Here is a 72,089-nt window from a genome sequence, read left to right as displayed (position 1 = left end):
TAATGTTAACCATAAGAAGTACACAACATACAAGGTGCAAGCAAGCATGAGAAGAAGCCTAAATTTTTGAAAATAGTCTTCAAATTATAACCACAATATAATATTGCACAAAGCATTACTTAGTTGACTTTTCAATAGGTTGCAACTATCTCAAGTGCATACACTTGCATAAGGGCATCATATCCTGACTCCTAGAAGAGAAAGAAAACATATACCTAATCAACATATAAAGAGCATGATATTGAGAATCCTTGGATACCAAAATTAGTCAATAGAGTCATTGAACTAGTTGTAACCCCAAGTCGAGATGGCGGAAAAAGCAAAAGGAAGATGGAAAAAGAGCAAAGACATGAAGGTGGCCTCTAAAGATGAAGCAGGGTAAAAAGCGCAACCTTAAAAATGCGCCTCAAAAAACTCGAAAAACTCTTGTAAAAGAGCGCCAGGCTCCCTCCTATGCCAATTGTAAAATATTAGATGGGCGTAGGCTAGAGGCACAAGGCTAGAAGAGGGAAATGGAAAAAGGACCTTGCCACAATGGCCGGTCATGTAAAAAAGGGATGGTGCCCAAGGGATTTTAGGGTTTGTATATATAAAGTTTAAAAAGTGAATAAGAGATTATTCTTTGGTGTGTGGCAACAAGAGTCTTCTTCTTCTTCTCTCCTTCTCATCTTCTTGCTTGTGTGTACTCTTGAGAGAGGGAGTGCGAGAGTGTGAGGGAGTGAGTGTGTGAGAGTGAAGGATCAAGAGGGTGAAGCTCTTCGCCATCTCCCCTTATCTTCTTCTCTTCTCTTCTCTCTTCTTGCGCACGTGGTTATGGAGGATAGAGCTTGGAGGTGGAGGAGGCTTGAGGATGCTTGAACTTGCATCTAGAACCGTGGAGCTACCAGCGTATGTGAGAGAGGAGGCAACTCATATTGGCACTAAGGTAAGCTCACTATACTCGTAGGATCGACGGCGCGTCGACTAGGTGAGAGATAGCCATTAGAGCTCGCTTGGAACGCTTGAAACAATAAGCGATTCGTGGGTCTTGGCAGTTGAGCGAAAGCTTCCACATTTTGGTTCCGTTTCTGGGACCAACAGATTCAAGCTTGAGCACTTGCGTGCCTCATATCGAGCATCGAAGTAAGGGATTTATCCCCGAAACGGAGCTTGAGATAGGTAGGAAGTTTGGGTGTTTTTGATCTTCAAAACAAGTAAGTATTTTGGGTTATTTTGTTTTTTTGATGATTAGAAAACATGGAGAAATCATTTCAGTGTTTTACTTTCGATTCTTGTTGCATTTAGAGTAGGATAGGATTAGGAAATCGCACCGGAGAAGGGTAGGGTTTGCTGTTGCAAAACAGGGCAAAAATCGTGCAAAAATGGCAAAAAGCTCGCTTGTCGTGCCCAAGATCAGCAAGTGAGTGATTGGGGGCATCAACACCATACCCGGGAAGGGGTATAAGAGCCAAGAGGCGAAGGGATGACTCATTTGAAACCATTTCAATGAGAGAGAGAGAGAGAGAGAGAGAGAGAGAGAGAGAGAGAGAGAGAGAGAGAGAGAGAGAGAGAGAGAGAGAGAGAGAGAGAGAGAGAGAGAGAGAGAGAGAGAGAGAGAGAGAGAGAGAAAGAGAGAGAGCTATCGCCCAATTCGATTCAATCGCACCAACGACGAGCCCACCACTCTATCCAGGTATATGAATCCCTTCTCTTACCCCCTTAGGTAGGATCTGGAGGTTTGTGTATGATACGATTGAGTAAATCACAAGGGACGATCGAAATTAAACTCGCGTTGTTGACGTGCGCCGCGCTCGGCCCGTTCGAACTGTCACTTCTGGACCGAGTCCTAGAATCGGCCCTCAGCCCCTTGCCATTCGGCCCATTCGGCCAAAATCCTAATCGGCCCACTTAGCCCAAATCTACTCGGCCCGTCCGAGTCTACCATTCGGACCGTGGACAAATTCGGCCCTCTGCCATGTGTTAAACTCGACCCTCAGCCCACTTGCCTCGGCCGTTCGAGCAACCTTGTCCGAATTGACCACTCGGCCCATCCAAGCCAATTCGTTCGAGTGACTTCGTCTGAGTTCTCCTTGGCCCATCTGAATCCACCCTGTCCAAGTCCCAAATTCGGCCCTTGGCCCATGTGTCTCGGCCCATTTGAGTGACCCACTCGGACCCTGCAATTCGGACCAGTTGGACCGAGTGTAGATTTTTACCAAATTTTTAGAAATTTGACCTGACCCGACTAAAACTCAGCAGCGCAAACTATTGAAAGCCCTTAGGATGCTCAGAACTTGATTCTGGCACACGAAATAGGCAAAATCGTAGGGCGCAGCCGCTTAGCAGCTAGAAGTAGGCAGTTGCAAGACCTAGAGACTTAGATGCAAACCGCTAAGTGGTAAAGCCTGATTGGGACCAGAAACTAACGAGACAATATATTAGAGAAACCCTAAATCCTGACAAGACGGCCAGAAAATTGACCAACAAGCCTATTAGGCCCGAAACAATGCGAGAGTGCGTAAGACGCCTAGAAATTGATAGCTACACTCACCCTGAATTTTTGCACTTAAAGTACACTTAAAGAAACTGAAAGCCTGATTGAGCACAAGTGCACAGGAAAAGACACACACATTGAGTAACCATAAATTGAGGATTGTATTCAATAACTAAAGGAACTCACCCAGATAAACCACTCAAGGAACCCACTAGTAGGAGAGGACCCAAGACATAGACAAACCATCAATGCGCAAAAATAGGACCAAGCAAGGGACGCCGACGAAGTGGATTTGACAAGTCGACTGAACCTGATCGATAGCTTGGTGGAGCACGATAACTTGACAATGGCAGAAGAAAGTTTAGACTGTAGATCTAATGAGGAATTCGACTTAGGAGCCTTTCCAGATGCTATTCAGCCTGGTCAACAGTTACGATGCTCATGCCCAGTATGAGCACCGCGGTAGGACAATAGACACCATCATCGCAAATCTAGAAGATGAGAGAAAGCTGGCCTGCAAAGCATTGCAAGGCATGGCTGAATACAATAGGGATCAGCAGGCTAGGGGCCAAAGGTAGAGCATGGAGTTGCGAGAGGTGCAGCGGGTACTGAAACCTGACTGGCAGAAATCAAACGGACCATGAGAGAGCACTAGAAGGAGACTTAACGCTGAGTGAGCTTCCCATGAAGCGGCTGCTCGATAACACGGCTGCAGAGCAAAGTGCCATGGCTCTAGCGACATCGATGCTCGCAGGATTAGGAGCAAACTAGGGCCCAAAGAGCCAGTCTAAAATCCCTATTGTTGCCAAGCAACTCGATAAGTACCAACCCCATGACGATCCATACAGCTTTGTTGAGCAGTTTGAGTAAGTTTGCGAAGCCAACGGCCTCAACAACCTGACTCAACGCTCTTAAGCGTTCGGTCTTTGCTTGGGCGACAAGGGTAAGATGTGGTATACGAGCTTAGATAAGTACGCAGAGCGAGCCAACTTCGATGGCCTCAAGGATCTCTTTATTAAGAGATTTGCCGAGCCCGGATACTCCGATAATCTACTGGTATGCTTGATGAATGTCAAGCAGAAAGAAAAGGAGGACATTCGCGATTACGTGACCCATGTGTGGAGCCTCTTCAAGAGAATCCCTACTGGAGAACGACCGACTGAAAGAGCAATATCAACTATATTTATCAACGGGATTTAGAATGAGGAACTATATAAGGCTTTGGCAAGCAACTCGATCTTGCAGCAAGATGCGCTAGCTAGGGTCTTTGAGGAAGCCATCCGAGTTGACGATCAGTTGAAGGAGTGGAGCTCCAGAAGCGCGAACCTAGAAGAGACCAACTCGCGAAGCTCAGAGAGAGCGTCAGCCTCAAGTGAGCGATCAGTCTCATCATCCCAGAATAAGGGGAAAACCACTGAGGCGAACCTAGACTTGGTTGATGTTAAGATGGAACTAGCCAAGTTGCAAGACATGTTGAGATGACCAACGTGGCCATACGTCCAATGCGTGTATTGTGGCGGAAACCACTTGCTAGCCGAGTGTCAAGACCCTAGGTCAAGACCTTGCACTAACTGCGGTAGGTTCTGTCATGACATCGCGCATTGTAGGTTGCCAAGAAGACTTCCATACTCACAACCATACGGCCAGCCTTACCTAGCAAACAGGCCGCAACCATTTTTCGGAAGGGGAGCCCCATTGGCCCTCCCTATGCCTGACGACATTAAGCCAGTTGTTCCTAGGATGGAAATAAATCCTACAGGCATTCCTAGACCACCTGGTCCTTACGTAACCCATCCACCGAGTGATGCTCCTGTCCACTATGTGGAAGAACCGAATGAGGAAGAAGCTTACATATGCCCTTACGTCTTGCATGAAGATGAGGGCAACGCTGTCCTCATGGATTATCGCCCCGTACCGGTGATGGCATTAGGAAGAGGACGAGGTAAAGGCCTAGGAGGGCAGACGCAGGATCCAATCACTTGTTGGACTTGTGGTCACCCAGTTCACGTCTCATCACGTTGCCCTGAAAGGGAGTAGCAAAATAGAGACAAGGCTGACCAAAGGTGTGCTGAGTGCGGAATCATCCATCTCTTCGTCGATTTCCTAAGGCGAAAGCCATCGTCGAACTCAGCCAATGAGCCATCTATCCCATTGGGGATGTTTGTGTTGAGAACCAGGATAGGGAGGCCACGCCTATTCCACTGCGGGTCATGACCCGTGCCCAAACGAAGCAGGTCGGCATCTCTCTACCAAGACCTAGCAATATCGATGCAGCCTCGATAGGGAAAAAGAGCCGTAGACGGAGGAGGAAGAGGTTGGAAGCTAAAATCTCACTAAAAACGGAGAGTGCTACAACTCTGCCTACTGGAAAGAAGGTCTCTGATGCAGAGGCAGAGACGTCAGCCCCTAAGACGATCGAAAAGGGAAGCGCTAAGGTAAGGGAATACCCGCATCCGAAGCGACAATTAGAGGCCATAGAAAAGGTGAAGGAATGGGTGAAGGAAGCCCAAGAGCATCTAAAAGATGCTGAGCCCATCCTAGAGGACGAAATCGATGACCTCTCTAGCATGAGTACGCTAACCTCACCTCCATAACCAAAGTCGGGAGAAGCAACTGCACCACAAGCAGTGCCGCTAAGGCCAAGCCTCAGCAGTACAGGGCCGCGGTTCAGTCATGGCCACTGGTTAGGATGATCCAGGCTAGGAGAGAGACGAACACCCAACGATCTCCTGACCACATTGGTAACTACCCCTATAACACTTAGCCTGGGAGATCTGCTTAGGCAGCACCCCACTCTATGGCAAGATCTTAAGTAGTGGGTTGAAGGGTCACAAGAGCAGGTCACGGCAAACCCTCATGACCATGATGCAGAGACACAAATACCTAGTTTGACGCTGCACTCTATGCCTAAATCCTTACACGTCAATGCCTTCTGGGAAGGTTTCGAGATGCATGCGGTCTTACCGGTCTTAGCCCTAGGCGATACAATGAGAAAGGGAATCGTGGACACGGGGGTTGGGGTTAGTCTGCTTAGCCATGCAGTGCTTCAGACTTGGGGAAACCCACCTGTTGAGATTGCTAGGTTTAATGTCATACTAGTAAACAGTATAAGAGTCAAGCCATTCGGGGTGCTTAAGAATTGGCCGGTGAAGATCACAGGAGTCCAGTTCTTCGTCGACTTTATAGTCATGAAGGGAGTGGACTACGACATCCTATTAGGTTGACCCTAGATGCGCAATGCTAGAGTCATCGAAGATTGGGGTAACAGCTTGATCTTCCTTGGCAATAGGACGAACGCCGTGAGAGTAGAGATGGACACTTGGAAGACCTCACCAGTCAACTTAGATGCCATCTCTGCTATGCTCAAGGGTAATGCTCAAGTCAAGAAGTCCTATGGGCCCTTGACCAAGTATATCCCATGCCCGGAGGACGAGTGGGATTGGATGCATGTCCTTGCTACAATCGACCTACCGTTCTCTGATCACGAGGCGTATGAGCAAGCCATCAAAACAATCGGCAAGGCTAATGACACACCTTCCGTACCAGTCTGCATGATGGCAGGAAGCCTTCGTGGAAAACTGAAGCCCGTCAACTTCCAGGTCCCAACCAACAAAAGAGAACTCCAGGAGATACTGGAATACCTAACGAACAAGCTAGCTGGCAATCCACCTACAAATTTCAAACCACTCCAGGATCTCTTAAATGAATCCAAGTGGCAATGGACCAGAGTGCATGACTTAAACCTCATGTATAACTGGGCCCTGGTTCCTGACCAATGACTAGAGATATACCAAGCCCTAGGAGACGACAAACAGTCTGATGAAGAGAATTCTAATGACGAATACGAAGACTGCCAATCCTTCAGTGATGAAAGTGAGGGTGAAGTAGATACCGTGGAATACGACACTGAAGGACAATAAATAGAGCAAATATGTGCGGACTCCAAGCCGCAGAAAAAGAATATCTTCAAGATAGAGCGAGGAGTCATGCACGTGGAATGTGATCGTGCCTGGTTGGAACACGTAGGAGCCATAGACCTTGAGCAAGCAGGCCTAGCCTAGCCAAGAATGACATCAGTGCTTAGGACTGAATCACCATCTGAACTGCGCCCACCAGGGGAGACCACCTCTTCTAGCGAAAACGGAGGGTTCAACTCTGAATCGGAGGTCAGTTCGGATAGTGATCCAGAAATCCCCAGGCTGCCCACAACCAGATGCACCAAGGGGGACCTACTCGTCCACCTGAGGCATAGACGATCAAGGCAGGAAAAGGCAAAACAACCCAGGGATACACGAACGATAGAACAATGAAAACCGCAGGACCTCCCTAAATGATTTACAAAATTCAAAAAAGGAGATAGGGTGGTAGTTCTGTTAGGTGCCAAATGTCAAGCATAGATGAGCGAACCAATCGAGGGACCAACCAAGGTCAAAGAGGTCGACCTAGCCCAAGAAGGGGAGACACCCCGACTAGTCTTCATTGCCGAGGACTTGACTAGTGAAGAAGAAACAAGTCTTGTCGCTCTCTTGCGAGAGTACATAGATGCGTTCACCTGGTCCTTAGAAGAGCTGAAGGGGGTAGATCCGAGTGTCGTGACTCACAACATACCCATGACGCCAGAAGTAACGCCGGTCAAGCAGCGACCGCACCCTATGAATCCAAAACATGCTCATGCTGTCAAAGGAGAGATTGATAAGATGATGAGAGTGGGATTCATTTACGAAATTGAGCACGCAGACTGGGTGTCGCCCATAGTCATCGTGATGAAGAAGAATGGAAAGATCCGAGTGTGCGTCAATTACAAGAAGGTAAATGCTGCTACGAAGAGGGACAACTATCCGTTGCCGTACACCGAGCACATGCTTGAGAGGGTGGCAGGCAAGGAAGCCTATAGTTTTCTCGATGACTTCTTAGGGTACAACCAGGTGCAAGTGCATCCTGCTGACAGGCATAAGACTGCCTTCGCCACTGACTGGGGTGTCTTTGCTTACATAGTTATGCCCTTCGGGTTGACTAATGCCCCTGCCACTTTCCAACGCCTCATGTGCACCATCTTTAAGGACATGCTTCGCAAGGAGTTAGAAGTCTTTGTCGACGACCTCTGTGTCCACTCGACCTAGATCGAACACTTAGACAAACTCCGAGCAGTCTTTGAGCGGTGTCGCTTATATCGTCTCTCCTTGAACCCCTTAAAGTGTCAGTTTTGGGTGAAGCATGGATGCATCCTAGGGCATGTGGTGTCGAAGAATGGCATTGCCCCACTGACTTCTCGAAGGTCAGGGTCATTGTTGACCTTCCACCCCCAAACAACTACAAGGGAGTTCAACGCTTCCTAGGTCATACTGGATACTATCGGCCGTTTGTACTGAATTATGCGTCGATTGCCAGACCATTGTACAAGCTGCTTATTGTCTTCGAATGGACTAAAGCATGCCAACGGGCATACGAAGAGTTGAAGGAGGATCTAACGATAGCACCAATCCTACGAGCCCTAGATTGGACCATTACCTTCCATGTGCATATCGATGCTTCTAAGTTTGCCATGGGGGTAGTGTTGTGCCAACCTGGTGAACACAATTTAGACTATCTAGTGAGCTTTGCTAGCAAACAACTCACTGAGATGGAAATGAACTACTCGACAACAGAGAGGGATTAGCCATGGTATTCGCTGTGAAGAAATTCTGGCATTATCTTTTGGCCACGCCCTTCACCTTCTTCATGGATCATCAAGCCTTGCTCTATCTAGTAAACAAACCTTGCACTACAGGATGCATAGCTCGATGGCTCCTTCTACTTTTAGAGTTTGACTTCTCCGTGGTGGTACGGAAGGGAAAACATCATTACATGGCTGATCACATGTCACGCATTCCCACTGGAGAAGCCGCTGGACAAGGTGTTGTTGATGAATTACCCCAATGAATTACTCGACGCCCATCTGTTTAACCTGTCCAGCAAGAGAGATCTATTTAAGGCTGACCTAACACCATATTGGGCAGATGACATAGTCTAGGTGCTTGAGCACAGACCGCTTGACCGACTGATAGAAAAAGCCCGACTTAGGCGATTAATCCTTAAGATCCAACCCTATCAACTGATTGCAGGCCAACTCTACAAGCTGGGGCAAGAGGGATTGTTGCGCAGATGCATATGCGAATATGAGATGCACGATGTGCTCTCAGAAGCGCACAATGGCATTATCGGAGGGCACTTTAGTGGAGACACGACATCACGAAAAGTGTTGTAGTCTCAACTGTGGTGGCCCACGCTTTTCCGCGACGCAGCACGATTCATCAAGCACTATGACGAGTGCCAGCGGGATGAAGGTCCCAATTCGCAAGGATCAAATGGAATTAACCCCAATTATTGCTCGAAAACCCTTCAAAAAATGGAAAATTGATTTCATTGGACCCATCAGTCCTGCGACACAGTATTCGCAGGCCAAGTACATCATTGTGGCCACAGATTACCTCACTAGATGGGCAGAAGCGAGAGCAACATGAAAAAACGACTCTAGAATGACGGCTAAGTTCTTATGGAAGCAAGTGATTTCACGATTCGTCTGCCCCATCGAATTGGTCAGTGACCAAGGCACACACTTCATCAATGAAGTAATCGCGCATCTCCTGTTCACCTTCCTCATCATCCATCGCAAATCCTCGCTATACTACCCTCAGGCAAACGGCCAGGCCGAATCAACGAATAAGATTCTTGTCAATGTCCTAACCAAGGTTGTCTCTACTTCACGCAGCGACTGGGACAACAAGTTGATGGCAGCTCTGTGGGCTTACCGAATAGCTTATAAAACGACTGTTAGTCAAACCCCCTTTAGGCTGACATATGGAACAGAAGCGATTCTACCATTAGAATTCTTCGTTCCTAGCCTGAGAATAGCGCTTCAAGAACGATGGAAAGGGAAGGAGGCATGGACATAATGCCTAGTTGAGCTCGCATGCCTCTCGGAGACTCGTCTTCTAGCCACCCATGCGTTGATCTGTGAGAAAGCCCGACGCAAGAGCTGGTTTGACCAGCACATCAAGCAGCGTGAGTTCGAACAGGGTGACTTAGTGCTCCTCTACTCAGTTAGGGGGCATAAGCAAAAAATAAAATTTAGAGGTCTTGGACCCTTCAAAGTTTGTGCAATCAGCCAAACAGGCAATGTCGAACTTGAGACTCTAGACAGTGAAGGGATAGGCTTCTTCAATGGCAGCCATGTCAAGAAGTAGTACCCTCCTACGCATCCTTTGCATGAGCCCCCGATGTTAGAACCGCCTGTCAAAGTACAAGTAGCCACAATCACTGAAAGCGATGACAAGGATGAGGAAGCCGTAGAACCCACATACCTCCATATTACGGTCATGACAAAACAAACATGCACTTTCAATGCCTTGATCGACGAGGGAGCAGACTTCAATGTCTTAACCCACAATCATTGGACTCAACTTGGCAAACCACAACTTCAACACACTAATGCAAAATTAAGCCCATATGGGGCCCATTCCTATGCACTACTTGGCAAGTGCAAAGCAGCCGTTTCTATCGAGTCTGAGACAATTCCAATGATTTTTTATGTATTTCCAAATGTAGAGTCACTGCTGGGGCGAACTTTCAAAAAGTAGACCCTTTGCAATGTTGATTATGCGTTGCAGCGTATCCACCTCGCAATATGCAACATTTGCATTGTTACAGCCTTCAGCAAGGGCTGTATGACCTCATCCCGGGCCACAAAGCCATCGATAGAAATGTATGTACTCAAGTCTAACGAGGGGGGTAGTGCGCGGCTGCCACTCCCCGAATTTAATAGACTGCAACTCATAGCAACCGAAGCTAAGGCCCCACAGCCTCGCCTTCAATGGATGCCCAAACAGCCGCAACAATTGCCTAGGAGTCGACCCTCCTACCCTCATAAGACCAGAAACTCTACACCTAGGAGGCCCAGACGCAATTATAGGAATAGATGCGTAATCAGTCAAAGATGGGTCCCCAAAGCCCTCTTGAACGCTCAAGGCTACTATGAGGGCAATGCTTGGATATGGATACCTAAGGCCCACACGGCCAAAGGCACCACTCGTATGCCAGCCTCAAGCTTGATCATCCCAAAAATCATAAAACCTCAAAACCACAAGCCACAGCGCTTCCCTGATCCGCAACCATCAAGTTCATACATGCGTGAACCCAAGGAAGTCGCCCAAGCCTATCGGCCCACGCGATAGCCACCGTCACAAGAGGCATCACCTGCTAGAGTCGATCCGACTTCCCCAATTCATCCTGAAAGCAGTAGACCGTCACTCGAAGCTGCTGCTAACCCAGCCATAGTCCCAGCAACCCAATTGGAAGCTCAAGAACACTCACCACCACAACTTGCCATTGCCAAAGGCTCAAGTCCTACCAAACCCCAACCATCTGCAGGCCTTAGGCCCTCTTACGAGAGGAAATCCTTTCTCACACTAGCCACTGATTTAGCTGAAGAAACAGGGGATGACGTGGTGGATTGCATTAAGCGACTGGATGCCACTTTTGTGTCGCTAGCTCTGAGCTACGATCGCTTGGACTTAGGCCTATTGGACGAATCCTTCGCAACCGAAGTTCAAACGATGCCTTATTCTTGGGAAACGTTTGAATTCGCATTTGCAAAAGCCGCTACCTCCACTGCTAAGTTTCTTAGCAGTGAGATCTCCAAAGCGCAGGCAATCAAATAACGCCTCATCACGTCCTATGATCAGCAAACCACTTTTGCCATCACTGACCAAGAAGTTGCAGAGCTGTCAAGACTTGCTGAGATGAAATCCCAATCCTTAAGGCATTGGTACGCTCTTAGGTTGCAATGGGAAGTTGAAGGATGCTAAATAATGACCAACGCTGAGCAGTGCCGCACTATCAAAACAACAGAATATGACCCCACATATGTGGCACCAACCTCATATTGAGTGCTAACCACTCTTCGGGGCCGTCCGATAGAAGAACACATCAAAGGGCACCCCTACCTCGACCGCTTATTGACCGAGGAAGAGTTACACATTGCTAGCTGAGTCAACTCTGGTGACTTCCTAACAGATGTTCTCACATACATCACCCAAGTGGGGATTAAGTCCTGTGATCTGAACCGCGAAGCCCAATTGGAATACAATCCCAATTTCTATACTTGGCTCCTTCACAAGTAACCCCTACACCTCCATGCCGAAAGCCCCTAACCTTCTGACCCTAAATCCTAGGAAGGATTCTTCTCAAGCTAGAAGGGGAGGGGGTAAGGTGAGTCAAATCAGAATCAGTAAATCAAATCAAAGTCAGTCAAACACATAGCCATATATTATAAAAAACAGATGGGGTAGAAAAAGGGCATGGAAACTTTGAAGTAAAGGGCAAAAAGTCAACGTCTGAAAAGGAGAATCTGCATTAAATCTTAATGAATTCATTCAAAAGCATGGAGTTTTTCTTTTTCAGCAAATTATTATATTGCAAGCACTAATGAATTACGGTTTATGACAAGAACAAAAAATGTCGTAGCAAGACCGAGCCCATCGACTCCCATTCATGGAAAAGGAGAGAACGCAGTACAACATCACCTTGGAGAGCCACACCTACAATCAATTGAAATTCTGAACTATTCACAATGTAGAAGGATTAGTGGCCCAGGAGAGTCGTGGAAAGCTGCAACTTCAAGAAGTACCTGGAAAGATTCGCACATTAACCGGACCACACAAGCTGTGTGGAATTTCTCAGGTCCTACGACCCCGACAGCGAATGCGGCACCGTCACAGTGGGAAGAGGACAGAATGCCAAGCAAGTATTGGTTCGTCTAACCCCGACCTTGGTGGAGAAGGCATTGGGACTAAACCAAAGGCGGAAAAGAAGCAGAAGAGGGATGTATACACCATGCTGGGGATGAGAAAGGAGGACGTGTTGATAAACGACGGCTTCAGTATCCAGGACATCCCCAATGCAGAGACCAGGTTATAGGTGAAACTCATACATGTGCTCTTTTCCAGCCAGCACTACAATGCGTTGATGCACAGGATCAGCGTACCGATACTGGAGAATGTGGCGGCCTATACCCTGCACGAAGTCGACTGGAACGGCTACATGCGCAAGACCATCGACTAGGAAGCTCGAGCGCTAGCCTTAGGAAGCATGCCCGTAGGAGGAGAATCCCTAGTGTCGAAGGCCATAGAAAGAAAGAGGGCCTCCTCCAAAGCCTCGTTCATCGCCTACGGGAGCATCTTAATGGCGCTTATCCAGGAGGCCGTAAAGGAACTGCAGGAGGCAGAAGAGGGGGAGGGGGAAACACCCGACAGATCACCTCCTCATCAACACTAGGAGAGGTCCAGTGATAGGACTGAGATCGAGGAAGAAGGGGAGGAATAGAAAAGTAAAAAGTAGGTCAAGGAGACCGAGAAGAAGGTAGCGCAAAGAAAAAAGAAAAAGGATGACGAGGGCCGTAGGAAAGAGAAAGAAGACTTGGAGAAGGCCAAGAGAGAGTCCCTTAGGGAGGCCAAAGAGAGGGAGAAGAAGAAAAAACAAGAAGAAGAAAAGGAAAGGGAGCAATTACAGAAGGCTAAGAAGGCATCGAAGTAGGAGGTAGAGGAGAGAAAAAGAAAGGAAAAGGAAGAAAAAGAGAAGAAGAAGGAAGATCAGAGAAAAACAGAAGAGGAAAGGCGGAGGAAGGCTGATGAAGAAGAGGAAGAACTAAGAAGGAAGGAGGAAGAGGACCTGACGAAAGCTACACGCCGATCCATAGAACAACAATGCAGAGCTGATGAATTGGGGAGCTTGAGCCCACATAGAGAAGAAAGACCTGGGTCAAGCACACAGGTGCCGGAGATTGTGCCACCCGCCATCACTGAGGGCAAGGGCAAGGCCTCGATCCACCCACTTCCTACTCTATTGGTGCCTCCCACCGAGCCAACCACTGTCACTCCCAGCATCCCCACCAGTGTAGATGTGTCAAATCTTGTGGCGTGGATGCAGTATTTCATTAATAAGGAGATAGCCCAGGGGACGAGCACTGAAACTATGGCTACAGGACAAAAGCGGCCGGCCACAGACGCCGAGTCTAAGCAAGATCCTAAGCAACAAAAGGTGGAGGCCTCAACAACACCCATTCAAACAACAATGACACCACCGACTAATTACGATGAATACATTACCGAGCTACTCTCGCAGTTGGAGAGAGCTAAGGAGGAGCACATGGTAGTGGTGGCTGAGTTAGCAGCAGCTGAGAAGGAATCAATAGCCACCTTCCAGCTTGACAAAACAAGGATGATAGCCATGCAACAAAGGGAGATCGTAGATCTCAAACAGGAAATAAAGGCTAAGGATGACAGAGAGGAGCATTGGAGGCAGCAGCTCGAGAATGAAACATAGGAGCTAGTGAAGATGCAAAGAGAACATAAGCTCTTGATAATGCAATACCAGGAGCTCGTTACAAAAACTGCTAAAATTGAAGAACTCATGGTTGAGCTCAACACCAAGGATGAGAAAATTAAGGAAGCAGGACATGGAAGAGCAGCAAGAAGAGATTGAGCGCCTAACCGGTCAGTTGAACTTTGAAAGAGAAGAACAAGAGAGGCTGATCAGGGAATTGGAGGACCAAGAGCAAAGGCTCATGATACTGACCCTGAAGCAAGGGGAGAGCATGGAGGACATGAACAAGAAGGCAGAGGAGTGAGCAGTGCATAATGAAAAGAGGGTGAAGACATTGGCACGGTGTCTCACTCTGGTAGAAAAGGAAAAGATCATTGCAGAGAGCAAGGCAAAAGTCGCCCAAGTGGCCTTCAATGCCCAATAAAAAGCCTTCCTCGACACCATTAGGGACACTACCCGCTCAGAGGAGGAGGGAGAGCCATTGGAGGTGGCACAAAGAAAGCTCAACATTGCACGAAGAGCCCTACATGCAGGATTACAATTGCCACCCCAACCTGCGGAGGTTAGGCTGAGCCTGGATGAGCAACGGAAGTACCTATTGCTGGCCAGCCTAACCCCCCAGGAAGCGGATGCCCTAGGATTTGAAGAGAGAGCACCACAGGGAAACCGACAGGGGGAGGAAGCCGAATTCGAAGTCGGCGTGAACAAATTCGCGGAAGATGTGATCCCACAACCCCCCTTGCTGCACAATCAGGAACAACAACCACTTGACCAGCCCCTGGATAGACAAGCCACGCTCAAGGAGCGACGGAAAAGATTGGTGGAAGAAGCCAGGAAAAGGCTGCAGGCCAAGCCAGTTGTGCGGCCATCTGCATCCCTCCCACCATGCCCCGGTGACCTCCCAACGCAATTCCATGCGGAGTTGGTGGTCTAGGAATGGTAGCAGATAAAAAAGGACCCCTTCTCTTTCAGCTTCCTTATGCCTAATAGCCTGAGAAGGGTCCTGCCGATCAAAGTAATGGAGAAGGTGATCGCGGCTGGCAGCCAACTAGGCCAAAAATGGTTGGATGACAGGGCAAGGACCCCCACTCTGTGGGGCACGGAGGAAGCAGAATTCTGGCAAGACAAAGTGTACGAAGTGCCACACACCGTAAGGGGCTACGACTGCCAACCCCTCTAGAGAAGGCAAATATGCAATACCAACATGCTCGCCTGGATGGCATTTTGTAACACCCTACCCTACGAGAGGAATGACCCCACATTCATGGCGTATCCTCATAGGGTAGGCATGGATTTTGTCGCCACCCTCCATGGGAGGCATGATTTCCTCGTCATCTACAATTCCAACACCACCTCCTTCAAGGATGCCCTAATTTTTGATTTAGGAAGTCTAACCAACTCCATGACGTGCTTCCTCGTGGAATTCTCCTCCTGTCCCGATCCCGCTTTCATAACTATGTGTAATTACCTTAGGCTCCTTAAGCTCCTACTCAAGGAAGATCCGGCACCGCAAGAAAATGACTTGTCTCCCCTTTTTTTTCATCCCAATGCTATTGATAGTTGCGCTATGGCCCACTTAATGATGAGAGCTAGATAATCTCAAGGATCTCTTCATCAAGAGATTCGCCGAGCCCGAATACTCCGATAACCTGCTAGTACGCTTGATGAACATCAAGCAGAAAGAGAAGGAGGACATCCGTGACTATGTGACCCATGTGAGGAGTCTCTTTAAGAGAATCCCTCTAGGCGAGCGACCGACTGATAGAGTAGTTTCGACTGTATTCATTAGCGGAATTCGGGACGAGGAGTTATATAAGGCTTTGGCAGGCAATTCAAGCTTGCAACGGACGTAGTGGCTAGAGTGTTTGAGGAAGCCATCAGAGTCGATGACCAGCTGAAAGAGCGGAGCTCTAGGAGCTCAAATCTAGAAGAACCCAACTCGTGAAGCTCAGAGAGAACGTCAGTCTCTAGTGAGTGGTTAATCCCATCATCCCAAGATAAGGGAAAGGCCACCGAGATAGACCAAGGCTTGGCTGAGGTCAAGATACTACCTTCCTTTTGCCTAGCTCTCCTAGAAGATATGAGTAACAGTCAATTCACTAGGTGTAATCACCCCTCCCTATCCACCACCTCTCTCCATGTCTGCATGAACCTGAAAGGGTACATGCAAAGCCACCAATTTTTACGCAAATCCATTCGCCCTCCTTCCCCCCCTCATTCCAATGATGAGAATTAGACTTGGCTGTCATACTCCTGATGCAATACTATCCCTACATGTATATATAAAAAAAAAAGAGCACGAACGCCATTCCACACTGAATGGATGGAAAAACTCACTTGCAGAACCACTTAGCACCCCAAAAGCATGATCACTGCACCTAGGGGTCCTTAAGTTAGGCGTGTCCGGTGGCTTCGGTCAGCTGGCTTCGCTCCTAACCCCCTAGCTCTTTTTGCTCCTCCACTTCACGCTTAGGGCACATCAAGGGCAGGACACACCTAGGGAGGTAACACTCTCCTATGGTTAGACCTGTCACCCTAAGCCACTGGCACTGCACCCCCTTGGCACAAATGGGGTCCTCAAGTGTGGGACATCGCCCAGGCTCGACCCACCTCCCCACTTCACTAGCACAAGCACAATGCACCAACACGTTGAGGAAAGTACTCCCCTTAGGTAGAGCATTAAACCTCCTTCTTTGGGCACCCCAAAAGCGCCAAACCACCAACTTCGGAGGCCCTCGTCCACCCATGACATCCAATTAGCTGCTTCGACAAACATCATTCTTGAGCTTCCACAAGCACCTGAAGTTACATGTGGCCCTCACCCTTACACCAATGCCAAAGTGCCATGGGACTGGCACTCGTCTAGGAGGGGGGTAATGTTAACCCCAAGTTGAGATGGCGGAAAAATGGAGAAAAAAGCAAAAGGAAGATGCAAAAAGAGCAAAGACACGCAGGCGGCCTCTAAAGATGAACCGGGGCAAAAAGCGCAACTTTAAATGAAAAGGCACCTAAAAAAACTCAGAAAACTCTTGTAAAAAAGCGCCAGGCTCCCTTATGTGCCAATTGTAAAATATTAGATGGGTGTAGGCTAGAGGTACAAGGCTAGAAGAGGGAAATGGAAAAAGGACCTTGCCACAATGGCCGGTCATGTAAAAAAGGGATGGGTGCCCATGGGATTTTAGGGTTTGTATATATAAAGTTCAAAAAGTGAATAAGAGATTATTCTTTGGTGTGTGGCAACAAGAGTCTTCTTCTTCTTCTCTCCTTCTCATCTTCTTGCTTGTGTGTGCTCTTGAGAGAGGGAGTGTGAGAGTGTGAGGGAGTGAGTGTGTGAGAGTGAGGGATCAAGAGGGTGAAGCTCTTCGCCATCTCCCCTTCTCTTCTTCTCTTATCTTCTCTCTTCTTGCATGCGCGACTATGGAGGATGGAGCTTGGAGGTGGAGGAGGCTTGAGGGTGCTTGAACTTGCATCTAGAATTGTGGAGCTACCGGCGTGTGTGAGAGAGGAGGCAACTCATATCGGCACTAAGGTAAGCTCACTACACTCGTAGGATTGATGGTGCGTCGGCTAGGTGAGAGATAGCCATTAGAGCTCGCTTGGAACACTTGAAACAATAAGCGGTTTGTGGGTCTTGGCGGTTGAGCGAAATGGAACAATGGATGGATCAAAATACTTAAGAGATATCCTAGCAAACCTTTGGGATATCCCTAGATATCTCCCATAATACTACCAATTCCATGATAGGATACCAAGGAGAGTAGGGCACGTACAATCTAACTAGTTAGGCAAGAGCTTATCAACCTTGCCACGATTTGTGTGGTGGGGAGGCTTGATTGAGCTATTATGCAGAATACACACATGGGCTCAACCTTGTCATCTCTAAAATAGGAAATTTCTAACAACATAAAGGAAAGTGACCCACTAAGTCAAATAATGCATAAATGGCTATACTAATTGATTGGTTCTATAACTATCCTAGCTCTAGGTAGATGTAACTAACCAAATACAAAAATTAATAAGTTATTGGCTATGTCAGGATCATAATGATCACCCGCGTGCTAAGTGTAGACATGTAGACCCATCTAACTAGGTGTTCCATCATCCATGTTTGCACATGTTGAGCTTGCCATCTCAACACTTCTCCTTAAACTCCATTGTATCATTGAAACTCCAAGTCAGCTTTGAAATCTTTGAAGCTTCTTTGCATCCCCCAATACTATTGTGAAAATGTCAATTATCTGATATCGTGTGCTGCTCGTGTGCTCATATATACTAGAGTCTATCTCTCATAAAGTATATTCTCTCTCATGAAATGATAATGTATACTCAATGTGCTTTGTCCTAGCATGGAATAGTAGGTTCTTACCGAACTATATACTGCTCATGTTGTCATAGTGAATGACAGTTGGATCATCTCCATGCACATCCAAATAACCCATTGACTTTTATAACCATACTACTCATATAGTGCCATAGCATTACCTCTATACTCAGTCTTTGTACTCATTCAATCAACTATTGATTGCTTTTTCTACTCCAAGTAACTATTGTACTACTAAGGGAAAACATGAATCTACTTGTAGATCTTCTATCAGACTTGCTACTAGTACCCAAGCATTTGTATATCCCTACTTGCCTCATGAAAATAGTCCATAATACAAGGTGAACTTTACATATCTCAATATGCATCTAATTGCATCAAAATGAGGCTTCTTAGGTACATGTATAAAATGACTCATAAGTCCTATACTAAAGCTTAAGTCTTGCCTTGTGATGGTCATATAGATCAAACTTCTTTAGCTTGCACTCTCAGTATAATTTGTGTCCTAATGATGGAAGGAATACCAAGCTCATCATCCAAACTTTCTCAACCACTAAAGTCTTCATCAAGAAATGCATGACTAGTAGATGCATTATTACTATTTAATAGTTTATTCTTCCCTTTGTCATTACTTACAATATTGGTAGATTTATCCAAAGATATGGGGTTGCTTCTTAGTCTCCCAAACCAAGGACTAACTATAGATTTTCTACCAAATGATATCTCTGGTCCATTAAGGTTTTGTGATTCTTGCTTTTCTATTTGCACATGACTATCATAGTCATCAACATCATCCAAATGCATCTCCACTAGATGCATATTAATTGCTCATCTCATAAAAAATAACATCCTTCCCCAAAACTCACCACAGCTAATAATAGGGCTATAACAATGATATCATTTCTGCTCTTGGAAGAGTACCAATGAAAATGCATTTTTTAGCCTTTGGATGTAACATGACTCCTTATATTCATGACAAATCACATAGCCTAACTAAATGAAGACTATTATATATATTAATTCTATTATGAATCTATGTGAAAATTTATATGTATAGTATTACCTAATCAATTATAATATAATAAATAAATATTATTATCATCAAAATACATATCCATGTGCTTCTTAATAGGTAGTATTATTTAAATTATATAGAATACAAAAGTTAAATAGAGCCATATTGATTGTAAATTATATGTTTGATATTTTTAATAGATATTATTATAATTTTTTGAAATAAAATACATAAGAAATCCTAATATAGTATATAAGAGTTATGAGAAACAAAAAACGTGTTTTTTATGATGGTCTATCTAAAATCTTCATTTCTTCTTACAAAAAGTCTAATTTCGCAATTTTTCTCGTGATATCTAGTTGACCATATCTATTCCAATTGATTTGAGTATCCAAACATCTACAGAAAGTTAGAGTGAAAATAAGTTGTAGAGTACTTTAGGACAAACTACACATTGATATAGGGAGGTCATGTTTCTTACTTCTTTTCTTTTTTATTATGTATGAATATTTCTCTTATGTTATTGAATTTGATTAGATTAAGATTCATGCATACACATCTAATTTGATATATCACACAAATTGAAACATGCTTTTCTGGAGAAATACATCATTTGAAGAGCTCTATGGTTGACATTATGGTTCTCAGGCAATTCACGGATTCATATAGAAGATAGCTAATCGAAGTAATTCTTCTTCTTTACCTTCAACCAAAAATTTGAGATTGTAATTGTCATTCTGATTGTGATTGTGAATGAGATTGAGAGTGAGATTGTGATCCCTATCATGTACACATGGCATAAGCTCACAGGTGGTCAAGAGGTTTGAGCTCTATATTGGAGTACATGTTGTGATATTCCACTCCTCCTACTCTATAAGTTTGATCAAGTATTATATACACTTTTCTTCTTATTTATTTTTTCCACATATATCTTTATTCAGTTCGATTTAGCTATGTGGTTTATCATGAATATGAAGGAGTCATGCTACATCAGGTCCAATTTCTTCCTTACTCATCAGTGTATGAATATATACTATAAAACCAAACTTTTTCAAAAGTAATATATCATGTTTCTTGCCTATAAAACATTCTTCAAGAGTCACACCATGAATTACAATTATGGGAGACTTATGCATAATATAGGTAGCATTGTAAACAACCTTAGATTAAAAAATGCTTGGATATTTTCTTTTTAGCCCATCAATGCCCATGCAACTTCTACAATATGTCTATTTTTTCTTTTTGAAACACCATTTTTTTGTGGAGTATACCCATATGTAAATTGTTGCTTTATCCCATGAGATCTCCAAAGATCACTAAACTCCTTAGAGAGGTTATCTCCCCCTCTGTTTGATCTCAAGCACTTCACCTTCAAGCATGTTTGTGTTTCAACAACAACTTTGAAATTTTTGAAGTGCTCCAATACTTCACACTTTTCCTTCATGAAATATAACTAGATTTTTCTAGATCAATTATCAATGAATGCAACAAAATACTTATTACCAACAAGAGATACATTTTGGGTAGACCCCAAAATATATGTATACACAACATCAAGTATATTCTTACTTACATCTTAGATTCAAATGTAGTAAGGTTAGGGAGCTAAGATTTTTAAGAAGCATTAGATATAAAGCTTAAAATATCTTAGAGAAAAGGCAACATCATTTTCTATTTACGATGTGTTGAGCTGTCAGAGGCTATCAACATTGAAGAAAATTGAGAAGTTCTATATGCCATTTTTGTTGTTGTAGTGCCAATTTCATCATTGTAGCATCCATCAATTTGGTTCCTTCATTTATGACTTAGCTACATTAATCAATGTTGTTTCTTTCAAAAGCTAGGGGTGCTAATATTGGCCAAATCATCTAATATCATCCCAAAGCCCTCCTCTCAAGATACATTTGCTTTTCTTTCTCAACCCTTGGGTTAGACTCTAGGTAGTACTACTAATATGAGACCTAAGATAGTAATCATTTTTGGCACTCCCACTACATAGCTAAATTAGAACTTCCTTTTAGGTTAGTAAAGATAACTCATTGCTTTCTTAGGGCAGTCATAGCTCGAACGCAGATGTAACAAAGAGTAAGCATTGTCTTTTGTTTTAAGCCTTTAAGGTGGCCTAGCAAGTCTCATTGTTTCTCACTAGCACCTCTATTTGTCTCTAACACAAAAGCTTTAGTAAAACAATGCTTTAAAATATTTTAAGTTTTATATAATAATTAAGAGTCTTGTTTGCAACAAACATGTATGTTGTCATTCTACTACATATAGCATAATGTCATGTGCTTAACCAAATTTTCATACAGTCCCACAAGGCTTTCTTAAAATCAATATTGCCCCTATTCCTACACAATTTTAGTTGCACTATAGGATTGAGCTTGTCTGAAATTTCAATGTCTTTGGTATATACAAAAGATTTTTACCAACAAAGGATTGTTCATATGGGACTATTACAACTATTTAGATATTCATTGATTAGTTCAAGTCACTTCAAGATATTAGATTGATGTTTAAATGTTACCTTTTATCTTTCAATTTTTTACTGTCAATCTTTCCAAGATCTTGTATTTTGTAATACATTTATGAGGGATTTAAGCTATTTTTTAATATTTTATCATTCTAATAGATGATTGTGCATCTCTTCCAAGTGATTATTATACATTGATAACCACCAAACTTGTGTAGAAAAATAGACATAAAAACTTGCTCATCATGGGAACATATTTTATGTAGTGACTCATTATTGTTGTACCTTTTACCAAAAAATCATTTATCAAGCATCATTGAGTTGGTTGCAACCTCTCACTTCCTTTGTCTTCTACTCTCATGGTTCATCTCTCTCTCTCTCTCTCTCTCTCTCTCTCTCTCTCTCTCTCATTTTGGCACAAATCTTGCTCTCTTTTCTCTCTTGTGCTTTCTTCTTCAATCCATGGAGAGATCATCATCCCAATGACCAAAATGTTGTGTGAAATCTATAAGTTGCATAGACACTCTCACAGTCATATATAGGCCTTCTGGTACCTCTTTTTAGCAGGTCAGAACTTCTCAATGTATCTGATCCTTTTGCAAAAATCATAGAAAAGCTGGTCCTTCTTGTCTTTGTACCTATTGCCAACATATAACACTTTTTCATCTCTAGAGGTGCTTGGTTCTTCCTTAGTTTTTAGCTTCTTTTCGTCCTCTAACAATGATTCCTGGATATCAACAAGCTTAGGGTTTGGTAAATTGATTAAGGTTGTTGATACATTATTATATTCAGGAGGTAAAATTTTAAGCAGAACACAAATACAAACATCTTGTTCCATTTTAATGTTGATTCCTACAAACTGGGTTAGAAGTGCTTCCATGTAATTTAGATGTGTGGCAAGTGGTGTGTTGGATTTCATGTCAGGCCTGAAAAATTCAATCAAGAGACCATACTTTGATGACTTAGACTATGCACCAAAAAAGGTGTCTAGTCTCTTCCACGTATAATGTGAGGTCACACAGTTATCCACATGGTGGATGTAGCTATCGTCTAGCTCTAGTTTGATAATGGCCTAAGCCTTATCATCAAAATTTTACCAAATGACTGCAAGATTTGCCTCATAAGGCTTCTTTTCTTTGCCACTTGTGATGGCCGAAAGACCCTTCTTCATTAGGATAAGCTTGATGTGGGTCTACCAGGTGTGAAACCCGACCCCCTTTCAACAGTAGAAGAGTTGAGCGCAAGTGTGCTAACAAGCACAAGTGCCAATAAGCACTAGATGGTAGTATCAAGAGATACTTGTGGAGTCAAATGCTTGGAAAAATCTTCAAGAACTTTAGGAATCTACTCCAAAAACTACTCCAAATCTTCTAAATGCCCTCCTTGATTTGGTGCTGGCAGCAGAAGGGTTGATTGTGTTAAGAAACACTTGAATAGTATCAATAGATACTATGCTTTCTAGTGCTTGATGTTTGGATTTCTCCAAAATTTTTCAAGAAGCTTGGAAAATACCCCCTTCCTTCAAATATTGATGGGCACTGAGTATTCAGTGTACTTAGGATGGCATTTGAGTGGTAGGAGAGAGATAATGAAGAAAATTAAAGTTTAAGAGTACTTGGTTATGGAGGACTGCGTTAGGGTTTCAGATCCGTCTGACAAAAATGACGACATCAACGTGTACATGCAAGCATTATGGCCAATCTTAGGTGGGGAGTAGGCCTATAAAAAGGGCTAAAGAAGCCCTATACTCGTAGGATGATGCTCAACATACACCACGAACACAAACTATATGACCAGATGAACCCGCCAAAACTAGGCGGCAACCATAAATCTTGATAATGCTAGAGCCAACGAGCAACAATGTCGACAATTTAGGTGTTGGGATGAAGCATCCTGAAGTGTATAGCAATCCTCAAGAAGGAAGTGTGTGGAGTTAAGGCCTATATCAAGAGATCTAAGAGCTCCACCAAAGGTAGGTAGTGTGTGGCTATGGCTATCATGGTAGATGGTGAAGGTAGAGCTAAGAAATGAGGTCATTTGTTAGCCTTGAGATGGGGGTTGAGGTTGCAAGGACCTAAGAGAGTAGAGAGGAGACTTGAACACACTAAGCCATGCTCAGCTGTGCTCTGATACCATATTGGAATGCATGGATCTAGAGCATGGCTATGGCGGCTCAAAGACCTTGACTAGACACATGAAGACACTAACATGATAGAGACCAAGAAACTTGATTCAAGAGAAAATGAAAATCATCAAGTACATTATAGTGAGGAACAACATGACAATGACATTGCATTCATATCATGTGAAAATTACAAGCAAGTACAATGTTAAATAGAGCTGGATAGGTGTCAGTCTTTCCCTCTATGCCTATGGGATTCCTATAGCTTGCATGTCCTCAGTCCATCTACTCTTACAAAGAGGCAGCATGGATGTGATTGCAAATATCAACAAGTTGCAACATCCGAGAGTACCTGAAAAGAGAAGACGTGCTCTACCTAGAAGGAGTCTCTACCTCCTCATGTAGTGTATCATGCGTGTGTTGGTGGAACGGGGAGTGGGATTTGAGCCTGGGTGATGTTCCACACTTGAGGACCTTGTGCGTGTGGAAGTGAGGTGTGGTGGTTGCAGCTCAGGGAGACATGTCTACTAACCGTAGGTGAGTGCTACCTCCCTAGGTATGTCGTGCCCCTGAGGTGCCCTAAGCGTGTATAGTAGGGGATCAAAAAGTACTAGGGGGTTAGACACGGAGAGCCCAATGCTGATCGAGGGTGCCAGGTGTGCCTAGCTTGAGAACCCCTAGGTGTAGTGACTGTGGTCTATGTGTAGCTCACTATGTCTTCATGTGATTTCTCTTTCCATTTCCATTCTCTTTGTTTTGCACTTTCTTGCCTTTTCTTTCCTTATTTCTCTCTTTTTTCTTTCTTTCTCTCCTTTTTTTTTGAGTTACATAGTCATGATAGAAGCTAGTCTTCGTTATCATAGTGGGATGGAGAAGGAGGCTTAATAGATTTGTTAAGGAATTGGTAGTCTTGGAGGTACCCCTTGAGGTCTAGGTAGACTTGAAGGGTGGTAGTGGAGAGGAATGGATGATTGCAGTGGGTGAAGCTGCTATCATTCATATCCTCTAGAAGAGCTAAGCAAAATGAGGGTAGTAGTGCAGCTTGCATCATTAGTCGAGCCATTACGCAACTATCTATAACATTAGGATCAAAATGAAGGGCTGGGAGGTTGTGATCTTGTAGAGTGGGGTCTTGCCTAAGGAGTATCCTAAGCAATCTAAGGTAATTACAGCTGGTAATAAAGGCGGGATCAGGGCACGAAGAGATTTCATTGATGAAGTGGACCATGGCATCATAGAAATTTTCTAATGTGAAAATAAGGGTGCCTTCATATGTAGTACAATGCTGATTATAGATCATCGAGAAGTCATACCGCAGCCATGGACATTGGGGTCAAAATCCACTCCTACCCTTTGAGGGTATGGCATGAATGTTGGGTTGCTCTGCTTGAAGGATTGAGTGTTGCAAAAGGCCATCCAAGTGTCCATGTTGACATCACAGATCCACCTTCTCCATGTAGGTTGGCATTTATAACCAGGCACATACCTCAGCACTTCAAAAACTTTGTCTTGCCAAAATTTGTCATCTTCAGTGCTACCCCATAGTGTGGGGTTTTGTTCTCTCTCCTTCAGCCACTTCTCCACAAGCCTGCCTCCGATATATTAATCACCTCCTCCACTACCTTGATGGGCAAAACTCTATGTAGGGTGGTGGGGAATCAAAAATTAAAATCGAAGGGATTCTTGGCTATTTCTTGCCATTCCCAGATCACAAGATCAGCGTGGAAGCTTGCTGGGGATTTGTCCTTACATGGATGGATAGACACTGGTGGTGCTATTACTCCTCTAGGATTCCATCTCCTTCTTGTTTCCTCCACCATTTGTTTTCTCCTTTCACTCAGTGCCACCTTTCTTTCTGCGGAGGTATCTGATTGTCGTTGCTCATCTGGTCGTGGGGAAGGAGGTAGTGGGACAAGCTCTTCCTCCTACGGTCCCATTTCATAGTTCATTTCCATCTCCTCCTCCTACCTTGGCTCTTGCTATGCCCCTTCTGTAAATCCAAGTGTGTCAACTTCTTGTGGGGTTAGGCTTGCTAGTAGGAGATAGTGGAGCTGCTCTTCAAGACTAAGGCAAACTCCCATGGGGGTTGGTGGCATTTGCAGGCTTGCTCTTAGTGCCCTGATGCATGCTATTCCTAGCTTCTTCTTTACGGATTCTATGGATTCTCCTTCCTTTGCCTTTGTGACATCCATTAAGGTATTCAGGAAGGTGTGTTGCTAAGTTTGTAAGCTCACTTGGGAGGCCCTTGTTGGGAGGCGCCTCCATCTAGCCGCCCGTGTATTACTACACTGACAATACCTGCCTACACTGCACACTGCACGTGGCAGGCGCCCGTCACAGTCATTTATTCTTTATTCTTTTAGTGACAATTGAATAAAGGAAGGCCCGGCCACACATTGTGGTTGTTGGAGTTCCCACTTTTGAGTCTCTCTCTCTCTCTTGGCTTTTGCTCTCCGTCCCGCCATAGCTCTCACCACCAAGCTTCATCCTCCTAGGTTCCACTTCCTTTTCACCTGGTATCAGAGCAAAGGCATTGGAGCTTGCCCAGCATTCTCTTTAGCATGGATTTGAAGAGCTTCAAACTGAGCTTCAATGGCAGCCATGGCACCTTCATTTGCAGGCATGTTTTGATCTCTCGCCTCCTCCCCGAGCTTCCGGGCCTTCATCGGCTTCTTCTGGAGCTGCATTGGAGCCCCTTGACCTTGCCGAGTGCCCTCGAGGGTTGTTGTAGATCCCCCAGCCCCCACGAATAGCTAGCACAATTTTCGGCACATTTTTAGGGGGCTGGGCTAATATGCTCCCCGGCATTTCCCTACTCCTCCTCGGCTTCTTGGCACTCTTGGCAACCTTCCCGAGCATTGCTTGACTCCCCGGCATTGGTGCTTGACTCCTTGTGATTGATTCGAGTGATTCCCCCTTCAGCCTTTGCTATATATAGAGTCCCATGACTATCAAAATAGGGCAGCACTTGACATTTATTGTTTAATGCTTCTTGGCATTGCCCGTTTGATGCCTATTGATGCTCGATGATGTCCGGATGTTATGGGATGCTATGTCTATGATTTGGGACTAATTTGGAGCAGATTTGAGCATCGTTTGAGTTTCATATAATAGTAAATTGCTTGCTATAATACAGTGGGCTGAACCTCATTTACTTGGTGTATGCATTGGTTCATGGATACAGGGTGCTTCCTGGAGGTTTGAATGATCATACCAATGTATTTGGAGGTTTTCAAATGCTTCTTCTTGGTTTCGCAATGCTTTTGAGCTTGAATTCGGCTTCAACTTGGTCATCCTTCACTAGCATTTGGCTTCAGTTGGCATGCTTTGGACCGATTTATGGCTATTGTCACTGCTTGACATTTAGGCCTCTTGCATTTATGCTTTGGTCAGATATGGATGCCACTTGGTTTGCCCATGCTTGACAGTTACTTGGAGCTTCATCTTCATATATATTTGAGCATTTTGGATCTACTGGGCATTACATTTGGTTGTGAGCTCAAAATGTATATCTATCCTGAGAAAGTGGTTGAGGTATGCAAAGTTATCTTTCAGGAGGAGCCACCTGCTCCCGTTCAGCCTGCTCCACGGCCAGCTAGACAACGTGTAGCATCACCCGATGCTCATGCCCCAGATGCTAGACATGCTGATGTTAGACAAGATGTCAGTTAGGCAGCAGAGCCTAGATTGAGGCATTCTACTAGAGATAGATGACCTCCTGACAGTTTTGCGCCCTCTATGGATTATTTACTGGTTACAGATGCAGGAGAGCCTCTCACTTATGATGAGGCTATGCGCAAGGGTGATTGTCACTCTTGGGAGAGGGATATGGAGTCTACACTTTACTAATTACATAAGAATCGGACTTGGGATTGGGTTTCCTTGCCTCAAGGTAAGAAGGCTTTTCCATGCAAGTGGGTGTACAAGCTGAAAAGTACCCCTCGACACCCCAAGCCGACATAGAAGGCTCGATTGGTTCTGAGGGTTTTAAGCATGACCATGGTGTTGACTTTCATGAAGTATTTTCTCATGTGGTCAAGATGACCACCCTACGCTTAGTCTTGGCCTTGGTTGCACAACTTGACCTAGACTTGTACCAGATGGATGTCAAGATGGCTTTTCTACATGGGGACTTGCATGATGAGACTCTACATGGAGCAGCCTAAGGGTTTTGTAGACCCTAGCAAGGAACACCTAGTGTGCAAGCTAAAGAAGATTCTATATGGCTTGAAGCAGGCACCTAGAGAATGGTACCATAAGTTTGATGCATTCATATAGTCACAGGGCTACAGTCGCAGTGCTATGGATCCGTGCTTGTACACGAAAAAAGCCCATGACAGTTCTTTACTGATTTTGGCATTCTATGTGGATGACATGCTTTTAGTAGGGATAGTTCATGAGGAGCTAGATGCTCTTAAGGCTCAACTCAAGAAGAGGTTTGAGATTAAAGATCTAGGACAGGCCTCTCATATACTTGGTATGCGCATTACGTACAATAGATCTTAGGGACTACTCTATCTATCATAGAGGGAGTAGATTCATAAAGTCCTTGAGCACTTTCGCACGGAGGATGTTAAGCCTATTGGCTATCCATTACCTTCTCATGTGAAGGTTTCACATGCTGATTTTCTACAGAGACCGATGAGTAGAGGGCTGAGATGGCCAAGATTCCATATGCATCAGCCATGGGCAGTCTTATGTATGCCATGATAGCCACCCGTCTAGATATAGCTTTTGCAGTTGAGGTTGTGGCACGTTATATGGCTACACCTGGCAAGAAACATTGGGATGCCGTAAAGGGTATCATGAGGTACGTGAAGGGCATAGCAGATATGTGCCTTTGGTATGGCAACCACGATACAAGAGTCATGGGGTACACTGACTCTGATTATGCAAGACATGCAGATAGTAGGAAGTCCACTTCTGTCTATGTGTTCACTTATGCTAGAGGGGCTATCTCTTGGATGTCCAGGGCGCAGAAGTATACGGATCTTTCTACTACAGAGACCGAGTATATTGCAGCCACAGAGGCTTGCAAGGAGGCTATCTGGTTAGGCCATTTGATTGCATACCTTGGTATGACAGATGTTATGCCTACACTGCATTCGGATTCTATGAGTACCATTCAGTCAGCCAAGAATCCGCCGGTCTTCCATGCAAAGACGAAACATATTGAGGTGAGGTATCATTTCATTTGCGAGGTTGTTAAGGATAGGTCTGTTGACCTTGCCAAGATTTCAATTTAGTAGAATCATGTAGAATTGCTCACAAAAAGCCTAATTACCGAGTGCTTTGCCTTCCTCAGGAGATTGATGGGCATTGGATGAGATGACATCTTTTTCCTCATCCTGTTGTACATGTGTACATGTTGTACTGCCTTTTCTTTTTCTCTCGCACTAGGGCAGATTCGCCTTTAAGTGGGAGGTTGTTGGGGGTAAAGACGCCTCTGCCTAGCTGCTCGTGTATTACTACACTGACAGTACCCGCCACCACTGCACACTGCAGGTGGCGGGCGCCCATCACATTCACTTATTCTTTATTCTTTTAGTGACAGTTTGAATTAAAGAAAGGCCCGGCCACACATTGTGGCTGTTGGAGTTCCCACTTTTGAGTCTCTCTCTCTCTTGGCTCTTGCTCTCCATCCCGCCATAGCTCTCACCGCCAAGCTTCTTCCTCCTGTGTTCCACTTCCCTTTCACCCTCTGCTCTGCTTTGAGCGAGTACTTTGTCTTTCTCTGTGCTTGAGCTACAGGACGCACCAAGATTTTCACCCTCCTTTCATTGTGGGTTGCCCACTCTTTTGCTCTCTTCATCATCTCCCTGAAGCTCTCCCCCTGCCTCTATGTTAAGGTTGTTATTGCCGTTTTTTGTTCTTTCCAATTCTGAGTTATCACCTCCTTCTCCTTTTCCAAGTGCTTGATTTCTCTCTCCAAGCTCTCCTGCTCATCTATCTCTAGGAACACCCTGACTACCAGATCTTCGACCTCTCAATGATGCTCCTCCTGTTCCTAATCTCTTTTTGCTTCTCTTGCAGCAAGCTCATCCATGCCCAGTTGGAATCTCTTCAGTTGAGCTTCCACATTCTCATGCTACATTATTAAGAGTTTGTATTCTCGTTGGAGTCTAACTAGCTCCTAGTTCTCATCTTCGAGTTGTTTTCTCCAAGTTTTCTCCTTTTCTTCCTTGGTATTGAGCTTTGCTTTTAGCTCCCTAATTTCTTTTTGGTACATGGCCACCTGTCAGGTTTTTTCTAGTTGGAAGGCCAGCACCACTAACTCTATCTCAGCTTGCAACTCAACCACCACCGCTATTCTCTTTTCCTCCTTGGATTTCTCCAATTGAGAGAGTAGCTCCATGACATACTCGTCATAGTTAACGGGTGGCATCACACTTGTGGGAATGGGAGTTGTGGAAGTTTTCACATTTTTTCACTTAGGGTCCTACCTTGACTCGGCATCTGTTGTTGCTGTCAGTATTTTTTGGCCTACTGTTGGGGTTTCCATGCTCTTTGCTTGAGCCAATTCTTTGTTAACAAAATACTGCACCCATGCCATAAGATTATTGGCATAAATCATGGTTGCGGTCCCCTAGGTGGGCGGTGCTGTTATGGGGGTAGGTACCAAGAGGGGCGAAATGGGGTGGATGGGAGCTTTTCCCTTGCCCTTTTGTGCTCCAGTTGGTGTGCCTTTAGGTACATGTGTGCTTGAGCCTGGTCCCTCATCTCTCCTCAAGCTCAAGGTGTCCATCTTGCCTTGTTCACCTTGTTGCTCCATTTACCTATGTTTGGCCAGCTCGACGACTTCCTCTTTCTTCTTCCTCAACTCCTCCTTTTCAGTGGCCTTTCTCTTCCTCTCTTCTTCAGCTCTTTTTGACTCTACCTCCAGCCTCTCAAACTCTTCTCTCTCTTTCTTCTTCCTTTCCTTTGCATCTTTCTTTGACTCTTTATTGGACTTCTACAAATCCACTTTCTCATTTTTATTCCCTTCTTCCTCCTGCTTGCCATGTGTCATCTTCTTCTTAGACTTCTTTGATTCCCTTCTACTAGACTGAGATTCTTGCTCTCCCTCATCTTCACTAATTGTCCTCTCACTTGATTGTTCTTTGTCATGATGAGGAGGTGACCTGTCAGGCATATCATCCGCTCTCTCCTCTCTATCCTCCTGTGCCAGCTTTATCGCTTCCTAGATAAGAGCGGTTAAGATTCCTTCATACCCAATGAACGAGGCTTTGGCCAAAGGCTTCTTTCTCTCGGCTCCTTTTGACACTAGGGACTCTCCACCCACCGGTCTACTTCCAAGGGCTAGTGCTTTAGTGGATTGGTCAATGGTTTTCTGCACATAGCCATTCCAATCCACCTCATCAAGTGAGTGGGCTGCCACTCTCTCCAACACAGCCATGCTAATCCTGTGCATAAGCGAGTTGTACCTTTGGCTAGAGAAAGGGAATGGATCACCTTAGCCTACAATTTGACCTCGGAGTCGGGGATGTCTTGGATGCTTATGCCATCATTTGTCAAGATGCTCTCATTTTTCATCTTCAACATGGCATAAACATCCCTCTTATGCCTCTTTTCCACCTTTGATTCCAATCCCAGTGCCTTCTCTACCAATGTCTTACTAAGCGGGACCTGCACTTGTTTGGTTCCTTCTCTACTCCCCACAATTACTATCCCACACTCCTTGTCATGGTCGTATGTCCTTAAGAATTCCACACACTCAGTGTGGTCAAGCTCCCAAACTTTTTGATGTTCTTGGTGAGGTTGCACTGTTCTACAACCCTCACGATAGCCTTCTCATTGGCCACCACCTATTTGATGTTGTGAATGCTCTTGCCATGGCACATAATGGACCTTCAACCAAACATGAAGAGGTTGCAAGTACACTTGCTCGTCATAAAACTTACAGAGAAACTCTCTTTCTCACCAAGAATCAAATGCTCAAAACACACAGTACAGGTGCACTAGAGATTCATCATTATCTTCATCCTCACTCTCTTCCTCTTCCTCTTCCTCCATGGATAGAAGAAGAAAGCACAAGAGAGAAAAGAGAGCAAGATTCGTGCCAAAATGAGAGAGAGAGAGATAGATAAATAGAGAGAGAGAGAGAGAGAGAGAGAGAGAGAGAGAGAGAGAGAGAGAGAGAGAGAGAGAGAGAGAGAGAGAGAGAGAGAGAGAGAGAGAGAGATGAACCATGAGAGTAGAAGACTAAGAAAGTGAGAGGTTGCAACCAACTCAATGATGCACCTCATTTTTCTTTCTTGAATTATAAAGTTGGGTTTGCATATATTTAGCTAAGTTCTAAAGACTTTTCAATTTTAAGAATGAGACAAAGGGCTTTAACCTTCCTTTTTCTTCATTTTTAAATATGAGCCTTGGGCAACACATGTTTTAACATTGCTTGATAAATGATTTTTTTTGTAAAAGGTACACCAATAATGAGTCACTACATAAAATATGTTCCCATGATGAGCAAGTTTTTATGTCTATTTTTCTACACAAGTTTTGTGGTTATCAATGTATAATAATCACTTGGAAGAGATGCACAATCATCTATTAGAATGATAAAATATTAAAAAAATAGCTTAAATCCCTCATAAATGTATTACAAAAGACAAGATCTTGGAAATATTGATAGTAAAAAATTGAAAGATGAAAGGTAACATTTAAACATCAATCTAATATCTTGAAGTGACTTGAACTAATCAATGAATATCTAAATAGTTGTAATAGTCCCATATGAACAATCCTTTGTTGGTAGAAATCTTTTGTATATACCAAAGACATTGAAATTTCAGACAAGCTCAATCCTGTAGTGCAACTAAAATTGTGTAGGAATAGGGGCAATATTGATTTTAAGAAAGCCTTGTGGGACTGTATGAAAATTTGGTTAAGCACATGACATTATGCTATATGTAGTAGAATGACAACATACATGTTTGTTGCAAAAAAGACTCTTAATTATTATATAAAACTTAAAATATTTTAAAGCATTGTTTTACTAAAGCTTTTGTGTTAGAGACAAATAGAGGTGCTAGTGAGAAACAACGAGACTTGTTAGGCCACCTTAAAGGCTTAAAACAAAAGACAATGCTGACTCTTTGTTACATCTGCGTTCGAGCTATGACTGCCCTGAGAAAGCAATGAGTTAGCTTTACTAACCTAAAAGGAAGTTCTAATTTAGCTATGTAGTGGGAGTGCCAAAAACGATTACTATCTTAGGTCTCATCTTAGTAGTAGTACCTAGAGTCTAACCCAAGGGTTGAGAAAGAAAAGCAAATGTATCTTGAGAGGAGGGCTTTGGGACGATATTAGAGGATTTGGCCAATATTAGCACCCCTAGCTTTTGGAAGAAACAAATTGATTAATGTAGCTAAGTCATAAATGAAGGAACCAAATTGATGGATGCTACAATGATGAAATTGGCACTGCAACAACAAAAATGGCATATAGAACTTCTCAATTTTCTTCAATGTTGATAGCCTTCGATAGCTCAACACATCGTAGATAGAAAATGATGTTGCCTTTTCTCTAAGATATTTTAAGCTTTATATTTAATGCTTCTTAAAAATCTTAGCTCCCTAACCTTACTACATTTGAATCTAAGATGTAAGTAATAATGTACTTGATGTTGTGCATACATATATTTTGGGGTCTACCCAAAATGTATCTCTTGTTGGTAATAAGTATTTTGTTACATTCATTGATAATTGATCTAGAAAAATCTAGCTATATTTCATGAAGGAAAAGTGTGAAGTATTGGAGCACTTCAAAACTTTCAAAGTTGTTGTTGAAACACAAACATGCTTGAAGGTGAAGTGCTTGAGATCAAACAGAGGGGGAGATAACCTCTCTAATGAGTTTAGTGATCTTTGGAGATCTCATGGGATAAAGCAACAATTTACATATGGGTATACTCCACAAAAAAATGGTGTTTCAAAAAGAAAAAATAGACATATTGTAGAATTTGCATGGGCATTGATGGGCTAAAAAGAAAATGTCCAAGCATTTTCAAATCTAAGGTTGTTTACAATGCTACCTATATTATGCATAAGTCTGCCATAATTGTAGTTCATGGTGTAACTCTTGAAGAATGTTTTATAGGAAAGAAACATGATATATTACACTTGAAAAAGTTTGGTTTTATTGCATATATTCATACATTGATGAGTAAGGAAGAAATTGGACTTGATGTAGCATGACTCCTTCATATTCATGATAAACCACATAGCTAAATCAAACTGAATAAAGATATATGTGGAAAAAATAAATAAGAAGAAAAGTATATATAATACTTGACCAAACTTATAGAGTAGGAGGAGTGGAATATCACAACATGTACTCCAATATAGAGCTCAAACCTCTTGACCACCTGTGAGCTTATGTCATGTGTACATGATAAGGGATCACAAACTCACTCTCAATCTCATTCACAATCACAATCACAATCACAATCACAATCACAATCACAAGGACAATCTCAAATTTTTGGTTGAAGGTAAAGAAGAAGAATTACTTCGATTAGCTATCTTCTATATGAATCCATGAATTGCCTAAGAACCATAATATCAACCATAGAGCTCTTTAAATGATGTATTTCTCCAGAAAAGCATGTTTCAATTTGTGTGATATATCAAATTAGATGTGTATGCATGAATCTTAATCTAATCAAACTCAATAACATAAGAGAAATATTCATACATAATAAAAAAGAATAGAAGTAAGAAACATGACCTCCCTATATCAATGTGTAATCTGTTTTAAAGTACTCTACAACTTATTTTCACTCTAACTTTCTGTAGAAGACTTAGAAGATAGATGTTTGGGTACTCAAATCAATTGGAATAGATATGGCCAACTAGATATCACGAGCAAAATTGCGAAATTAGACTTTTTGTAAGAAGAAATGAAGATTTTAGATAGACCATCATAAAAAGCATGTTTTTTGTTTCTCATAACTCTGATATACTATATTAGGATTTTTTATGTATTTTATTTCAAAAAAGTATAATAATATCTATTAAAAATATCAAACATATAATTTACAATCAATATGGCTCTATTTAACTTTTGTATTCTATATAATTTAAATAATACTATCTATTAAGAAGCACGCGGATATGTATTTTGATGATAATAATATTTATTTATTATATTATAATTGATTAGGTAATACTATACATATAAATTTTCACGTAGATGCATAATAGAGTTAATATATATAATAGTGTTTATTTAGTTTGGCTATGTGATTTTTCATGAATATAAGAAGTCATGTTACATCCAAAGGCTAAAAAATGCATTTTCATTGGTACTCTTCCAAGATCAGAAATGATATCATTGTTATAACCCTATTATTAGTGGTGCTGAGTTTTGGGTAAGGATGTTATTTTTTATGAGATGAGCAATTAATATGCATCTAGTGGAGATGCATTTGGATGATGTTGATGACTATGATAGTCATGTGCAAATAGAAAAGCAAGAATCACAAAACCTTAATGGACTAGAGACATCATTTGGTAGAAAATCTATAGTTAGTCCTTGGTTTGGGAGACTAAGAAGCAACCCCATATCTTTGGATAAATCTACCAATATTGTAAGTAATGACAAAGGGAAGAAGAAACTATTAAATAGTAATAATGCATCTACTAGTCATGCATTTCTTGATGAAGACTTTAGTGGTTGAGAAAGTTTGGATGATGAGCTTGGTATTCCTTCCATCATCAGGACACAAATTATACAGAGAGTGCAAGCTAAAGAAGTTTGATCTGTATGACCATCACAAGGCAAGACTTGAGCTTTAGTATAGGACTTATGAGTCATTTTATACATGTACCTAAGAAGCCTCATTTTGATGCAATTAGATGCATATTGAGATATGTAAAGTTCACCTTGTATTATGGACTATTTTCATGAGGCAAGTAGGGATATACAAATGCTTGGGTACTAGTAGCAAGTCTGATAGAAGATCTACAAGTAGATTCATGTTTTCCCTTAGTAGTACAATAGTTATTTGGAGTAGAAATAGCAATCAATAGTTGCTTTAATGAGTACAAAGATTGAGTATAGAGGTAATGCTATGGCACTATATGAGTAGTATGGTTGTAAAAGTCAATGGGTTATTTAGATGTGCATGGAGATGATCCAACTATCATTCACTATGACAACATGAGCAGTATATAGTTGGGTAAGAACCTACTATTCCATGCTAGGACAAAGCACATTGAGTATACATTACCATTTCATGAGAGAGAATATACTTTATGAGAGATCGACTCTAGTATATATGAGCACACGAGCAGCACACGAGATCAGATAATTGACATTTTCACAATAGCATTGGGGGATGCAAAGAAGCTTCAAAGATTTCAAATCTTACTTGGAGTTTCAATGATGCAATGGAGTTTAAGGAGAAGTGTTGAGATGGCAAGCTCAACATGTGCAAACATGGATGATGTACCACCTAGTTAGATGGGTCTACATGTCTACATTTAGCACGCGGGTGATCATTATGATCCTGACATAGCCAATTATTAATTTTTGTATTTGGCTAGTTACATCTACCTAGAGCTAGCATACTTATAGCACCAATCAATTAGTATAGCCATTTATGCATTATTTGACTTAGTGGGTCACTTTTCTTTATGTTGTTAGAAATTTCCTATTTTAGAGATGACAAGGTTGAGCCCATGTGTGTATTCTGCATAATAGCTCAATTAAGCCTCCCCACCACACAAATTGTGGCAAGGTTGATAAGCTCTTGCCTAACTAGTTAGATTGTACGTGCCCTACTCTCCTTGGCATCCTATCATAGAATTGGTAGTATTATGGGAGATATCTAGGGAAATCCCAAAGGTTTGCTAGGATATCTCTTAAGTATTTTGATCCATCCATTGTGCCATTTACTAGTCTTGTAGTATCTAGCTAAACTAGTTCAATGACTCTATTGACTAATTTTGGTATCCAAGGATTCTCAATATCATGCTCTTTATATGTTGATTAGGGATATGTTTTCTTTCTCTTCTAGGAGTCAGGATATGATGCCCTTATGCGAGTGTATGCACTTGAGATTTTGAAGCTCTTGTCTAGCTAATTAGATTGTATATGACCCAATTCTGCTTTATGTCTTGTCTTAGGGTTTGCCTTGTTTCTTGCTAGGTAGCGTAAGTCTCTTTGATTCCTTATTTATGTTTATGATACCCTTGAGTAGTTGTTCTTTGGACGTAAGAGATATTGGCTATTTCTTCTCATAGATTGATGTTTTGGTTTCCTTACTTAACATAAGCCCCAATAAACCAATGATTAACACTCAAGGTTTAAATAGTCACACTCCATGCAAAAGCATAATTTGATCCATACTCAGGATTTCTTCTTTCCTAATCAAAGTGTATCAGTGCACAAAAAATTCTTTCATATGAAGCAATCCATTGTTGCAATCTTGATCTCATAATGAAAGCAATGGTCCTAAGAGTTTGCAATGCATGCCTTAGGTCTAAGATACAAGGCATGACGGTTTTTATGAGTACCTCCTAAGTGCATAAAACCTAAGGTTGTGTCTCTTGAATCCCTTTGAGGGGTCAAACATTGTGTAAGTTGGTGAGATCTTGAGTGTCAATAATAAGATGTGTGGCTTGCTACAAATGTAGTGTATGACCCTCATCAAGAAGATGTACATCTAGCTAACCTTAATTTGGATGAATCTAATGATGCATGAAATATATAATTGTGTGATGGAGTGCGCCCTCGGTCTTCTAAGTACTAAATTTACTTAACCTCTATCCACATTTGGCTATCATCTTTATGGTGTGTGTACCTTATACCTATGTCCAAGAGGAGTTATATCTAAATGAGGTAAATTAGCCAAGTTAGTGTAATAGAGTCTAAGGGTGTGTTCCACAAGGCTAGGGGTTAGTTAGTTAGCTTGAGTGAAGTGAATTTCTAAGGAGTTTGACACAATTGAAGTGGTACCTATGTGTAGTGGATCTAATTGTGGGTGACTCAAGTTAAGTCCTTGAAGATACTATAATTGGTGGTCTACCCTTGTGTACTACATTTCTTGTGAGTTCCTAACATTGCAACTTAAGGTTAAATATTGTGATGTAGGTGGGGTGTATATGGTTAAGTGAGTGGTAAGTTGAATGACCCTCAGGGGGATGATCCTAGTGGTGCTAGGTTACAAGCAATGCAAGGTGAGAACACAATTCTAGGTACATGTAGGTGCATAAGTATATGCGAGTGGATGTGTGTATCTCCCTTGGGTAAACCCTAAGTGTGATCTTGCATATAGAATACATAGGCAATTTCTTAGATCCCAAAGGTATCCAATAATCCTTCTTTAGGCTGGATTTGAATGTCTTATCCATGACCTAGCCTAGGATATAAGTCTAAGCCTAGGGTGAAGAGCATGCCTCACTAGTGGTGAGGAGGAGTGTGTTTATCTGTAGGGTATAATGCATGAATCCTGAACTAATACTAAACTTTGTGGTAGCCAAAGATGTATGTGTCTACTTACCATAAACTCCTAATGAGATGTGATACCTGAGGAATGCTAAGATCTCATCGTTTTTTGTGTCTTTGGTAGACTTTTGAGACACCTTTCTCACTAGTGACTACCTCATTATCTTCCTTTTCACTTATCAATTGACTTTCCTTCTTGTGCTTGGGCTTGATATATGTCAAGTGTGCTGAGAAAGGAGCTTCTCCCACTAATAGAATATCAACCCTTAGTTGTGCCTTGATGCCTATTGTTCTATGATTCTCATCGTTAAAAAGTGACATTGAGTTTGAAGAGGGCCATGACACCTTTTGAATATTTAGGATGTTTAAGGAGAGTGACATTGAGTTTGAGGGTTTTGGGAGGTGGGGGTCCCTCTTGTCCCTATAGTCACATATGCCATCCTCAAAGTCAAGAGGGCAAGAGAAGAAGAGTAGCGAGAAAAGAGCCTCTAAACTATCGAGCTACATAGCATTGTCTTTTCTCCACTAGAGATTGAATTCTTTCATATTTTTAACTTTAATTGCATTACCTTTTGAATGTAAGAGTCCCATGTATCTAATGGGGTTTTAGATTTGTAGATGAAAGACATAACTTCTTGACACCTTTCACATATTTAGAATGTTTCAAAAAATGACATTGAGTTTGAAGAGGGCCTTGACACCTTCAACATATTTAGGAGGTTTAAGAAGACTAACGTTCAGTTTGAGGGGGGACTTTTGTCCCCATGGTCATATATACCATCCTCAAAGTTAGCAAAAGTCTAGATTTTCTTAATCCCAAATTTTGAACATAGCTAAACAACAAAGTAATCCCACAAGGTCAATCGCAATGAGGCTGCTATGTCACATCATACTGGATGTGGTGGCACTTGCATATCCATCAATTAGGAAACCACTTGATTAGGTTTCCACTAGCCGTGTCATCAACTATGGGTAGTTATTCTCATCCTTCTCCCTTCACATTGTGGCATCATGACATATGAAATAAGGCCCTAAATCATAACTCCACCTCTAGCAAAGCATCGTTAGTGCCAATTGCCCTACAAACATTGTGCATATACCTTAGAGTCTAATGGCCTATGGTTGGACAATCAATAGCCATGATATTCCATGATGCTTCACCCTTGTGTGAACTTGTTCAAACCACATAATAATCTTGACTAACTCAAATACTCCCATATACACTACCCACCTATTTTCCTATCCAACATTCATCCACGTTTCATTTAGAAGCAATATGATGTACAAGACAAGAGAACAAGGCTCGTTGAATCCAAGTGAGAGTTGAAGTTATGGTAAGTTAATCCCTCTTAAGGCTTTGACATGTATTGAGAGCCTTAGAAATGCATTACATGTTAAGACCTTCAAGGTATTGAGAGTTTTATTTTCCCCCCCTCTTCTCTCTAATCACACACACACATATACACACACCTTCATACCATACATGAAACGCACTAGCCTAAACAATATCCTACTTCACAACTTGTCTATACGATAAATATGAAATTTTAATAGCATAAAATATATGTGTACTCAATAAGGTGAATTATGAAATAGATCAAATTAACGAGGTCCTTTTCACAATAGTGCTACTATAAGTATTAGATACCTCACCTTAACACTAAGGACTTAACCTTATCAAGTGCATCCATCATAGTATGAGTGTTGTGCTACACAAGCTCAACGTAGCGGGATGTTGGACACACTCTTATTTCTTCAAGAGCTTCAATGCACGAGAATCAAATGCTACCTCTCACATAGTCTCTCACACATGAATGCAAGTATTTATTTGTAGTGAATGGCATGGCCTTTATTGAATCCCATGAAGGATGCACTTTGCATACTCCATGATCGAAGTGAGTGCTCCTTTGACTCTGAACCCTCTACAACCTCCACATGCAAAAGAGAAGCATGTGCATGGCAAGAGGGAGTGCTTGTAGAGAAGATGAGAAGAGCTTCACTCTCTTGGTCCTTTACCCTCACTCTCTTGGTCCTTCACCCTCACTCGCTTTCTCTCTTGCTCTCAATCTCCACTCTCACCCTCACTCACTCACTCACTCACAATGAAACTAGGAAGGGAAGTGCACAAAGTTTATAGAAAAATTAATAGCTTATTCTATTCATTCTCATCCTTTTTATACATGATTTCTAGGGTTAGGGGTTTTCCATTCCTCTTGGGCATCCAACCCACTTAATTAGGGCCTCAAGACCAGTCATCTCTCATTGCATGCTTTTCCTATGGTAAGAATGAACTAGAGTCCTTACAATTTTCCATGGAAGCCTTTGCTATCTTTACAGCTTGCACACGATCATGCTCGGCTTGAGGGTTTACATAATAAATCAATACAATAGTTGCAACCTTTTGGCAAGTCGAATAAGTAATAAAATAGTTGCAACCTATTGAAAAGTCAACTAAGTAATGCTTTGTGCAATATTATATTGTCGTTATAATCTGAAGACTATTTTCAAAAATGTAGGCTTCTTCTCATGCTTGCTTGCACCTTGTATGTTGTGTACTTCTTGTGGTTAACATTATCCCCCTCTTAGATGAGTGTTAGTCCCCAGGCACCCTTCGTCATAAGTGGTATGATTCAATTTGCACTAAAGATGTGGATGCTAGGGACTATCCTAAGGGTATTTATAAATAGGCTTTGAACACACACGATATAAGACAGATATATATATATATATGGTGAAACCCCCGAGTGTAGGACTCTGCTTGTCATAAAGATCACATATCTTCTTCTAAATCATATGCATCACTAATAGTAGAGATAACATTGAAAAATACTCACTTAGACAAAGAGAAAATGATCATAGATTTACATAACTCATCCAGTTCATCCCAATCATCTCCATCCTACAATTTTAGCTTTATATTCCTAGCTTTGAATGGCATAATCTACTTCTTTTGTACCAATACTTACTATATTTCCATCTTCCAATATTGATAGTTCTTACAATCGAGCCATTTAATGTTGAAAATGACACTACTAATTGATGCATTAGAAGTACGTGCCATTATGACTGCAAATGATTACAAAGTATAACTGTATAGGCTACTATAAATTCAAAGAAATAGTCCTAAAATTGAGCCAAAAGGACTGGAAAATGGTGGAGAAAAAAGGAATATATAGATATCCACAAACATAGACTGTAGACTAGTCAAATGAGATATTTGTGCTCAAAGAAACTACTCATAAATAATATTCACAATTGTTATCCCTATAAATACAATAATTGATTATACATTAATAGGAAAATGCCCAATAGAGTATGCTCCCACTACTAGGAATATCTAAGAAGCAATTGGAATACATAGCATACAACTAGTTGTGTAGCAACAAAGTACCAAGGACTATCAAATTATACGTAGTGTTTGATACATAGATGCATAGAACCATTGTATGTCAAGCATCCACCATTGACAACGCACTGACTATGATAGGTACATGGTATCCAAATGCTAAAAAACAAATCAACCCACAAGAGTTAGTATATGCAAGAACAATGTATGCATATATCAACTGAGCATGTACGTAGGCAAGAGACTTCCGCTATCTCTAAAGAACCAAGATGTGCAAAAAAAATTGCAAGTGATCTCACTATAAGTGAATCTTAGATATCCAAGAGCCAAGTAAAGCATAACACATAATGCTCATAACATTTGGGCCACCAAGTTACATCATAAGTACATTTGAAAGTATATACATCCAATATGTCTTCCACCCACAAGTGAAGGATCACTAACACAACTATCCAAAGCCCAAACAATGTGTGACCTGCTTTCCATTGCCAATAAGAAAATAAGGAATAAAGTGATAGTGATGGACGTCTACCACCTACAGTGTACATATGTGTAGGTACAATATAAAAATAAATGTAGGCTATAGGTGGCAAACATAAGTAGCCCTTAACCCGCAATAGCAATGGGCTAAAACACTAAAATCAAAATCACAAACTATGAAAAGTCCAAATTTTGAAAAAACAAGAAAGAAGCCATAGTACCATATCTATTTTTAGAATTAAAGGTTTTGCTTAGGCAAGCAGCACTTGAGCTCTTGCACCCTCTCTCTCTCTCTCTCTCTCTCTCTCTCTCCCCCCCTTACCTACAAAGTTTTGTTGTTCATTCATTTGTTGCTGTTACATTCACCTTTTAGTAAAAAGAAGTCTAGAGTCCAATGTGGTGAATATAATTTGAAATCATATACTTCTATATATATGTTTATAGGTACATGCAAACTTAAATTCAAATGTGTTTATAGGTGCTACATAAGTTTGGGGCATTGACGAATGTTAGTAGACATATATATAAATAAGTTTGCAAAATTGAGTTGATGGTGCACATCTAATTTGAAATCTTTGTCATAGTAGTGCCTCAAGTTGTTCATTCAAGAAAACAAGAAAATACATTTAGAAATTGTAGTGATAAATGAAAATTGATATCAATATTGTACCTTGTTATGCTTTCAAAGTGGCATTTTAGCCTGAGGTTGCAAGGTCCCGTGACAAGGATCCAAGAACAAAAGGCATGTATGGCAAAATTTATAACAAAGTTGAGGGATAAATGAAGAAACATATGTAGCTTGAACAAGGAACAATAAATCCCATGAGACTATGCTTCTAACAATGCGATGCTATATAATATGCATTACATATATATATGGTGTATTAGTTGTCTATGGGAGAACTTATTGGACCCAAGACTTATATTTAAAGAGAGTGCTGGATTATGAACTGACCAACGCATCATTATCGCATGATAACTCCTCCAATCACAATTAGCCATATGTTATTGAAGGCGAAGTGAAAAATATTGGTGTATATTGTGGTTGAAGTGCAACCATGAGTATTATTGTGAGAAGGTACTTGTCACATGTTTGTGCATCTTTGAAAAATATGGTTCCCCACAACCAAGCTCCATGTTCCCTAAAATAGCATGTCGATCAAGTGACTATATTGTTTAGATAGGAGACTTACCTTGAAGGATATTACTACTTGGCTAATCCATGAGCAAGTAGAAGCACGAAGTTAGAACTTTAATACCAAAATAAAGTTACTAGGCTTAGTCCTTCTACTTTTGTCCCAATGTCAGAAGGAGCCCAAACAAGATATGATACAGTGTAGGGAGGCCAAAAGTTATATTGTCGCCCCTTCACTTTACCATTAATCCCCTTCCCCCCAAGTTTAAACGACATTTGAAGAGCATAAGTGTAATGATTTCATTGAAGAAGTTCAAGGGACTTTGGACTTCAAGCTACCGTGTCAAGTGTTTCTTTATTGGCCCATGTTTGCCATTCTTTTGCATGAGATGCTTTAGCAACATAAATTTGGTTGGGAGCTTCAATGCTCGTGCATAGAGAAAACAAACATCTCAACTTTTATTGCCTGAGCTCATCTTGGAAGGGCAAAAGGTTGCTTACCAACGTTTTCAGTATAAACCTTCGTAGAGGGGGGACTTCGTAGGTGCAACATCACCGAGCGCGTTACCCTAGAAAGGCTTATACATAGCCCACGTATACAATTGCCAAGACGTGGTGATTCCAGGTCATATTTGTTCGACGCTATTAGGAGGTTAATCATCTTTGAGGTGCCAAGCCTGTGATTACTAGTTTGATGTGTGCCTTGTAAGTCAACGTCGTGGCCGGCTCCCGTCGTTTTTCCGCTAGGGTGTAGCAGCGTGTAGAAGATCAGCGGCCAATTATCATCACCATCACCATGTTTCTTAAAAGAAGGTAGCTTGTGACGTGTGCCCGAGGAAAACATAGTAGCATAGGCTACATTCTTCTGGTGACGGCGCAGCTGGAGTTGACTTCGATGGGACCGCGACATGTCAACGGTCGGAGGACGGGTCAGGAAAAGTTCCAAGTAGCAAGCACATATATAAGTATTGCATGATAATCGGCTATGGCATCATAAAGAAAACGGACAGACGTCGTGCGAGAACATGCTGCTGTGGACTTTTGGCTGAAAGAGCACTGCGTGGCTCCATCATATTAGAAAGGACGAACGTGCTCCTAAACGATGGCCGGCCAATCAGATATACTGGCTGTGCTCCTAAACGATGGCCGGCCAATCAGATATACTGGCTTGGGGAGGCTATGACGAACATTTTAAAAGAAAGAACGTTGGGCTAGGCACGTATATTTGGACGTAATTAATCGCAGCAGAGGGATCGGAACCTCAACTACCAGCATCGTGTGCAAGATGGGATGCAGACGGTAGGTGCTTTCGAGCTGGCATGTTAGAGCTGCTCACGGAACCGGGATGCATTGGTCGCAGACTGCTCAATATATACGCGCACTTTGGTTGGTTGTTTGGACGAGCGAGCAAATTTTGGTTTTAGAGGCGTTTGGAGCTGCAGGTGCTTAGCTTTTGGGCACATTCTCTAGTAGCGTTCTGCAAGGCGCCTAGTCCAGTTAAACAGTAGCGCAAGCTGCACGATCAAACGTAGGGTTGTGTGTTGAATTCCGTCCCCTCTATCCCTTATTAGCTGCTCTATTATAATATTGTGTCAAGCCCCATAGGCTACGTGCAAGCACCGCTGCGTCGACGTCGACAAAATGCTACTATGCAGCAGCTTGCTCTCACTCGTCCTTCCGCTTGGCGTATTACTAACGTCAATCTGCATTGGACCGACGGCGCTGGCCCAGACGTTTCAGGTGCTGTCCAGCAATGCCGGCATAGCCTCCATGCACTCTGCCATCACGCCTATGTACAGCACGGCCATCCTGCTGGACCGCACGGATGTGGGTCCTTCTCAGATCAATCTGCCCGACGGCATCTGCCGCGATGACCCCCAGGACCAGACCCTACAGCATGACTGCACCGCCCACTCGGTGATGCTCACGCCCGGTGCCGACGCCAGCTCCACCACACTCCGCCCCCTCATGATCTTGACGGACACCTGGTGCTCCTCGGGGCAGTTCCTGGCCAACGGCAGCATGCTGCAGCTCGGGGGCGATAACGACGGACTCTACAAGATCAGGCACCTGGACCCTTGCCCCTCCAACGGCAACTGCGACTGGGTGGAGGACTCCGCGCAGAGCCTCAAGGACCCGCGTTGGTACTCCAGTAGCACCTTGCTACCGGACGGGAGAGTGATCACCGTGGGAGGCAGGAGCGTTTCCACGTATGAGTTCATCCCGCGGGCTGCGGGAGAGGGCTCCTACGATCTGCCGCTGCTCAGAGCAACCAACGACTTCCAGGGAGACAATCTCTACCCTTTTGTTCATCTCCTACCCGACGGGACCCTCTACGTCTTTGCCAACAGAGACTCCGTCCAGCTCAATTATAAGACCAACACGGTCCTGCGAACCTACCCGACAATCCCCGGTGAGCCGCGCAACTACCCCTCCGCCGGCAGCTCCATTCTCCTGCCGCTCCAGTACAACGATGGCTACCGCTCCGCCGAGGTGATGGTGTGCGGCGGCTCGCAGCTGGGGGCCTTCACGAACCCCGGCTTGCAGCTCGGGGCATCCCAGACGTGCGGCCGCATGCAGCTCCTTTCCGCCAGCCCCAGCTGGTTCATGGAGACTATGCCCATGCGGCGCTGCATGGGCGACATGCTGCTCCTGCCGTCACGTGACGTCCTCATCATTAACGGCGCGCAGAACGGCTCCCAGGGCTGGGGATACGCCTCCAACCCGGCTCTCAACCCTGTGGTCTACCGTCCTGGCTTCCCGCTCGACACGCGCTTCGTCGTGTACCCGCCCACCACCATCCCTCGCATGTACCACTCCACCGCGAACCTCCTGCCGGACGGCCGGGTCCTCCTGGCCGTCAGCAACACGCACCAGTTCTACACCTTCACGGGGCCCTTCCCCACCGAGCTCCGCGTCGAGGCGTGGACGCCGCCTTACATGAACCCCTCCTTCAACTCGAAGCGCCCCTACGTCGTGTCTGCCCCTTCCACCCTAACCTTTGGCCAGGTCTTCGTCGTCACCTTCCGTTGCAACCAGGCCCCGGGCTCTGTGGAGATGAACCTGCTCTCCTCTCCGTTCAGCACCCATTCCTTCTCGCAAGGGCAGCGCCTCCTCCGCATGCGCGTCGCGTCGCGCACCCTCGTAGCCACCAACCTGTACAACGTCACCGTCACCGCGCCCCCGAGCGCTAGCGTCGCCCCGCCCTCCTATTACATGATGTTCCCCGTGCAGTCGGGGACAGCGGGGCCCGCCGTGTGGGTGAGGATGACATAGACGCCCCGCGCTTTCTCCCACCCCCACTCTCTTACCCCCATATGTGTGTGTGTGTGTGTCTGTATGTGTATATGTATGTATGTATGTAAATGCAACCCAAAGGCCTAGCAAATGGATTGTAACCCAAGTGGTTTGAGCATGTGGTTGTGTACATAGGTGCCTGGATTCCAACCTTGGGTACACCTCTAAGGCATCTTTTCAATTTCAAGCCTGCCATAAAACTTAAAAAAAAGTGATCATCCTCAATAGTATCATATTATACAACTTATGGATCTCATGCCTTGCGATTTTGTTGTAGCATACAATGTGTGCACTCTATATGAGGATAATTTATAAAAATTATTCTACTTGACTGAGGTTTCTTTCATGATCATATTGAAGCACATACTACACATTTTCCCTTTATGTTCATGATAGAAGTTGATCTTACAAGCATCAATCATCATATGAGAGTTTTTCGATATCTTTCATGTCCTAGAGCCTAAAATGTGAATCGTTCAACACGAATCAAGTCAAGCATGTTTCACAAGTAAAGGCACTCACCAAAGCATACACATACTCCATGTATGCTTAGAACTCAACAATTCTCTAGGGCGCTTTCTTAATCCCAAATGTTGAATACAACACATGCATCAGGATACCTAGCTGGCATTCCCATATGGCCATGGATCGTGCCAAACCATATGGAAAGGCCACTATGCCAATCACAAAGGGACTCCTATGAGACATCATAAGGGATATTGTGGGGCTCTCAGAGCCTATTATGTGAACCCTTGTATTGCTAATCAAGTCGATCATGTCGTGTGAGTAAATGCACTCACTAAAGCATACACATATTGCATAAATGTTTCTCTTTTGGTAATGTGTGCTTTATATTAAGTGAATATTTACATCACCATGTTAAGCCTATACTTAGTATACAAATCTTAAACCACTCTTTTCAAAAGCCTATTCATAGGCTTATAAGCTTCCTCCTTTTTTTGCTAGCCTAGCTTAGATTGAGTGACTAGTATTAAAGGCACTACTACTTTGGGTGCCCCAAACACCCTTAACATTTTTCACTCTACCAAAAACAACTACGTTTCTATGAGATCATATAGCTAAAATAACCAATCCTCTAAGTGTAGCTCACACTGTTTTAGAGATTTCATTCAAATTGCCATGGTCACCGAGGAACATCTGCTTCTATTTAAACTTAGAGTACTCATGGAAGTTAGTATATGTATATCCTCTACATCACATATGTTCAAGGCCTATTTATAAATGTCCTTACCTATGAAATTTTCCTATATATAACATACCCATTTTCTACTTAATTTGTAAATAACCCCTACACCCTTATGTATGTAAAAAATGTATAAAAATGGTATTTTAAAAATACCTTATTTTGAACACAAGTGATGCATACATATATTCATGAGTAGCTTACTCAAGTTAGAGTGCAACTAAACTCTATGCATCTCTTGATCAATGTGCATAGTTCTAGCTATCTATCTTTGGAGCAAATATGTTTGGTATGTGAGGTGAGCATGGAGATTCTTGATATGGCTCTTTCCATGATCAACAACTAATCAACGTTCATCACTATTTGCCAAAGGGGCATAAAAGTTTGTGAAATAAATTTTGCTTGTTGCCACTTTCTCAATAAATATCTTACTATTCTTATCTTTGGGCTCACTATAAATTGATATTTTCTTTGCCTTCTACCTTATGCCTAGCCTTGATGTCTTTAGGTTTGTCCATAATATGAAGCTTCTCCAACAATTTGTTGTCTCCTTCTTATTAAAGCTTCTTGACCTACTTGCTTTGATTTTCAACAATGTAGTTCTCAATCTCTACATCTATTGCCAAAGTCACGAAGACTCCATAGAAGTTTAGTAGAAGGTAACTCAAATGCAAGGCATGAAGAAGAGAAGAGAAGGGATTTTAGATTAAATATAGGGTTTCAACAAAATCAACATTTAATCTGTATTCACTTAATGGATACTTCCAATACTATGCATCTACTTGCAGTACACAATTATGTTAATGCACTAAACCATATTTCATCATGGTCTAACAAAGAATCATACCCTAGTTTCAATCAGAGGATGTCTATCTACTTGGAAGGCATATATAGAGTCAATGTATCAAAGCAGTCCTATTTTCTCACAACAATAGTCCTAGGTATAAATAACTTGTAGAAACCTATATCTCTCTAATGTAGAGTACTTCGAAGCCCTTCTTCAATATTCAATCTCTTCAAATACAACATAATAGATTTCGAAAAATATCAAATCTGCCAAGTATTTTGCATGGGTCAATCTTCAAAAAGCATACAAATCTAGAAGAAATATGGTTAGTAATAGCGCCAACCTTGTTGTGCCCTATTTATAGCATAAATTCGCTACCTATCACTACTTACAATATTAAGAAAAGAAAACATCAAAATGGTCTGCACTTTTCCCTTTTACGAGAGCCATACATACAAAGCACACACTTTCTCTTCATCCATAGACCAATTTAGGTGGACACTAAGATAATTACTCAAACCTTGTCGTGACTCAATCCACATCCTAGATTAGGGTACTAACTAAAGCCATGCACAAATTCATGGGCCTCTCTCCATCTCTCTTTGTCTCCCGCACTCTTGTGTGTGTGTGTGTGCAACTCACCGGCCTTTCGAACAGGTTGTAACTCAAGTGGTCTGAGCATATGACTCTATACATGGGTACATGCATTCAAACCTTGGGTACACCTCTAAGGTATCTTTTGAATTTCAAGCCTATCATTTAAAAAAAAAGTGATCATCCTCAATAGGATCATTTTGTACAACTTCTATATATCTTGCACTGCAAGTTTCCTGTAGCATAAAATGTGTGCACTCGATATGAAGTTAAGTACAAAATTGATCTACTCAATGAGGTCTCTTTCATGTTCATATTGAAGCACATACTAGACACTTTTCCTTTATATTCAAGTTAGAAATTGATATTAAAAGATGCATCGATCACCGTATGAGAGTCTTTCGATATCTTTCATCTCCAGTTAGAGCCTATTATCTGAACCCTTAATGTGAATCAAGTTCAACATGTTCCACAAGTTAAGGCACTCACCAAAACCATACACATATTTCATGCATGCTCAGAACTCAACAATTCGCTAGGCTTCCTTAATCCCAAATGTCAAATACAACACATGCATCGTGATACAAAGCTTGCTTTCCCATATGGCCATGGACCTTGCCAAATCACATTGAAAGCCCACTAGGCCAATCACAAAGGGACTCCTATGACACATCATAAGGGGTCTTATGGGGCTCCCATAGCCTATTATGTGATCCCTTATATTGCTAATCAAGTCTATCATTTCTTGCTAGTAAAGGCACTCATCAATTCTTCTCTTTGGTAATGTGTGCTTTATATTAAGTGAATATTTAAATCATCATGTCAAGCCTAAACGTGATGTACAAAATTGAAGTGAGTCTTTTCAAAAGCTTATTGACATACTTATAAGTTTCCTCCTTTTAGGCTAGCCTAGCTTAGACCAAGTGAGTAGTATTAAAGGAATTACTACTTTGGGTGACTCAAACACCCATAATATTTTTCTCTCTACCAAAAAAAACAAAGTTTTTATGAGACCATATAGCTAAATAACCAATTCGCTAAGTAGATCTCACACTTTTTTAGAGGTTTCATTCGAATTGCCATGGCCAACAAAGAGCATCTACTTCCACTTGAACTTAGAGTGTAGCTAGACTCTTTGCATTTCTTGCTTAACCTTCTACCACAAGTTCTATACTTCCATACAACTCCATAAGATGTGCTTGATAATCTCTATGTCACTCCCAAAAAGAGCACATATGAGTGACATATTTTTAAAGTTAAATAGCTTGTGTTGCATTGGGAATTTGTGAGCGTGAGCTACTACTCTTTGTAACAAAGTATTAATTCAATGTGAAGGAGTTGCACACATATCTTTCTTCATTTCCCTCATTCGAAGTCCTTAAATGGATCGTGCCAACAATATCACTCTCCCAAGAACACAATTAGAGCAAAATCCATGCTAAGATTTGATCTCTTGCCTATGGAATATTAAAGAAGAAATATAGTTTGCATCCTTATCCTCATCTTCATCACTCTCCATAATTATTTCTTAGAAAGACATGAGAGAGAGAGAGAGAGAGAGAGAGAGAGAGAGAGAGAGAGAGAGAGAGAGAGAGAGAGAGAGAGAGAGAGAGAGAGAGATTTGAAATGTGAATGTAAATGTGAAACACAGAATGCACATCAAACGTGAAGAAGAGGAACATGAGATGCCTTAAGACACACCCCTTCATCCCCTATCGCACAATCCACGTATTTATTTATTGTATTTGATGCTATATAGATTAAGGCTTAGCCTTCAAATTTAGATAGGTTGTATGAGACATGTGGCCAATTACGTGATTTTTGCAAAATTTAAATTTAAAAACTCATTGATTAGAGGGTTTAAGTCCTAGTATAGGGAGAATAACATGGTTTGTTTTTGGTTTAGTTCTTGCTTCATAATTAAAATAGCCTAGGGATCCTCCTTTTGCCATGCCTCTTGAGTTCTCAATAGGCAATGTGCATTAGCTCCCTCAATGAGCCCCTTTATAATGCTAGTGAGAGGTTTATCTTTCCCATTAGCCTAATGTTTTAACATGGGGTGAGGGTCCTAAAGAGTAGAGATAGAATAAGAATTCTTTGGTTCTAGGAAATTCTTGTCCAATCCACTCAACATCAACCTTATCCTATGAGTAATTTGTTCAATATAGATAAAACTACAGTTAGAGTTACCTTGCAAGTTGATCTAACACCATAGCCCTTTAGAATAGATTTTCTGACTTAAAGGAGGTTTTTTTTTTTGCTCTTTTATTTTAGCTCGGAAGAAGCTATTTTTTGTAGGTCACTAATCAAGCATGCCCCTATGAGCCCCTTTCCACAACAATTAGATTGTAGCTTATTTCCAAGAGATTGTTGACCCACCTAGGATTCCTTGATTTTAATATTGTATGGGCCACCAAAAATGATGTCTTCCCACTTAGAGCCTTGCCACACTTAATCTTTTGACATCATAATCAATATTGAGATAAGAGTAGATTACTATGGCTAATCATAATTCATTCTCTCTAGGATAGTAAGAGACAATCTCACAGCTTTCCCTTTGATAGGTTCTAAACCTATCCCATCCTCAAAGATGGAGGCTGTTACATACTCCTATTATATGGCAGGCCAATATTTATTTTATCCAAAGCTCCATGGGATTTTAATAGGTAATGTCTGTAGTTTTTCCCATTGATTAGTAGAGAATGAAAATTAACCATTATGAAAACTAATTTAGGCAATAGATGTCACAGACATGCCATGATCAAGTGTAGCGATTAATTCTTGCTCATGCCATATGAATCCACACCCCATGCTGGTGAATGTACCCTTAATAGGACATCCTCAAGCCAACCATGTGAACCCACCCTTGCCATGTCCTCATAGAACCTGCTAGAAGATATGCCATGTCATCACCTACATCATATCGATGATATAATCATGAATCATTCTAGAAGATCTTTAGTCACCCTCCAACACCTATAAAAGGAGGGGATTGCCATAGAGCTCCTCAGTCTTACCAATGCTAGTCTTGGGAGCTGAAGGAGTTAAGACCTCTAAGTAAGTAACTTTGAGTTCTAGTTCTAGTTCTTGTCTAGTCATGGTATCTAGTATTGTCTTGTCATCCTTTATACTCTTGTTGTCTTGCTTGGGGAAGTTACTATATATATATATCCTCTACATCACGTGCGTTTAAGACCTATTTATAAATATCCTTATATGTGAGTTTTTTCTAAATAAAGTATAACCCTTTTCTATTCAATCTATAAATAACCCCTTTATATTATACCCTTCTATATGTAAAATATATATAAAAGTTGCATTAAAAAAATACCTTATTTTGAACCCACATGATGCACATATATATTTATGAGTAACTTACCCGAGTTGTCTTGTCACATTATAATCTTGTAGTACAAAATCTTATCCAATACTATATTGTATCTTGTTCATCCTCGTCGAGAGAGATCTTGTAATTTTGATACCTTGTATCCATACCTATCGTCTTGGATTTTGGGACCCTTCATATCATATCGAGTCCCGTTGTCTATAACTATGGTCTCAGGTTGTGGAATTTTTCGTATCTTGTTAAGTTATCATTGTACATTGTGCCTCTATTGTGATTATCTTAAAATCAAAATTATTGTAACAAATCTTGCATCTAGTCTAGTTTCTTGAGCACAGCCTAGTACTCCCATAACAATTTGGCAAGACTACATTCTAGCTCTATTGAGCACCATGGAGGTGACCCTTGAAAGAATCTTGGCCTCCCTTCAAAACCTCCCATAAAAAATTTACCATCCCAATGGAAGAAGTTAAGTCTTTTCTTTGCTAATGTTTGAGCCAAAAGTAAAGGAAAATTCTTCAAAGATCTCCATTCGGCCATAAATTGAATTTGGATCCAATGCTATGATATTGGATTTATCATTAACGAACATTTGGGTACAAAAGAATTACCATTCAAGGGGAGAAAGGGGTTTTATTCCCTTTATGTTCATGATAGAACTTGATATTACAAGTTGCATCAATCATCATATGAAAGTTTTTCGATATCTTTCATCTCCTAGAACCTAAAACGTGACCCGTTCAACACAAATCAAGTCGACCATGTTTCACAAGTAAAGGCACTCACCAAAGCATACACATAGTCCATGTATGCTTAGAACTCAACAATTCTCTAGGGAATACAACACATGCATCATGATACCTAGCTGGCATTCCCATATGGCCATGGATCGTGCCAAACCACATGGAAAGTCCACTATGCTAATCACAAAGGGACTCCTATGAGACATCATAAGGGATCTTGTGGGGCTCCGGAAGACTATTATGTAAGCCCTTGTATTGCTAATCAAGTTGATCATGTCCTGTGAGTAAATGCACTCGCTAAAGCATACACATTCTGCAGAAATGCTTCTCTTTGGTAATGTGTGCTTTATATTAAGTGAATATTTACCATTATGACCAAAAACATTTCAAAAACAACACTTATAAGAAAATGATTAAGTTGCTAATTAGTTGAGGTTTTAAAAGAATGAATCCTCCAAATTTGGCCATTCAAAGGTGATTAATGAGAGAATATATTATTCATTTAAGAGGTCGACCATTAAATGCCTAAGGACGTTAACTCATATCAAGAGTCACTTTTTGGTCATTATTCTTTCTTTTTGAATGGTTAAATATTCTTCTATCACGTTTTCCACCAAAATCACGTTAGAAGAAAGGAAGTACTTTAATTTTTGGGAGACAAAACATTTACCTAGTAAAAGATTAAAATGTTTATTATTCAATTTTTAGTCTATTAAAATATAAAAATGTAAACCTGGTAATAAATAAAAATATTAGTGATATTGTGTATCATATCAAGTTTAGGACTAATAATATTTTATGTGTGTAGGATGCTTTGGAAGGATACAACTTTTTACTTGATATTAGCTCTTGGGAGTCTTTTTCTCATCATACCCTCAACTATGATTCCTAATAGCACTATTGGGTTTTAATATCCTTGATTGCGATTCTTAATAGCACTATCAGATTTCAATACTTAAATGGTGGCTTGATGTCTTGGGATAATACTACTCATGCTATCATATCTTGGAAAATCTCTTAAGATCTCTTCCCTTGATTTGTAGGAAGAAATAGAAAGGACTTGACTCTATTTCTTTCTCTCAGAATTCTAATACTAATGCAGATTGATTTTATAATTTAAAGCATCACTACATTATTGATGCATTATCCTGGTATATCTTTCTTCAAATGTAATATATCTTAAGTTTCACAAAAAAGGATGACAATCAAAATAATCCTTGTGATTATGGATCTCATTTACTCTAGCATTCATGATCTTATTCAGATTTTAAAAATAGTTTAAAGAGTATTATATGATGTTATACGAAGTTCTCTACATGAAATAACATGAACTTTTGATCACAAGTCAATGGAGTTAGATAAAAAGATTGCTAGTGGAGTCATTTAAATAATAATATAAACTTTTAATAAATTAACAAAGTTGAATAAATAAGTTTGATAGTAGTCAAATTCTCACATGAAACCCATGTTAATAGATATAATTATTCAATATCTCTTTAATATTTTGCTATAGCTCAAAAGGATAGAACAAATTATTTAATAAAGATAAACTATATTCTATAACTCTTCAAAAAGATATTCTCTCTAAAATAAATTTATTTTAGTGAATTGATAGAATTATTAGAAAATAAATTATTTGAAATATATATTATCTAAAAAATATATAACTATTCAATATCTCTTATATATTTTTAAAGCTCTTAAAAAAGATAGAATTTCTATAACAAATATATACTAATGCAATATCTATTCAAAAAGATAGTCTCTTTTGGATTCGAATTACGTAATGATAGGTAGAAAAAAAAAGCAAGGAATAGCTCAAAATTTTTTAAGCTTTAGGATAATGGTCACATGTCACTCTATGATAATGTTATGATCTTTATTTTTAATAAGAACTTAAACCTATAAAAAAAATTCTAAAATTTTTTCATAAAAATTTTAATCTCTTCAAAAATTTGGAAAGTTTAATTTTTTTTTTGAGCTCATTCACTATTTTAAAACTATTTTTAAGCAAAAAAGGAGGAGTAGATCCTCCTTATGCTAAAGGGGATAAGGAGAGCTGAGAGTGAATGGTCTTGAGGGAAAGAGGAAACCCTAACCCCAAAAAAGCACAAGAAAAGCACAAGAAATAGGCCATCATGATATCGTACGAATAAGGGGAGGGGGGGGGGGGGGTGTAATGACCCAGCCCCCTATTCACGCCATATCATGATGACCTAATCCCCCTATTCGCACCATATCATGATGGCATAATTTTTTGTGCCCTTGAGGGGAAGAGAAAACCCTAACCCCAAAAAAGCACAAAAAGATAGGGGGTTGGGTAATCACGCCACCCCCTATTCACGCCATACCATGCTGGCCTATTTTTTGTGATTTTTTGGGGTTAGGGTTTTCCCTTCCCCTCGAGTCCATTCACACTCAGCTCCCCTTATCCTCTCTAGCATAAGTAAGGTACACATGCATACACTCTCAACATCCCCCTCCTCCCCTCCCCTCCCCCCCTCCCCCCCGGCAAAAAAAAGAAAGCCAAGTGGCATTAGATTATAAAGCATGATAGGATGCTCCCCCTTAATCCACAATAAGATGTCTTTATAAATAAAGGTATAATAAGATGCAATATATATTAAAAAATATAGTTTCTTTTGGATCCAAATTATGTAATGATAGGTAGAAAAAAAAGCAAAGGAATAGCCCAAAATTTTTTAAGCTTTAGGATAATGGTTACATATGACTCTATAATAATGTTATGATCTTTATTTTTAGTAAGACCTTACACCTATAAAAAAAAATCTCAAAAACTTTTCATAAAAGTATTAGGCTTTGAAGAAAATTTGAAAAATTTTTAAAGATTTTTTTGAGCTCTTTTGCTATTTAAAAAATGTATTTAGGAAAAAAGGCCTAAAAATGACCAAAAAACAAAAAAAAAATCATTAAAAAATAGCTTATCATGATATGGCACGAATAGGGGGGTTGGTGACCTCAAAAAATTCTCAAATTTTCTTTAGAGCCTAATACTTTTGTGATTTTTTTATAAAAATGTTTTCGATAGGTGTAAGGTCTCACAAAAAATAAGATATTACAAAACGACATGAATAGGGGGGTTGTACTTTGGAATGATTTGTTTGCTCCTCCACGATATGGCGCGAGAAGGACCCCTATGAACATTTTGCTGTGCCACTCTTTGCTGTGCTCGTGCCGTATCAGGTGCTAAACGGTACGGAGCGAAAGGGCATGAATAGGACCCTATGGAGATTTGGCTTTGTTGCTCTCACATCGTTTCAACTTATCCTCTAGGTGTCATATCAAAGATACTAGCAAATATTTTTTTATTACTCTTCTTGTCATTTTCTCTTAGGCAACAGTGATGGCAAGGACAAAGCAGACAATTGCCAAGGTTCCAATCTCCCCTAGAGTACCTGATCAGCACATATGAATCTAGACCCTCTTCTACTCAAGGAAGTGAGCCTTCCAATCCAAGGAGAAAGAGGAGATCTAGATTTTACTATATGTAGAAGTGTTTTAGTGAGATAAGAAAGGCCTAGAGAGCTTTATAGCAGGTCATTCAAAAGACAACTTTTATCAAAGTTGTCAAGGATATTTCTGATAGATTATCAAGAGTGTTGACTAAAAGTGCCTTGCAAAAGAAATGGTAGCTTGTAGAGTGATTCTTTGTCTTTAGGAGGCAGTTGAAGACTTCATTATTGGCTTTATGAATAATGCTTACATTGTTGCTACTCATGCTTATAGAATCACCTTGATGAACAAAGATTTTAGTATGATCAATAGAATAAGGTACGTGTTTGACAAGGTATTGAGGCCCTTGCCCACTATTGATAAGAAAGCCTGCCAAAGATCGAGGATGCGATACATCTATACCCACAACAAAGACTACATCCTAGCAAGAGTTTGTCCAAGAAGAAAAAACACAAGAGGTCATAGAGACCGAGGATGATGTTTGCAAGATAAAAAACGATGTGCTTGACCCTATTAATTATAAGAGAATGGGTGAGGTGTATGGACAAATGGATATCAATGTTTCTTGCACTTATGAGAAAGAGGATTATCTTAGCATATCTTTTGAAGAAAAGTCCATGGTAGTTGTTAAAAAGGATATTCAATTGCCAGATTCTATAGTTTATTGTGGCATAAGGTAAGGCATTTTGACTCTAAAAATTTTTAGTATATAGAATGATTGTGCTGTTGATTGCAAATACTCTCCTTTATTTTTGCTATTAGCTTTAGGGCATTGATTGCATCTCTTAGTCAAGAAATCTCTAAAATTATATGCATCGTTGATCCACTGTTATCACTGGAATTGTTTTTGAGGTCTGCTTCAAACATAGCAATGTCTTTCAAAGCTTTTGATTCCATCACAAACTACCATATTTTTTTTCCTTACATCGAATATACTCACTGGAGAAATTATCCTCATGAACTCTCTAAGTGGTATCCATGGCCAAGCAAGAATGTGTATTAAATAGAATATTGCTTGACTTTTGGTTAATTGTTTATTTTATTTGATTGTCTATTTTAGTTACATGTTTCCATTTGTAGTGTGCTAGTAGGCTTGTGATTAACTTCTTGGACACCATATATGAGGATATTGCTGATCCTTAAAAACCATATAACTCTCTCTAACAAGAAGTACCATTGCAAAGTCATACACATGTGGATGGAGAGTGATTTCAAATGTCTGCAGGACAATAGATTCAAAGATACTCAAGATAGATGGGTTGAATCTAAGTCTGTTTCATATTTTTGGTTTTTTTGGGGACCCTTTTTCGATTTACCAACTTTTTACATTTTTTCTTATAGTGCTGAGATTACCCTGACTCATATATGTGGTGGATAAGGGAGCAATGTAATGATTTGATTTTGGATAAGGCAATCATACTAGTTGCACTACAAGATATAGGCCTTATACCAACATTAAAAGTGACAAAAATATAAATAACAAAATTTACCCCGTTGTCACAAAAAGCGTCGTTATTGGCGACGCCATAGAACAATCAATATTAGCGTTGTTATTAGCATCGCTATTTGCGTCGGTATCAGCGTTGCAAATAACGACGCTCTGCGATGCTAATACGATGCCAATAACGACGTGTGCACGTAATTTTGAGATGCTAATATCGACGGTAACATGGTTTTTTTTTTGTGCCACTATGTGCTTTATTTGGGCCATGCAAAATAGTTTTTACACTGTGTACAATGCTCGTGTAAACAAAAACAAAGTGTACTTAAATCATAACACTGATACATGAAATAAATACATGATCGCATAATGAAAGCGACTGGTATAATCATGGCAAGATATCACTACTACATAGAAAATGTCTACACAGATCAGGCGACCAAAAAAGAAGGGTGTGTGAGCTCCAAGGATCCAAGGGCGAGCTATACATCCTCGCCATCCGAAAGCTTGTCCCGCCGCAACAAAGGAGTATCGAACGGACTCTGCAAAAAAAGAAACAACTACACATCAGTCCACCATACAATAATGCATTCTAATTAAACATGGTAACTACGGACAAGAAAGATGACTGACTTATAGGGCCACCGTATCTATACAATCAGTTGATCAATGCAGTGAGACCGTGCCTCTTTGTATATCGAGTCTCAAGGCCGGTCGGATCGCGATTTGTAATGGAGTGCTGTAAAGAAAACAAAATACTAACTGTTAGAAACATGATTGTCAGTACAAAGGATATTGCAAAAAAATAAGCAAGCAAAACAAAAGAAAGACTTACAAAGTCCTTCAGATATGTCCTGTGGCCACCACTCCCAAGATGATGGACCACTTCGGCCTCTAGTTGTACCCTCACTACCTCGCGTTGCTGACTCCAATGTCTTAGAGAATCTGTAGCCTCCTCCCTCAGTCGGCACCAGTCATTCGCGTCTAGCCACTCGGGCTTTGTAGCCCTACTCTTGAGTGCCTTGTGTGCATCCGATCGTTTGTGTGACATATATGCATGCATGCAATCCATCATCCAGCCCATAGAAAATCTATTTGCTGTGGCCGGAACCGGAAACTCCTCATGCAAGGATGCTACTATGTAGTCCTTGCTCCCCTCCGGTATGTTTTTCCAATGATCTAAGACGTTGTACTGAAAGACTTGTTGGCACAACTCTCTCATGCGAGCCATCACCCTCCTCCCCTCATCATTCATGATGATGGCTCCTGACCTATCATCGACAAGATAGGCATATCCCTCTGGGGTATGCCTAAGATGGGTCCTCTCCCACTTGCGAACACGCTCTTAGGCATATCAAGGAGACCCCTGCATATCTGGTGGTGTACCGACCGGGGTAGTATCTATCGGTGTAGCACCCATAGGGGTGCCACCTGCAAACGGCTGAGCAAAAGCCAGAGTAACTAGAGTAGACGCCCCCACATGTGTGGCAAATCCTAGAGGTGATGCAACTCCAGCAAAACAACGAGACGGAGACACCGTGTCCATGCCTCCACAGCAACCACCTAAGCCAGGCTCCCTGGAACTGCCATGAGAGTGAGGAGTAGCACCTGTATCCCATGCCGACCGCGTGCTCATTGCCTTCGTATCTCTACAACATCCCCCTGACCCTGAAGTAAGCATCTGATTGCGCCGAAGTAGATCTAATAGAGCAGTTTGACGATGTCCGAGACAGCTCTTGGTCCGCCATGTCTCTGAATCTCGCCATCTGATCTGGAGACATGTGTGTGAAGATATCCTGCAACTCCTCATCGCTCATCCCTCGACTCATCTTGATGATCCAAGTATCCAAAAAGGTCACCTGCACACAAAAAATGATGTTAGCATAATCAATTTAAATCATACAAAGCACAGTAATATAAATCCTAAAAAAATGTTCTCACTTAAAATGCATATCTTATGTACCCTTATAAGTGATTAGTCAACGAATTGAGTAATTGGATGCTCCAAGTATGAAGTATCCTATGGTCCCATGTCAATCTCCTGACAGAATTCCGCATACATTGAAAGGTCGATAGACATGTTACCACAAAAGGATGAGTCCACCTCATTCTCAAAGAATTCTTGGACTCCTATATTTCTATCATTGTTAGCTGATGCTGGCTCGTCTACATGCTTCAAGCTTTCGGTGGCCTCCACCCCTTGCAATATCGACCACTCTATTTACATATTGTCCTCATCTATGCTCGGAGCATTGCTTTAATCATATACTCTCGCACTTCAAGGAGCTGAAGGTATAACATACCACCATCGAGGGTTGTCGGGGGTTTGGATAGAAGATTACCTATTCACAAACACGTACAAGAGAGATTAAACTATTGTGACATGTACCATGTCGTAATACAATTAACAAACAAATGAGTTCATGCACCTGTTCACAATGGGCCGGAAAAATAAAGGTGTCACACAAATCCGTCCATTTTTTTCGGAATCTATTTTTAGAAATCCAGATGGACCTCGTCGAACTATTGCTCCAGCTTCTTGAAGTACCACTTTGAACCACTGCACATCGAATAGTATCATGGAGAAGCTGCGGTAATCCACCGTAACAATACTTTGCAAGTTCCCAAAATACTCCATCTCATCTATAACCGTGCTTGGAACCATTGCTCATCATTGACTCTCCTGCTGCTCGAACCTTGCCATGATACCACAGTCCATTGTGGAGCGCATTTTATCAATACGCTCCACGCGAAAATGCCATCCGCGTAACCACACTACACTATATATTTTGTAGTGTACATTGAAACACTCAAATTAGTTGTTGTCTATAAAATATAGATACGACAAATTCTAAACATGACATCACCTTTGGACTACATTCCCTTGAGAATTCCCACTCCTCAATTGAGACCTCCGCCCCTTCGCGAGACGCTGCAGTCAAAGATCCATGCAATCATCGCGTTGACATGAACCACAGCATCTCCTCCATGCCCTCGGGATATCGTATCGGTCAATGGCATGTACTACGTTGAAATTCAGATCGCATTTTCTCTCGATCTTGTCTAGCTTGCTGGTACCTGGTGAGTCACGTCTCCATAGAGGCATGGTGCAATATACAAAAGCGATTCACCTTCTCCTCCATTGCAGCATCCATTCTTTTTTCTACCCCATTTTCAACCACCACATCTCTGGTCAGTCTATCATCATCCTTCAGCGACCATAGCATTTTGTTGTCTGGATCCACCGTTGGTAGTCATTGTGAAATATGCACTAGCACCTCAGACACCAACCAATCTTCAGCCATGCTACCTTCTGGCCGAGCTTGTTGTCGCACAAAGCCTTTCAGGGTTTTCATGAAGTGCTCCAAGAAGAACATCCATCGTGTATGGATAGGTCCAACAATCTCCACTTCATCTACAAGATGCACAAGAAGGTGGATTTGTATCGTGAGCATGCTGGTAGGCAGGTATTTCTCAAAGAGACAGACCGTCTCCACTACTCCCCGCCTCGTGGATTCAATAGAAGACGACTTAATCTCCTTTTGTGAGATCCATTGCACTAAAGTCGACAACTTGTAAATGGCCCCGCGTATTTCTGGAGTAAGGCATCCTGCGATCACGATCGGTAGTACAAACTACCACAAATGAGAAAGCATTATGAACAATGGCTACACTCCAAATAGAAAAATGTGCACGCCAATTACAATCCATTCGTAGTACAAACCTGACATATCTTATGCCAGCCATGGGATTCTCGCCCTGATAATTGGTCGTCTTTAGAAAATGCAGGCTTGAGAGAATGCATCATACCAGTTAGAGTGCGGATAGAGTTGACTATTTACTTCACAATGCACCCTTATTTAGTGGACAAAACCCAAGGAGTATGAGGTAGCTGCACGCGACCATCAACACTCGATTGCGGCCAAAGCGCCTCCATCTTTCCTATCTCCTTCAAATCCATTCATACCCCTATAGTGTCTCTCTTTCCTATGATGTGGTCCCATAGCAAGTTGCCCACATTCTTGAAAATATGCATGGGATCCAATAAGTGGTTGATCTGTAAGTGGGTCCAATATGGCAACTCGTAGAAAACCGAGAACCATCGCATTCCATTTGGATGTGACTCCATGTGGACCATTTTCAGCTTGTAATAGCTTGCGGCATTCATACGTGTTGGAGGTCGTCCAAGAAAACCTTCCCTGAGTTCATGACGCTCTGGCAAGAAAGCAGCGTATCCTTGATATACCATCTTCTTCATGGTTCGTGACCTTCGGGAGTCTAACTGTGGCCCACACAACAGACATGCATGATAACCTGAGGTAACCAGACCTGTCCCAATACCTCTATCCAGTGAATACAAACTTGAATGAGCTATGATAGATATTACCAACGAGAATGGAAGCCTATTTACTTGAGCACTCTTCGAATCTTGGAAAGTCATGCATCGTCCACATGAGAATGGCTTGAATATTGGCAGACCGTCGACCATTGCACTTGCTCATATCTTGCACGGTGACCCCCTTCTCCCACAAAATCTTAAGCTCATCGACTAATAGACGAAGATACACGTCCATATTTTTGACTTTGTAGTGGTTGGGGACGAGTAAGCTAACGATGAGATGTATTTTCTTCGTAGAAAGCCATGGAGGGATATTGTAGTTGACAAGGACTATAGGCCACACAATGTAAGAAGTTGAGCACAGACCAAATGGGTTCATGCCATCCATTGCAAGGCCGAGGCAAAGATTCCTTGGCTCTCGGGCAAATCCTGAGAAGGTAGAGTCAATGTGGCTCCATGCACGTGAATCCGCTGATATTCGTTGAACTCCATCTATGGACCTATTCCGTGCATGCCACATTGTCAAGCTCGCCATGCCAGACGTACGAAACATGTGGTTTATGCGGGGAATAAGCGAAAGTGTTTAAGAACTTTTTGAGGGATGGTCTGCCCTTGCAAGTCCTATCGATACCTGTGAACACCACACTTTGAACATGTCTCCATAGTCTCGTATTCTCCTCGAAATAGTATGCAATCATTGATACATGCATGGATGCTGTTGTAGTCCATGCCAAGCTTTCGTAAAATATGTTGTGCATCATCACGAGACTCAAGCATGGTATTTGCAGGTGGTAATATATGATATTTTAGTAACCTAGAAAAATTTATAAAATACCTTGAAAAATCACAAATGTTTTTAATGATAGTGCCGAAAAGAAATCAACGAAGTATACGTACAAGGTACCTGAACAACTCGGTTACACTCGCATCACTCCACCCATATTTTGCTTGCATACTTAGGAATTCAAGCGTAGTGTCTTTAGGTGAGATACTCGGCACCCATCATATAATGGTATGGATGCTTCCTCTCTAAGCGGATCAGAAGTCTCGACATCCATGGGAATCAATGCATCAATCATTGCCTCCATCTCAGACTCCAAGATTGTAGGTAGGTCTGGAAGGCTGCCTGTCTCCTCCGGTATTGACGGTATAGATTGGGTAGTACCTTCCAAGTGGTGGATTGGCTCATGCACTCCATCCATCACACGCCCATGAACTCTTCTAATTGGCCGCAAAGGGTGCACTTCTCCTTGGGACGAGACGTCACCTCCCTGGATAGAAAATTTGCCAGCCAAACCCAATCTTCTTGTATATGGTATTCAATTAGCTTCCGAGTACAATGCATGATTGATATTAACTTTTCTTGCCATTTGCTAAAAATCTAAGATCACCTGATCAATGATCTCAAATTGAAACTCGCTGAATCGTTGTACGTGTTCTATAGACAATTGACATTTTTGTCTAATTGCTAGCTTGCATTGAGAGCAAGGACATGGGACACGTTGATTAAGATACGCCTCGCGATCTTGAACAATAAGACCTTCATCATTTTCCATTTTGTCTATGTTACGACAAACAATTTGTTTTTTTTATCATTATTTTTTTCTTTCTTAAATTGTTTGAGAAGAGATTTCTTCTATTGTAACTTAGCAAAAATTAATGTATGTAAAGTCTCCACCTATCCACCCACAAATTAACATATATATGTCGGAGTGTTTCCCGTCTCGTGGTGTTGCACTGGACCTCGCCACCACTCTCTCTTTGTTTTTTATCCATTCATTATCTCCTCTCCTTCCAGCTCTTTCTCTTTTTCTCTTTCTTTATTATGCTGTATGTTTATTCCCTCTCTCTCATTTCTTCTTCTTTTTTCTCTTCCTCCCCCTCTCTTATTTTCTTTAACGACCACGACTACGATTATGACTACGACGAAGACCACGACCATGACTATGACTACAACTACGACCACGACCACGACCACGACTACGACTACGACTATGATGACCATGACTATGACTATGACCACAACCACGACCACGACCATGACTACGACTACGACCACGACCACAACTACCACTACCACTACCACTACCACTACCACTACCACTACCACTACCACTACCACTACCACTACCACTACCATGACTACGACCACGACCACGACCACTACCGCTACCACTACCACTACCACTACCACTACCACTACCACTACCATGACTACCACCACGACCACTACCACTACCACTACCACTACCATGACGATGACCACAACTATGACTATGACTACTACGACCACGACCATGACTACGACCACGACTACCACTACCACTACCAGTATAATAAAGCGTTGAAAAGAAGAAAAAACAACGACCATGACCATAACCACGACTACCACTACCACTACAAGTACGACTATGACTACCACTGCCACTACCACTACCACTATAATAAACAAGAAAAGAAGAAGAAGAAAAAAAACAACAACAACAACAACAACTACTACTACAATAACAATAAACAAGAAAAGAAGAAAAAACTACTACTACTACTACTACAACAACAAACAACAACAATTAATTTCCTTTTCTGTCTTCCTCTCCCTCTCTCATTTCCTCTCCCTCCCTCACCCTCACCCTCTCTTTCTCTCTTTCCCTATCAGGTTTAATGTTTTTTCTCTCTTTTTTTCTCTCCTCTCCTCTCCCTCTCTCATTTCCTTTTCTCTCTTTCTCACCCTCTCTCATTCCCTCTCCCTTCCTTGCCCTCTCCCTCTCTTTCTCTCTTTCCCTATTATATTTAATGTTTTTTCGCTCTCCTCTCCCTCATTTCGTTTTCTCTCTTCCTCTCCCTCTCTCATTTCCTCTCCCTGCCTCACCCTCTCCCTCTCTTTCTCTCTTTCCCTATTATGTTTAATGTTTTTTCTATCTTTTTCTCTCTCCTCTCCTTCTCTCATTTTTTCTCTCTCCTCTTTCTCTCTCATTTCCTTTTACTCTCTTCCTCTCCCTCTCTCATTTCCTCTCCCTTCCTCACGCTCACCCTCTCTTTCTCTCTTTCCGTATTATGTTTAGTGTTTTTTCTCTCTCCTCTCCCTCTCTCATTTCCTTTTCTCTCTTCCTCTTCCTCTCTCATTTCCTCTCCCTCTCTTTCTCTCTTTCCCTATTATGTTTAATGTTTTTCCTCTCTTTTTCTCTCTCCTCCCCCTCTATCATTTCTTTTTCTCTCTACTCTTACTCTCTCATTTCCTTTCCCTATTTCTTCTCTCTCCCTCTCCCTCTCCCTCTCTTTCTCTCTTTCCCTAGTATGTCTAATGTTTTTTCCTTCCTCTCCCTCTCTCATTTCCTCTCCCTCCCTTTCTCTCTTTCCCTATTATGTTTAATGTTTTTTCTCTCTTCCTCTCCCTCTCTCTTTCCCTATTATGTTGAATGCTTCCCTCTCTTTCCTCTCCCTCCCTCTCCCTCTTCCTCTCCCTCCCTCTCCCTCTCCCTCTCCCTCTCCCTCTTCCTCTCTTCCTCTCTTTCTCCCTTTCCCTATTACGTTTAATGTTTTTTCTCTCTTCCTCTCCCTCTCCCTCTCTTTCTCTCTCCCTCCCTCTTTCTCTTCCTCTCCCTCTCTCATTTCCTCTCCCCCCTCTCTTTCTCTCTTCCTCCCCCTCCCTCTCCCTCTCTTTCCCTATTATGTTTAATGTTTCCCTCCCTCTTCCTCTCCATCTCCGTCTCCCTCTCTCATTTTCTCCCTCTCCCTCTCCCTGTCCCTCTCTTTCTCTCTCATTTCCTCTCCCTCTCTCAATACACATGAATTATACAAAAAACAAGTAAAAGAGAGAGAGAAAACACAAAAGCAAAGCAAGAATGGACAATGCACTCATTGTAATGGCTCGAAGAAGGGTTTGGCGACTCTTCTTCGTGACAACGGCTCCTCTTCACCCTCCATACACCTCCTCCTCTTCTTTGCGAATGATTGTCGGCAGCGGTGGCGGTGAGAAGCCTTCTTTCTCCCTCTTTCTCTCTTTCTCTCCCTCTCAAATGCAAGATGTTCACTTTCCCTCTCGCTCTCCCTTTCGCTCTCTCTTTCGTGAATGCGTGCAAAATGACGTGCTCGGGTTTCGGCCCGTGTTTTTTTTCGTTTGAGTGCCATCGCTATTTGCATCGCTACTAGCGTCGCAAATGCGACGCTTATACCGATGCCGCTATTTCTCGTTGCAAATGGCCGTCGCTATACCCTCATATCCTTGTAGTGTTGATTCCCCTCCACAAAGCCACAGAATATGCATAATATATTTAAAAAACCCTTCCCTTAGTAAAAGAACCCACAATCTGATCAGCATAGATAATGTCTGCGAACACCTTATGAATCGTATGAAAGGTTTCACCTAAGCTTTCCATAGGTTTCCATTCAGTACTTGTTGATAGAAATATATATATAACCAAGAATTAATTATTAGTACTTGAAATGAAAAAAATATTACATATGGTATCAACTCAAGACTTAGAATGTGTTTACCACGAAACATGCTCATTTGGAGACAAGCGCATATCATTGGCCATATCTAGGGCCATGTAAACATGGTGCACTTTGATAAACCACCCTTCAGGCATAATTTTGAAAGAAATGATATGTCCCTTCCAGTGATGTTTTATAACCTCTCGTTTTCTTCTTTTCACATTGTGAGAGTCCTTGTAAGTGGGTAACATGGCAATCCAATCGTTTATGCTAAAGATATTTGGCTCCCAATTTTCGTTAGCTCCCTCACTATAGATGGTGCAGAAGTTTACTAAATGAGAAGGACACCTTCTGGATGCCATACTAAATTTTATTCGTAGAGAAAGAAGCTCATCGAGAAATGTGAATGGACTAAAAAGGAATACTAAGAAGACTAATGAAAATTATCGACTTTCAAAAAAACAACTTCACAACATTTTTATTATGCCCTTTGTTTTGAGACCACCAAAACATGTCAGACTTTAGAGTTTTTGGCTAAAAAGGAGGAGAGAATCACGAAGTGGACTCTACTATCTCCAAAAAAGAGGAGACAAGAATACCATATTCTTACACATGTGGCAAACTCTCTTTGGCCCATTTCTTAATCCCATGATGAAAAAAAGTGCATTTTTTGAAGCATTTTTGGCCCTAATGCATCACCATTTTAAGTCTAGAATTAGTGTACAAATCTTAAACCACTCTTTTCAAAAGCCTATTGATAGGCTTATAAGCTTCCTTCTTTTTTTGCTAGCCTACCTTATATTGAGTGACTAGTATTAAAGGCACTACTACTTTGGGTGCCCCAAACACCCCTAACTTTTTTCACTCTACCAAAAACAAATACGTTTCTATGAGACCATATAGCTAAAATAACCAATCCTCTAGGTGTAGCTCACACTTTTTTAGAGATTTCATTCAAATTGCCATGGTCACCAAGGAACATATATTTCTAGTTGAACTTAGAGTGCTCAAGAAAGTTACTATGTATATCCTCTACATCCTGTGCATTCAAGGCCTATTTATAAATATCTTTATCTATGAATTTTTCCTAAATAAAGCATAACCACATGATGCATACATATATTCATGAGTAACTTACTCAAGTTAGAGTGCAACTAAACTCTATGCATCTCTTGATCAATGTGCATAGTTCTAGCTATCTATCTTTGGAGCAAATACGTTTGATATGTGAGGTGAGCATGGAGATTCTTGATATGGCTCTTTCCATGATCAACAACTAATCAACACTCATTATTATTTGCCAAAGGGGCATCACATTTTGTGAAATAAATTTTGCTTGTTGCCACTTTCTTAATAAATATCTTACTATTCTTATCTTTGGGCTCACTATAAATTGATATTTTATTTGCCTTCTACCTTATGCCTAGCCTTGATGTCTTTAGGTTTGTCCATAATATGAAGCTTCTCGAACAAATTGTTGTCTCCTTCCTATTAAGGCTTCTTGACATGCTTGCTTTGATTTTCAACACTATAGTTCTAGATCTCTACATCTATTGCGAAAGTCACAAAGAATCCATAGAAGTATAGTAGAAAGTAACTCAAATGCAAGGCATGAAGAAGAGAAGAGAAGGGCTTTTAGATGAAATATAGTGTTTCACCGAAAAAATCAACTTTTAATCTGTATTCACTTCATGGATACTTCCAATACTATGCATCTACTTGCAGTGCACAATTATTTCAATGCACTAGACCATATTTCATCATGGTCTAACAAAGAATCATACCCTAGTTTCAATCAGATGATGTCTATCTGCTTAGAAAGCATATATAGAGTCAATGTGTCAAAGTAGTACTATTTTCTCACAACAATAGTCCTAGGCATAAATAACTTGTAGAATATCTCTCTAATCGAGAGTACTTCTAAGCCCTTCTTGAATATTCAATTTCTTCAAATATAACAGAATAGATTTCCAAAAATACCAAATCTGTTAACTATTTTGCACAGGTTAATCTTCAAAAAGCATACAAATCTAGAAGAAATATGGTTAGCAATAGCACTACCCTTGTTGTACCCTTTTTATAGCATAAAATCCCTACTTGTCGTTGCTTACAATAGTAAGAAAAGAAAACTTCAAAATTGTTTACACTTTTCCCTTATTCTAGACAAGCAATAGTAGTTGATTACACCTGGTTCAAGAGAGCTATGCCTATAAAAGCTATGGATAGTAGAGATTGGCCTATATGCACTATATTGTAGTAGTGAACTATTGTACATCAGCCCAGAAATCACTTCAAAGAACACACCTTATTTGAGCCCTACACTCCTCAAGTTGTTTGGCTATGATCCTATGTTGTAGTTGAAGTCTTGCATGCATCTATAAGCTTTACTTCTCTTGAATTTTCTTGCCAGACCCCTCCCTACAATTTTCAATGTGCTCTTTATTGAACATGCTCCTAGAAAACATGTCAAAAACTAGGTCTTCAATTTCACATTCTATTGCAACCAAGCGTTGGGATCTTTGTAGATGAACCTACTCTCCTCTCTATTTAGCATCCATTGCTTCTTTCAAGGGCAATGCCATATCATCATAAGTCAAATGGCCACATCATAGTCACCCAATAAAACATACATAAAAACCACATGATTTCTCTTCATCCATAGAACAATTTAGTTGGACACTAGAATAATTACTCAAGCCCTCTCGTGACTCAATCCACATCCTAGATTAGGGTACTAACTCAAGCCATGCACAAATCCATGGGCCTCTCTCCATCTCTCTCTATCTCCCCCACTCTCATATATATATGTGAAACTCACCAGCCTTTCGAACGGGTTGTAACTCAAGTGGTTTGAGCATGTGACTGTGTACATGGGTGCATCAATTCAAACCTTGGATACACCTCTATGGTATCTTTTCAATTTCAAGGCTATCCCAAAAATCCAAGAAAATAAGTGATCATCCTCAATACTATCATTCTATACAACTTCTGTATATCTTGCACTGCAAGTTTCCTGTAGCATAAAATGTGTGTACTTGATATGAAGATAAGTACAAAATTGATCTACTCAATGAGGTCTCTTTCATGTTCATATTGAAGCACATACTAGACACTTTTCCTTTATATTCAAGATAGAAATTGATATTAAAAGATGCATCGATCACCGTATGAGAGTCTTTCGATATCTTTCATCTCCAGTTAGAGCCTATTATGTAAACCCTTAATGTGAATCAAGTTGAACATGTTCCACAAGTAAAGGCACTTGCCAAAACCATACACATACTGCATGTATGCTCAAAACTCAAAAATTCTCTAGGCTTCCTTAATCACAAATGTTGAATACAACACATGCATCGTGATACCTAGCTTGGTTTCCCACATGGCCATGGATCCTGCCAAATCACATTGAAAGCCCACTAGACCAATCACAAAGGGACTCCTATGACATATCATAAGGGGTCTTATGGGGCTCCCATAGCCTATTATGTGATCCCTTATATTGCTAATCAAGTCGATCATTTCTTGCTAGTAAAGGCACTCATCAATTCTTCTCTTTGGTAATGTGTGATTTATATTAAGTGAATATTTAAATGATCATGTCAAGCCTAAATGCGGTGTACAAAATTGAAGTGAGTCTTTTCAAAAGCTTATTGAAATGGTTATAAGTATCCTCCTTTTAGGCTAGCCTAGCTTAGACCAAGTGAGTAGTATTAAAGGAACTACTACTTTGGGTGCCCCAAACACCCATAATATTTTTCTCTCTACAAAAAAAAAAGGTTTCTATGAGACCATATAGCTAAATAACCAATTCTCTAAGTAGAGCTCACACTTTTTTAGAGGTTTCATTAGAATTTCCATGGTCAACAAAGAGCATCTACTTCCAGTTGAACTTAGAGTGTACCTACACTCTTTGTATTTCTTGCTTAACCTTCTACCACGAGTTCTATACTTCCATACAACTCCATAAGATGTGCTTGATACTCTCTATGTCACTCCCACAAAGAGCACATATGAGTAACATATTTTTGAAGTTAAATAGCTTGTGTCGCATTGGGAATTTGTGAGTTACTACTCTTTCTAACAAAAAATTAATTCAATGTGAAGGAGTGGCACAAATATCTATCTTCATTTCTCTCCTTCCAAGTCCTTAAATGGATTGTGCCAACAATAATCACTCTCCCAAGAACACAATCAGAGCAATATCTATGCTGGGATTTTATCTCTTGCTCATGGAATATTAAAGAAGAAATATAATTTGCATCCTCATCCTCATTTTCATCACACTCCATAGTTATTTCTTAGAAAGAAGAGAGAGAGAGAGAGAGAGAGAGAGAGAGAGAGAGAGAGAGAGAGAGAGAGAGAGAGAGAGAGAGAGATTTGAAATGTGAATGTAAATGTGAAACACAGAATGCACATCAAAGGTAAGGAAGAGGAACATGAGATGCCTTAAGACACACCCCTTCACCCCCTATCCCACAATCCACATATTTATTTATTGTATTTGATGATATATAGATTAAGGCTTAACCTTCAAATTTAGATAGGTTGTATGAGACATGTGGCCAATTACGTGATTTTTGCAAAATGTAAATTTAAAAACTCATTGATTAGAGGGTTTAAGTCCTAGTATAGGGAGAATAACATGGTTTATTTTTGGCTTGTTTCTTTCTTTATAATTAAAATAGCCTAGGGATCCTCCTTTTACCATGCTTGTTGAGTTCTCAATAGGAAATGTGCATTAACCTCCCTCAATGAGTCCCTTTCATAATGTTAGTGAGAGGTTTATCTTTACCATTAGCCTAATGTTTTAACATGGGCTGAGGGTCCTAAAGAGTAGAGAAAGAATAAGAATTATTTAGTTCTAGGAAATTCTTTTCCAAGCCACCCAACATCAACCCTATCCTATGAAAAATTTGTTCAATATAGATAAAACTATAGCTAGAGTTACCATGCAAGTTGATCCAACATCATAGCCCTTTAGAATTGATTTTGTGAGTCAAAGGAGGTGTTATCTTTGCTCTTTATTTTTAGCTCAAAAGAAGCTATTTTTTGTAGGCCACTAATCAAGCATGCCCCTTTCACCCCCTTTCCACAGCAATCCGATTGTAGCGTATTTCCAAGCAATTGTTGACACACCTAAGATTCCTTGATTTTAATCTTGTATGGACCACCAAAAATGATGTCTTCCCACTTAGAGCCTTACCACAATTTATCAAAATATTTTGACATCACAATCAATATTGAGATAAGAGTAGACTATGG

At 41.3% G+C, this 72,089-nt stretch overlaps 1 pseudogene; it reads left to right on the top strand.

Annotated features, from left to right (window-relative positions):
* Positions 1–44,583: 44,583 nt before the first annotated feature.
* Positions 44,584–46,765, top strand: LOC148028875 (aldehyde oxidase GLOX pseudogene; annotated as a pseudogene).
* The last annotated feature ends 25,324 nt before the right edge of the window (positions 46,766–72,089 follow it).

Source organism: Lygodium microphyllum, chromosome 11 (assembly GCF_053477565.2).
Source record: "Lygodium microphyllum isolate KBCC chromosome 11, Lygodium_microphyllum_v1.1.10, whole genome shotgun sequence".
Taxonomy (NCBI): domain Eukaryota; kingdom Viridiplantae; phylum Streptophyta; class Polypodiopsida; order Schizaeales; family Lygodiaceae; genus Lygodium; species Lygodium microphyllum.
The sequence above is the reverse complement of the archived record's forward strand: the minus strand, read 5'-3'. Positions and strand labels throughout refer to the sequence as shown.